This window comes from Humulus lupulus, chromosome 7 (genome assembly GCF_963169125.1).
Source record: "Humulus lupulus chromosome 7, drHumLupu1.1, whole genome shotgun sequence".
Lineage (NCBI taxonomy): Eukaryota > Viridiplantae > Streptophyta > Magnoliopsida > Rosales > Cannabaceae > Humulus > Humulus lupulus.
In genome coordinates, this window is record NC_084799.1 from 167,012,878 (window position 1) to 167,084,966 (window position 72,089).

General features: G+C 43.0%; 1 protein-coding gene across 5 annotated transcripts; it reads left to right on the top strand.

The window, feature by feature from the left end:
- The first annotated feature begins 21,746 nt into the window (after positions 1-21,746).
- On the top strand, positions 21,747-28,028 carry LOC133788790 (UBP1-associated protein 2A-like). Of its 5 annotated transcripts, XR_009873381.1 has the most exons (4): positions 21,747-23,387; positions 26,371-26,452; positions 27,015-27,085; positions 27,684-28,028. XR_009873381.1 is itself a non-coding variant. In XM_062226391.1 (2 exons), exon 1 carries the CDS (start codon positions 21,861-21,863, stop codon positions 23,385-23,387), a length of 1,527 nt encoding a protein of 508 aa, XP_062082375.1. In that variant the 5' UTR covers positions 21,747-21,860; the 3' UTR covers positions 26,371-27,559. The 5 variants fall into 5 exon arrangements, 2 of the variants coding, with proteins under 2 accessions (XP_062082375.1, XP_062082374.1); XR_009873380.1 differs by lacking the exon at positions 27,684-28,028 and having other exon boundaries at positions 26,999-27,559; XR_009873379.1 differs by lacking the exon at positions 27,684-28,028 and having other exon boundaries at positions 27,015-27,559.
- The last annotated feature ends 44,061 nt before the right edge of the window (positions 28,029-72,089 follow it).

The window sequence follows — 72,089 nt, forward strand, 5'->3', positions numbered from 1 at the left end:
TCTCTTAAACTATGTCAAAAAGTCCTTCACCTTGTTTAGGTACTGCACCATCCTAAGTCCCTTGGCTTAATACTCCCCCAGTACCCGATACACTACTAGTTGGGAATCGCTAAATATCTCTAGGGATTGTGCATGCACATCCCGAGATAAGTGTAATCCTGCTAGCAATGCCTCGTACTCAGCCTCGTTGTTTGAAGCATTGAGTCCAAATCTGAGAGCGTAGTGGATTTGATGATTCTCCAAAGTTATTAGTATGATTCCTGCACCTGAGTTGTGTTCATTGGATGCTCCATCAACATATAGCTTCCATACGGGAGTATCTCCTTCCTTCTCGGTATCTCCATTCTCCGATTAGGAGGAAGAGTCTTCAAGGTTGGTGCCTTTGACTATGATGTCCGCCAATGCTTGTCCTTTTATCGCCGTCCTCGAATGATAAGTGATATCAAACTGTCCTAGCTCCACTGCCCATTTGAGTAATTGTCCTGAGGCCTCTGGTTTCTGAAGAACTTGTCGTAGCGGTTGATTGGTTAGGACTCAGATTGAGTGATCTTGGAAGTATGGGCGCAACTTTCGAGAGGCGATTACTAAATAGTAGGCTAGCTTTTCAAGAGGGGGATACCTAGACTCCGCTCCTACTAGCCTTTTACTGATATAGTACACAAGGTGTTGTACCCTGATCTCTTCTTTCACCAAAGCAGCGCTGATTACATGCTCGGTGATTGCCAAATAGATGAATAGTACTTCACCATCTATTGGCTTCGCTAGGATGGGAGTTTGAGCGAGATGCTCCTTCAAGGCTTGGAAGGCTTTCTCACATTCCTCGGTCCATTGGATCTTCTTGCTGCCCTTTAGTAAGTTAAAGAAAGGTACAAACTTGTTCGTAGACTTTGATATGAACCTACTGAGGGCAGCTACTCTCCATGTTAAGCTTTGCACTTCTTTGATTGTGGCAGATGACTTCATATCGATCTAGGCTTTGATCTTTTCAGGGTTAGCCTTGATTCCACAAAAATTGACTATGTATCCGAGAAACTTACCAAAACCAACTCCAAACGAGCACTTGAGAGGATTTAACTTCATGCGATACTTTCTAAGTATTGCAAAGCATTCCTCCAAGTCTTGAACATGCCCTTCATCTTCTTTGGACTTGATCAACATGTCATCGACATATACCTCCATATTTTTTCTGATCAAGTCTCGGAACATGCCATTCACTAAACGCTGGTAGGTGGCTCCTGCGTTCTTCAAGCCGAATGACATGACCTTATAACAGTGCAATCCTTTGTCTGTCCGGAAGCTGGTATGTTTCTTGTTGGGAGGGTGCATATTTATCTGATTATACCCAGAATATTCATCCATGAATGAGAGTATTTCATGTCATGCAGTTGCATCAACCAGTTGGTCTATTCTAGGCAGTGGAAGTAGTCTTTGGGGCAGGCCTTGTTCAGATATGTGAAGTCCACGCATTGCCTCCACTTCCCATTTGGTTTTGGGACCAGCACGGGGTTTGATACCCAGTCTGGGTAGTAGGCCTCCCTTATAAAACTGTTTTCCTTGAGCATCTCAACCTCACCCTTCAGGGCTTGAGATCGGTCTTTGTCAAGCAGTCTCCTTTTTTGTTGCACCAGTGGGTAGTTTTTTTCCACATTGAGGACATGGCTTATTATGGACGGAGAAATTCCAACCATGTCCTTATGTGACCAGGCAAAGACGTCCTGGTTCTTCTTCAAAAATTCTACCAATTGTGCCTTAATTTCCACCTTTAGCTCCTTCCCAACTTTGATTACTCTAGTCGGGTCCTCCTCATCTAGTAGGACTTCGTCAAGATCTTCGACTGGTCCTACCCCCATGACATCATCCCCAAAGCGAGGATCGATGTCATTTCCCTCACTTTGGGAAACTTGCTATAATAACAAATCTTCGTTAAAAGGAGCCCCTGACTCCAGTAGAGTGTTTCTTTCAACGTTAACTTCCATGTTGACAACCTCATCGGTTCCTTCATTCCTTTCACAACAGGTTACTACCATGTTGCTTATGCATGGTCATTTCTTTGCCTTGACCACTGACGCATTATAGCATTCCCGTGCCTCTCTTTGGTTACCCTATACGCATCCTTGCCCTGCACTTGTGGGGAACTTCAAAGATAGATGTCAAATAGACACTGCTGTGTGTAATGCCATCAGGAGGGGTCTCCCGAGCACTACGTTGTAAGTCAATGAGCAATCTACCACCAGGAACTCTATCATCACAGTCTCGTGCCTAAGGGCATCCCCCATCGTGACCGGTAGTCTGATAGTTCCTGCTGGTGCTAGGCATTCTCCCGTGAACCCATATATCACTTGGGAACAAGGTGTTAGGTCCTTGACCGTGAGCTTCATCTTCTCGAGGGATGATTTGTAGATGATATCTACTGAGCTTCCCATATCCACCAAGCATCTTTCCACTTTGGCATTGGCGATTTGAATGGTAAGGATCAGAGGGTCATTGTGGGGGTACCTCACATGCCTGGCGTCATCCTCCATAAAAGTGAGAGTTTCACACTTCGGATTTTTTGGAGACCGCTCCTCGACTGCCATGCACTGGGAAGACTCCCCTACCTCATGTCTGATGAGCATTATTACTGTTGCTTGCTATGTGGGCCCCCCCCCCCCCACATATGGTATCCAATGCGAAGTCCACGGCCGTTGGCTCCAGTGGTGAACTCCTTTGCCTTCGGAACTTTGGATTCCTACTTGGGGTTTCGGTCTTGACTCAGTACCTTGACAGTTTTCCTGATCGGAGGAGAAACTCTATCTCATCCTTCAACTGTTTGCACTCGTTTGTGTCATGCCCATAGTCATTATGGAAACAACAAAACTTGTTTTTATCCCTCTTTCCTTCTGAGCGTAAGGGTGGTGGCTTTCATTATGGTACCTCCTGGTATGTTGCTAAGTAAATCTCTGTAACGCCCTGGATAACCAAGACTATTACATTGTGTATTTAAAATAGTGCTTAACCTGCTAAGCAAGTCATTTGAACTTAAATGTGTAATTAGAGACTAAGTCAAGGTCAAGTAATAAAATATTTGGTCAACAAAATGATTATTTTTCATTAACATATTAAGTTTGTACATGGGATCCCAACAAAATAAATAAGTTTACAGACTTGTAAAAGATGAACAGATACAATTTAGCCGTCCTAAGTGGCAAAAATAGGGTATAACCCTAGTTCCTCCCAAGCTATCCTGACCATGGCGGTCGAGCAGGCTGCATATGTACACACCGCCCCTGAAGCTCTCCAACTCATGGCTGGTCCAGCTATCAACTCCCTTACCTGCGCCATGTAGCACCCGTGAGTCAAGGCCCAGCAAGAAAACTTAAAAACATCAAACGTATATAACACAAGAGCGATTAATAAACTTCAAACCAATTAATTAATTAATCAATAGAATACAAGTATCGAGCTAGGCAACGATTAGCATATACTTTCACATATAACTCAAATTATAATACGAATACTTAGGTGTCGATGCCCTTAGGCCGAGCCCTCTGTTTATTTAGCTGACCCCAGCTTGCTTAGGCTGAGTCCTCTGATTATTTAGCTGACCCTAGCTCGCTTAGGGCGAGTCCTCTGATTATTTAGCTGACCCCGGCTCACTTAGGCCAAGCTGCGTCCAACATGCTTATCATCAGCCCCTGCACTCTTAGATCATACTTTCATATCCCACATAACAGATATACAACTCACAGAACACATATATTCAATTACAGGGAATCTTAACCCAATGACAGCCACATGGGTGCAGTTTTCTTACCTTGGGTACCGAGCAGCAAGCGTACAGAAATTCCGAGCACGATCCCTAGTCCTGAGCCCTTGCGGTAAAACCTCAGAGATGTTTTGATCCTTGAGCTAATCCTTAAGTACTCCTAGCTTGATCCCTTAGCTGCTACTTGTTCATTCCTAGCCTCAGTTCCCAGCTTTGCTTCCCAAGCTTTCAATTCTCACCATCCTTTTCCAAAAGACTCAAACATGCTTAATTACCTGAAGGGAGAGAGAGAGAAAGATAATCGTAATGGACAAAGAGAGAGAAAATCACTTAGACATTTTCTGACTGTTTCTCAAAGTTTATAGCCCCATCCAAGACCCATCCATTAGTCAATGAAAGACCAAATTGCCCCTAAGTATACTTTTAACCTTAAATGGTCCCAAAGGAAAAATTGTCATTTGCCACATTTCCCACTTATTCCTCGAGTAGTCCTATAAATTCCCAATTAATCCCGACATGCCCATTTAATTCCCAATTACATTCCCATTACTCAATAAACCCCAATATACATTAAACTTCCCAAAATATCCCTAGGTTCGCCCCGAGCCAAGTATTAAACTCCGCTGTGACTATTCCGCCAATCCTCTCACTAGGATGCCTCGAGCCGTATACTGCAAATATATCCACATGATAATGTGGTCTCAATCATTTACTCACATATAATCATATTTATGCCCGCAATGGGCCAATACTATAACTATTCCCTTATTATCAAAAATGAGCCCACATGCATATTTAATACTCATAAACATGCATCTAAATATATTCATATCTTCATATATGTCATGCATGTCACATAGTCACACATTTAATCAATTAATCACACATATATCCAATTATGCCCTCCTAGCATGCTAATCAAGGTATTAAACCTTATTAGCATTTTTGGGACGTTACAATCTTAACCCTCAGTATAGTTGGTGAACCTGGGCTGGTAGGGCTGATGCTTAGGCTATTTGTCGGTTGGTGCTGACTTATCCTTCTTTTCTCCACTCTGCTTGGCCGTTGAGGTACTCCTCTTCTTATCGTTGCCCCCATTGTTGCCATGAGGGTTTGCAGCATTCTTTCCTGCCTTAACAGTGGTTGGATGCTTTATGCCATTTTCTTCCTTCGTGATAGCATCATCTAGCTTCATGTATTTGTTTGCTTGATCCAGGAACTCCTGTAAGGTATTGATGGGGTTCCTGTGTATGTTATCCCACAAGGGAATACGATAAATTATTCCTACCGAGATGGTAGCAAAGTTCCCTTCATCTCCTACTGTGGATGCTCGATTTTCCTCTCTCATGAATCTTTGGATGTAGTCCTTTAGGGATTCATCCTTCCCTTGCTTGATGTCAGCTAGTTGATTGGCATAAATCGATTGAATCCGTTCGGCACTGAAGACCTTGCAAAATTCCTCCTGAACTACTCCTAGGAAGTGATGGATCTAGGTTTGAATTTCCAATACCATTCTTGAGCTGAGTTAGAGAGAGTGGTAGGGAATACCATGCACCTATAATCATGCTCCACACCGAGTAACTCCACCTGATCCTCGAACTTTCTAATGTGTCGTACTAGGTCCTCCTTCCCAGTGTATGTTGGAAGCTTCAGGGTCTTGTATTTCAGTGGTGGTTGAGTAGCTTAGATCTTGTCACTGAAGGGACTCCCACTTCTATGAACCAGCTTGATATCGGAAGGTTTCCTTGTCAAGCCCTGAATAGCCATGGTGAGTGCATCCATTTGAGCCTGCACTGCTGGTGGGATCGCTGCTCCAGGTGGAGTAGATGTCCCTGGTACCCCCTCTTGAGCACTGGTTCTCCTGTTGATGACCTCCCTTAGATCCTGAGGTTGTGCATCTTTCCCGAGCCTATCGAACACAGAATTGGTGTTGTTCACCGGTTCCTTTCCCTTGCGAGACTGAGGGTGTAGGGTTGGTAGGTTTGCCTTGCTCTTGTCGGTGTGATCCTGTCCTCTAGCCTCTCCTCCTACATGACTATGAGACTTTGAGCGACCATTTCCATTCCTGTCACGCCTCTTAGATGTTTGACCTTCTTCTCCTGTCCTTTGGGTTGGTAACATTCTTACTCTGAGGTGAAGTGTTATTCTTCTTAGTCATGGAGGAAGCAGTCTTGGACTGTGCCTCTTCATCCTGTCTCTAGGAAAGTGGCTTTGAGAGCGTCCTTGGGGTTCAACTCCTCCCCTGGGACTCCCTGTTACTGGTGTCTCGCATCCCTGCTGTTTTGGCCTGAGCCTCCCTCATCGCCTGAGCAGCAGCTTCAGCGTTAGCTCAGGCTAACTGGGTAGCCGCTTCCAGGGCCACAACAGCCTCCTGGTGCCTTCGGTCAGCTTCCTGCTCCCTCTGGATCATCCTTGGACCTTCTCATCTATCTCCCGCAATTGTCGATCCATAGTCACCCTCTGGAAGGCAATTTCTACAGCAAAGGCCTCTTGCCTCGCCAGAAATTGTGCCATCTCCTCCTGGTAAGCATCTTGTGGATCTTCCGCATCAGGTTGATCTCCAACCTCCACCCGGGGTTCATTAACAGGATCGATGAGATCCTAAGTGGTGGAATCCCTGGGAGCCATCTTCTTTGTCTAACTGGGTTTTGGAGGCATCGTAAAACTGATGAAAGTGTGTTTCTTGATTTCGTACTCTCAATGAAAGCACCAAAATGTTGACCTGTGAAATTGACCAACGGTCGTATGTACAGTATACGACACCTTTTGAACTAAATAAATATAATATACGACAGAGTACAAATGTCTTAAACAAACACACAGAAATTTTATAGTGGTTCAGTCCTGTTCTGATGAACAATAATAACCTAATGCACTTAGTCTTTAGTATTGAATCACTCGATAGACAATTACACAGATGAATTGAAGAATTCACTCATCACCCATTTACCCAAGGTTTCTCTCCAGCAAATATCCGTCTCAAAATCGATCCCAAAAGTCCCATTTACGAAGCCCTGGGTCCTTTATTTATAGTACCCAGGAGCTGTTACATGATTAGTAATACTGGGGATCGTGGTTTAGTACACGATTATTGGGTAGTGGAGATACGTGTCCACCTCCCCATGATTATGAGATCGTGGGTCTTCTCATTGTTTCTCTAGATCATGGTTGACGATGCATGATTGAACCTTCGGGAAAATGCTAAGTCTTGGTTGGTCTATGAAACTTAGGTGCTAGGCCCGATGACCCTTTAAAGCTTGGGTGCTAGGCCTGATGACCCTCTGGGTGCTAGGTATGCTGATCTTCTGGGTGCTAGGCCTGATGACCTTTTGGGTGCTAGGCCTGATGATCTTTTGGGTCCTAGGCCTGATGACCTTCTGGGTGCTGCGCCTGATGATTTCAACTTAAAAGATCGTGAATTTTATCCAACTAAGTGTATTTGGGAGTTTAGGTCGACCACCCTAAGAAGAATAGGGTAGGCCGACTACCCCATGCAGTTCTTGAGCATGCTAGGCCAACCACTCCTAGGGGTTGGGGTCAGGCCGACCACCCCTAGGGGGTTTAGGCCTGGTCGACTTCCTTATAGGTCATGGACCTATCCTTTTTTGCTCATCAGTCTTTTTTCAATACTTTGTCGTTTTTCCATGACTTGTGATGCCACGTGTCACTTTCCCATTCGCCACGTCATCTCTTGGATTTTGAGGGATAACAAGTTCCATCTTTAAGTCTAACCAATAGGATTATAGCTTTTAAACACATTATTTGGGGCTTAAAATATGACACTATACAGACCAGACAAGTGACGTTTCACCTACTATGATTTCTGGGTCCTCAAATTCCAGACGAAATGTGTTGCCTCCTCACCTTAAGACCTAATCGAACTCTCCAAAAGTATCCTAAAACACATCCACATGTTCCCAAACTTTTTGAGCATGCTTAAATACCTCATCGTATCACTTTAGACCTAAAACTATAATTTTTAAATTCCTACAATCCAAACTCAACTAATCGCACATCCATTATGTGAAATCGTTAAGGATTTTAGACCAACTTGTGTAATACCATTTAGGCTTTTTATTTTAACCAATCCTAACAAGAATTACCACCAAACTGGTCTAGAGGACCTAGGGAAGCTCATACCCCCTCCAACTAATGTCGTACACCCACCTTAGACCCACACTACCTATACACTAGCCTTCCCACTATTTGCATCAACATCTTACACAGACACCCACCCTCCATTAACCACAACAGCTGCAGACCCTCCGCACACACTAGCACTCACACTCCCCCACAACCCCCAATGCATGACCACCCACCCAATATCATCGACACCCCCGCACACCCCTTTAGAACCGAGCCGAAACCCCCAAAGCTAGAGAAACACTGCAACCTGCCCTTCCTTACCAAATCTGGATGCGAATTCCGACCCACCCCCAACTAGAGCACCACTGATCACACACCCGCTATTATTAACACTATTTTAATACCTTGTATATGATAAATGAGATCAAAATTTTACTACATTATTTAATTAATACCAATTTAATAATGATAAATTTATACAGATATTTTCACCAATTTTGACAAAAAAATTTATGTGTTATAATCAAATTGGTATTAAGACAAACCACTAAAATGTTGTAATCCCATTTAAATTTTACAAAATTTATTTTTATTATACAATGTATAGTTAATTTGAAATTAATAAAACGATTTATAATATTTTTGACCTTATGTTTTGTTTCATTACTTATTTTAACCTTACATTATTAAAAAATAACTTTTGGACCTCGTGTTTTAAAATGGTCAAAATTAGGACCCTAAAGCCAATACCCATTGCTTTTATTAAAGAATAAATTATGGTTAATAAATTTTAATTATTAAAAATTCATTTGAAAATAAAGAATAGAAATAAAAATTCATTTTAAAAAAAAATTGAAAAACAAAAAAACACTGATTAGAAAGACAAACCCGGTCTCTGTATACCAGATCTCATTGAGATGACCTACTCCTTTGGTTCTCTGAAAGCTAGATTTGCTCCTTAGCCTCGCCCAAATCCCATTGTCAAGGGACGTCGTCGGACCTGAAGAAGAAGAGAGTAGAGTTTAGGGACTTTTTGTTTGTTAGTTTTTTTTAAAGAATATTATTTTAGTTTTTATCAAATGTAGTTTTAAATTTAATATAGATTTTGTTTAATAGAAATATGTATTTTGTTTTTAGTTAGTTAAACTATAATTTCTTATTATTTTTTAAAAAGTTATATCAAGTTTTAGTATTTTTTGTTTAAAAATATTTTTTTTATATTATTAAATTAAATAATTTATAAAATTAAAAGTATTTTGGTCATATTTAAAATATTTCGACTAAAATTGGCAATATGGTCACAATTTTAATTTTTTTGAAAACACGAGATTCAAAAGTTATTTTCTAAAAATGTAGAGTCTAAATGGATAATGAACCAAAATAAATGGTCCAAAATAGTATAAATCCTAATAAAAATATATATTTTTTATTTTCAAAAAATACCATTTTGGCCACTTTATTTTTTTAATACACAATTGACTCATGTATTTTGTTAAATAACAATTCATACCATGTTTTTATAAAATAGATCAAAATAGTACCTAGACTTGATTTTAGTCAAAAAATTTCAATTATGAATTCAATTATTGGGTCCTTGACAATACGATGAGTTCAGAGAGAAGGTGGTAGAATAATTGAGAATAAAAAATTAAAATTGAAAATATTATGATCAAAATCGAGTCTAGGTCTAGGATAAAACACATCGTCCGAATTGTCATTTAACAAAATACGGAGACCAATCACGTATTTGACAAAAACATAGGTCTTAAAGTGACATTTTCTTTGATTTTTTTTTTCGTATTATAAATATAATTTTTTAGGGGATTATATTATGTTACATTTTTCGACATCAAGTTCTGTATATATAAATATCCCTTCTAGATAATAAGTGTGTAAATAACAGAAATTTTTTGTTTTAACGGTTTTTTATTTTTTTAATATTTACTTTAACGGAATATTCTTATATTTAACAAAATATTCTTATATTTAACGGTAGTTTGTAAATATTTAAACTTAAATAAAATAAAAAAATAATTAAAAAAATTAAAATAAGATATTTGTGAGATATTTTACCATAATAATTATTTAAAAATAATAAATAATTAAACAAATTAAAATAAGATATTTTTCAGATATTTTGCAATGATAATTATAAAAAATAATAAAATCAAATGTTTTATAACTTAAATAAAATTTAATTAAACTTAAACTCTATTATTATAATAATATCATATTAAACATATAATATAATCTACTGCAAATTAGCAACAAATTATTTTTTTTTTATAAAAAAACTAGCAAAAAACTTAAATTTAAAATACACGTATAATATATAATATTACATTAAATATATAATATATAATCTCTTGTTGTCACTCTAAAATTCAAAAACTAGAACAACATAAACTTAAATAATTAAACAAATTAAAATATGATATTTTTGAGATATTTTACAATGATAATTATTTAAAAATAATAAAATCATATGTTTTATAACTTAAATAAAATTTAATTAAACTTAAACTCACTTATTATAATGATATCTGTTATCCCCAAAATTTGAAAACGATGACGTGGCAATAGAAGTGACAAATGGCAAGGAATGGCTGGGTAACCTGGCTTAGGAGTGATTCGGTAGAGTTTTTGTCAGATCGGTGAAGGTTTTTGACTGACCAGTCAAGTGTCATGACCGACCAGTCAGGTGCTTGTCCGACCAGTCAAGTGCTTGTCCGACCAGTTAGGTGTTTGGCCGACCAGACATGTGTTTGGGCGACCAGTCACTTGTCTTGGTCGACCAGTGAGGGTTTGGCCGACCAGAGAAGTTTTTTGGCCCTCTATTTTTCCTTCTGAGTGTGATGTGGACCGACTAAATAGATCATTGCTACGCAAGAGATCCCAGTAACGGCTTCAGCTAGAATCGGTCATACCTGCGCGGGAATCTCTCATATTATCCCAAAGAATCGCATATTGTTGTATTTTAGATGTTATTATTAATTAAATATTGAAAGAATAACAGAAAGATCTCGATTATGAGGGACTGCGTTTGTACGATCCTGAGCTTATAAATAGAAAGCTCATGGCATCAGAAAAGGGATTCGAATTCTAATTTTCCTAAGAGAGTATTTGTATCTTGAGAGAAATATTGTATTCTTTTCATCTGCACTAAAGAAACCCAGTTGACTCAGGTTCACCTGATCTTGAGCGTAGATTCATAATCATAACTCTAAGTGGACTAGGCTATTACCAATACATTGGGGCTGAACCACTATACAAATCGCCAGTGTCGTTTTTCTCTTGAAGGTTACTGTAGTTTTGACGTTTACTCGTCATTGGCCAAAACCGTGGTCAACATTTTGGTGCTTTCATTGAGAGCCTGAAGAGAAAAACAGACAATTACCATAGCATTATGGTGCCTAAGAACACCAATGCGGCCTCCAAGAAGCCAGGTTCCTCTAAAGAGCCTGCTAGATCAGAAGGTCCTGGTCCTCAAGACCATGAGACTGAGCCTAGAGTCTTGCTCGAGGACGTGACTCCAGAGGTTGAACAACTCCAGGAAGCCATGGGGGCTTTCCAGGAGGAAATGGCACAATTCAACGCCCGACAGAAGTCATTCGCTGAAGAAATGGCTAGACAGAAGGCTGTATTTGAGCAGCAAAGACGGGAGATGGACGCCAGGAGCGAAGAGATCAGGCGACGGTAGGAGGCCAATAGGCGACATCGCGAGGCTGCACTCGCTCTGGAGGCAACTACACAGCTAGCCCAGGCCAATGCCCAAGCTGCAACACGAGGAGCAGCCACCCAAGGAGCAAGGACCACAGAAGCTGGTCGAAAAAACACTGACAGACCCAATTCTCGAGGACCAAATAGAAGCGGTAGTAACCCACCTGGTCGGGAAGAAGACGGGATCCGATTGGGCACTGCCTTAACCAAAAGGGGGAACTCTAGAACCCCCTCAAGGAGCCACCGATCAGAGACTTCCAGATCTGAAAGTCACAAGTCAGGCAGTAAGAAAACTCCACCTAAGCAGGAGTAAAATAGAGCTCCTCGAGGTAAAGAAACTTCACACTTCAGAGATGGGCATGGTCGTGATGAAGCTGATAGTCATCATACTGACCAGTCGAAGGAGAAGGATGACGACAACCAGTGAGGAAGAAAGGACCGTCCGGCATAGACAGGAAGGCCACCACTGCATCCCAACCAGCAGTGCAGTGATAAGGAGCATCTCCCGCATGGCAAGCCTTCCGAAAAAACTTGGAGCATAGTGTTCGATCGGTTAGGGAGGCATACCTCTTAGAAGGATTTAAGGGATGTCATTGTCGACAGGAGAAGGACCATCTCGGCCGAAGGGCGAGATCCAAACTAACTTACCAGTCAAGTAGAAATACTCGATGATGGTGCGCCGGATAGGAGCGCCCGACCAGGCGGTCCTGAAATGGAGTCCCAAGTAGTGGCCCCAGGCATCCAAGCCCAGCTTGATGCGCTAACAACAACAGTTCAAGGTCTGTTGAAACGACCTTCTGCAATCGATCCAGTAGATCACAGGAGTGGCAGCCCATTCTGTGCTCGAATTAGAGTAGCCCAGCCACCAGCGAAGTATAAAGCACCGGTATTGCCAGTTTATACAGAAAAGGCAGATTCGATAAGGCATGTGGGGAAATTCGAAGACCAAATGGAGCTGCTCGGAGTGAGCGATGACTATCGCTGTAGAGTTTTCCCCACAACATTATCCGACACTGCCTAAGAATGGTATTGGAAATTTAAGCCAAACTCCATTACTTCTTGGGAGAGTTTCAGGAAAGAGTTTTGTAGGCAGTTCAGCGCTGCTCGGACCCCTCCAGTTTATGCCAATCACTTGGCAGATATTAAACAAGGGAAAGATGAATCTCTCAAAAAATACATACTGATGTTCATGAGAGAAGCCAACCGAGCAACAACGGTTGGAGATGAGGGGAAGGTGGTGGCCATTTCTTCTGGCATAATCTATCGGAGTCCTTTATGGGACAGTATTCATCGCAACCCAATTTCAACGTTACAACAATTTCTTGACCGGGCGGACAAATATATGAAATTGGATGACGCGATTAAGAAAGGAGAGAAGGGCCTGAACAATCCGAGCGGATCAACTGATCCTCCCAAGAATGGTGGAAATGAACAAAGTGGTGGTAAGAAACGTGGAAATAACGGGTCTGATCCCCACAATGAAAAAAAGGCTAAGTCGGGACCAAACGATAAGCCAACTAAGTATGAACCTCGGTTCACCAATTACACCACTCTTTCGGCCAGCCTAGCAGAGATATATCTCGCGAGTCATTAGGAGGTCCCCTACCAGAAACCCCCACCCATCAGGAAGGAGATGAGTAAGAGAGATTTGAATAAGTTATGTCGTTTCCATGGAGACTATGGTCACGACACGAATGAATGCAATCATCTCAAGGACGAGATAGAGTTTCTCCTTCGGTCGGGGAAATTGAAAATATATCGAGCAGAAAAGACCCAAGGAGAGGGAAGTAATAATAATCATGGGTTTAAGCGACAGCAGTCTCCACCCTTACAACCCGAGCCTGTGGACTTCACTCTTGACACCATATGTGGAGGTCCACATTTGGCTGGGGATAGCAACAAAGCAAGGGAGAGATATGCTCAAACGCTTCAGCATGAGTTGGACGCAGCATCAACGTTCGAGGTCATGACTGTAGAAGAGCGGCCTCCGAAGAACCCACGGTACGAAAGTGAGCCCCTCACTTTCACTGGAGATGATGCACGACGCGTGAGATATCCTCATAATGACCCTCTCGTTGTGACAGTCCAAATAGCAAACATGAAGGTAAAGAGATGCCTAGTTGACACGGGGAGCTCTGTGAACATCATCTACAAATCATCCTTTGAAAGGATGAAACTATCTATCAATGACTTGAAGCCATGCTCTCAAGTCATTTATGGATTTACTAGAGAAGGGCTGTCACCGGCCGGAACGATCAAGTTACCGGTCATAACAGGAGATGCTCCCAAATATGAGACAATTATGACAGAGTTTTTGATAGTTGACTGTGCGTCAGCTTATAATGTGGTCATTGGTCGACCACTACTCACAACCTTGCACGTGACAGTCTCTATATGGCACCTTTCTATGAAGTTCCCGACCAGTGCAGGCATAGGTTGCGTTCGAGGAGACCAGAGAGAAGCTAGAGAATGTTATAATGCCTCGGTGGCTAAAGCACGAAATGGGGCTAAAGAAAACAATATGATTGTATGTGCAGATAGAGAGGAGGTAGAAGAGATGGATGTCGACCAAAGCATTGCAGTCGTGGCCGATCGGGAGAAAATGTTTGAAGAGTTTGGCCAAGAAAGCACTCTTGGTTTAAGTGAACAATAAGCCCCATCCGGTGATGAAGTCACCAAATAGGGCGTTTCCCAAAGCGAGGGAATGGACTTTGATCCTCGCTTTGGGGATTATGATAGTGAGGTGGGACCTACGGAAGAGTTAGAGGAGGTTCCAATAGATGAGAATGACCCGACCAGAGGGATCAAGGTTGGAAAAAAGTTGAAGTTAGAAATAAAAGCACGGCTGGTAGAATTTTTGCAGAGGAATCAAGATGTCTTCGCCTGGTCTCACAAGGATATGGTGGGTATCTCACCAACTGTGATCAGCCACGTGCTCAACGTGGATGAAAGCTATCCAGTAGTGCAGCAGAAGAGAAGGCTGCTTGACAAGGATCGAGCAAAGGCTCTTAAGGAGGAGGTGGAGCAGCTAAAGGAAAACGGGTTTATAAGGGAGGCATATTACCCCGCCTAGGTTTCAAACCCAGTATTAGTGCCCAAGTCCAATGGAAAGTGGAGGAATTGTGTGGACTTTAACGACCTGAACAAAGCATGTCCAAAGGACTGTTTTCCTTTGCCAAGAATAGACCAGTTGGTTGACGGGACCTCTGGTCACGAAACTTTGTCCTTTATGGACGCTTACTCAGGGTATAACCAGGTTAGTATGTATCCTCTCGATGAGGAGCATACCAGTTTCTGAACAGACATAGGGTTGTACTGTTATAAGGTCATGCCATTTGGCTTGAAGAACGCGGGAGCCACCTACCAGCGTTTAGTGAATGGCATGTTCTGTGACTTAATCGGCAAGAACATGGAGGTGTACGTAGACGATATGCTGGTGAAGTCAAAGGAAGCTGAAGTACATGTACGAGATTTGGAGGAATGCTTTGCAGTATTGAGAAAATACAGCATGAAGTTGAACCCCCTCAAGTGCTCGTTTGGAGTAAGTTCTGGAAAATTTCTTGGGTTTATTGTTAACTTGCGAGGAATAGAAGCAAATCTAGAGAAGATAAAGGCGCTCGCAGAAATGAAGTCTCCAGCCAGAATTAAGGATGTGCAAAGCTTGATTGGGCGGATTTCTGCTCTAAGCAGGTTCATCTCTAAATCAACGGACAAATGTGTCCTGTTTTTTAACTTGCTTATAGGAAGCAAGAAGTTTGAATGGACAGAAGAATGTGAGCAAGATTTTCAAGCCATAAAGGAACACTTGGCTCAACCTCCTGTTCTTTCGAAGCCAGTTGATGGGGAATACCTCTTTGTTTACTTAGCAGTCACGGAGCATGCTATCTGTGCTGCTCTAGTGCGAGAGGAAGATAAAGTGCAGCGTCCGGTGTACTATGTTAGCAAGCGACTGATAGGAGCAGAGTCCAGGTATCCTGTGATCGAGAAGTTGGCCTATTGCTTGGTACTTGCATCTCACAAACTGCGACCGTACTTCCAGGCACATCCCATTAAAGTCCTTACCGACCAGCCCCTATGTCAAGTCTTGCAAAAGCCAGAGTCATCTAGTCGTCTACTTAAATGGGCGGTTAAATTGGGCCAATTCGAAATCAAATACCAACCGAGGTCTGCTATTAAGGGACAGGCTTTGGCGGATTTTATTGCTGAATGTACTGGGATTGCTGATATTCCCGACCGGCAAGAGCATATGACTGGGCAGAGAGAGGATCTTCCTACTTGGCAACTTTTCATTGATGGGTCGTCAAACGAACATCATTCGGGAGCAAGAATTATATTAGTCACGCCGGAGAAGCACCGAATTCATTGCGCATTGAGGTTCAGATTTAACGCTTCTATTAATGAGGTAGAGTATGAAGCCCTCCTAGCAGACTTGTGCTTGGCAAGAGATGTTCGTGCCCGGTCGGTTGAAGTAAACAGTGATTCCCAATTGGTGGTCTACCAAGTCTTAGGGAAATATCAAGCAAGGGGCCTACGCATGATGGCGTACTTGAATAAGACCAAGGATCTGCTAGAACAATTCGAAGAGTATACTATTAAGCTAGTACCACAGGAGCAGAACTCTTACGCAGACGCTCTAGCAAAACTAGCTAGTGCAAAAGATGCTGAAACTTTGAATACAGTACCAGTGGAATACTTGGCAGAGCCGAGCATTAATGAATAAGAAGCCATGCCCATCACAATAGTTGACACTTGGATGACACCCATCATTACTTACCTTGAGCAAGGAATCCTCCCAGATAATCGTAATGAAGCTAAGAAAGTTATGAGGCAAGCTGCTAGGTATATTATGATGGATGGGGTGCTGTATAGAAGAGGGTACTCTTTGCCACTACTAAGGTGCATAGCACCTGACCAGTCAAAAAACTTATTGGCCGAAGTGCACGAGGGGTTATGTGGAGATCATGCTGGGGGGCAGAGTCTATCTAAAAAGATTTTGCGGCAAGGATTTTTCTGGCCTACAATGAATGAAGATTCAATGGAGTATGTGAAGAAGTGTGATAAATGTCAGAGATTTTCTAAAGTACCCAGGACACCTCCGAATGTCTTGAAGAAAATGCAGAGCCCATGGCCTTTTGCAATATGGGGCATTGATCTGATCGGGAAACTACCCAAAGGGAAAGGAGGAGTACAGTTGCAATAGTTGCTGTGGATTATTTCACCAAGTGGACCGAAGCCGAACCACTAGCAACGATCACCTCGAAGAAAGTGTTAGATTTTGTGGTTAAGAATATAATATGTCGCTATGGTCTGCCCAAGAAGATAGTCTCTGACAACGGCACTCAGTTCGATAGTGACTTATTTACCGATTTCTGCACTAGGCATGGCATTACGAAAAGTTTCTCCTCGGTAGCTCATCCGCAAGCCAATGGGCAAGTTGAAGCCGTAAATAAGACTTTGAAGGATACTCTAAAAAAACGTCTAGAGTGAGCTAAGGATGCTTGGGCGGCAGAATTGCCAGAAGTCCTTTGGTCATACAGGACTACTGCTCGGACAGCAACTGGTCATACCCCTTTTTCCTTGGCATATGGGTATGAGGCCATGTTACCTGTCGAAGTAGACCCACCATCTCATCGGAGAACCATGTATGACCAGGAGGAGAATCACCAGTTGCTAGCTCAATCTTTAGATTTTCTTGAAGAAAGACGAGAAAAAGCAAACTTGAGAGTTGCTGCCCATCAGCAAAAAGTGCCCTGCTATTTTAATTCCAAAGTTAAAGATCAAAAGTTCCAGGTCGGAGATTTGGTCCTCAGAAAAGTGTTCATCTGAGACCCGCCAGCTGGAGTGCTGGACCAAATTAGGGAGGGACCGTATCAGATTGAGCAAGTCCTACCACCCGACACTTACAAACTTTCTCGATTAAATGGAGAGCTGATTAGGAACTATTGGAATGGTGAGCACTTGAGGAAATATTATCAGTAAATACTGCTTACAGAGCAGTAGCTTAGTTTCAAGTGTTTAACTTGTTATTTAAGTTTGTTTGTGAACTGGCTATTTGCTAACCAGTCATTTTATTTTTGAACAATTTTATTTTGTTTGAGACTCGTAACTAGACTCGCTTTGTCCTTTTTTTTACGAGTAATAAAAGAGATCACGCGCAGCGCGGTCGAATCTTGCTACAAATTTTGCATATGTGTTGATTATTCTTACTTTGGCAGTGTTCAACTGTCAGTGCATCTTAAAACAAAAAAGGTTTTTTAGAAAGACCGGGCAGTGTTCAACTGGTCGGTATCCATCAGATGAATGACCAACGTTTAAATAGTTGCATGTTTTTGCAGTGTTTGACTGTTGAAATATCCTCTTTATATTCAATGTGTTTCACGAGTAATAACTGCTCGGACAAATTCGGTCAAGTAGCAAGTGATCAAGGATTTTTCAACCCTCAATCACTTGGGGGGCACATAGGGTATACTGATATACAATTCAACACAAGCAATAAGAACATGAGCAACTATATTTGTTTTCAGGCTGACTTGTAAATATTTGAAGTCAAAAGGGTCGTTAAGCTAACTTGTTTAACAAAGCTTAAGTAACTTGGAATTTTTTCAAAATTTTAAGTTAAGAACAACTATTTGTGTGTAAACAAAACGCTATGCTTATAAAATATTAGAGCAATAAGAATGTGAGAAAGCATGCTTAGTAGTAACTTATGAAATGTTTAGAATTTCAAAGTTAGAAAACTAAGTACTCATATGAAAATATAAGGCATCTATGTAATAAAACTTTTAGTCTAAAAAAGTGAAGTGTTCATGCCAATAGCTCGGCCATACGAGCAAAGTACAATAGCAAAATAGAAAATAAATGTCTACTAGTCTGGAAAGGAGAGACGTTGAAGTAGTCCGATACTGATCGAAAGAAAGGATGCAGCGGAATGGTAGCTCCTACGAATATGTGGTACCTAGACTAGGCACAGTAAGGTCCACCAGGCTTGTTGGCTCTCTGATGAGGGCGCGGACATATCACGTTAACCCCTTTCAGGCCCGAGGCTTGAATGTGTTTGTCGAACATGTAGGGTTAAGTTTAGAGGGTTTGGCTGTAAACCAAGAGGGTGTTTCTTCTCTGTCTTTTCTTGGTTTTTGAACGGCTAATTGTTGAATCTTGGTGGTAAATTTCTGAATGATTTTTCTCCGAGGCTTGCTGGGTTTTTGTATCTGGCGAGGTGGTCTTGAAGAAGTCGCAGTTCGGACTTCACTGGGCTCCACTACTTTCTGTGCCGCTCTGCGAGCCACCTGAGGGTCTTGGTCCTGAGGAAGTCTATTTGATTTCTTCACCCTCATTTCTGAATGTTCAGCCTGTTGATTGAGAAACTGCTCTTCGTGGAGGAAATATAAGGCTGATTGAGGAAGGATCTTTTTAAGACGGCGAAGGCGATCTTCGGGGGTGCGACTGCTAGGAGACTTCGATGAAGAGTCGCTACTTTGAGGAGTATCGCTTGATTGCGGAATGGAAGTGTCAGAATTTGTATGGTTGTCACCTCCCCTATAGTCGAAGCGATTCATCTACAAAAAATAAAAATGGGGAGGTGAGTAACCAAACAAACATAAATCAATTTGTTCAACAGAAAAATATTTATTTTTACTACTTAGATAAATATTTTATGAGTAGTAAAAATATAGCGTGCATGAGGGAAAAAGAAATATTGCAAGCCTAAAGGCTTGGAGGCGCAGTATGTCCAAGCGGATGCACACCATGACCGATCGGGTGTGGCGTGTCCTCTGAGTGCCCTAGGGGGTGTTCGAAGAGTTGCACAGGTGCGGTGTCCGATCGGGTGCATCCCATCTGGGCAGGCGTGTGCGCACCCGAGGAGTTGCACGGATGCAGTGTCCGATCGGGTGCACGCCATCTGGGCAGGCGTGTGCGCATCCGAGGAGCTGCCCAGGCGTGGTGTCCGCGAAGAGTCGCACATGTTCGAGCGGTTGGGCGCATGATCGAAGATTCCGAGGGGTTTCACCTTGGTTCCGAGGAGCATTAAGGCACCCGAGGGGCCTTTTGCCCGAGCAGTCAGTGGTGCATCCGAGGGGCTAGGGTCAGTCCGAGGGAAGCTATGTGATACCCGATCGGTGGGTGTTGATCTGAGCAGATGGAAGGACATACGCTCGAGGGATAGGTGTGTCCGAGCAGCCATAGGCATGCCCGAATATTCAAGCAAAAAAAAAAGCCATGACCAATCGGCCATGAGTATTTTCCCTAAACCCATTTCGAGAAAGCCTAAATCCCAAAGGACATTGGCACAAACACTTTTCCTCACACAAAGTACACAATAACAAGATCAAAATATGGGATTTGAAAGGTTCATATGAAGTTCTAGGGATCCTATCTATCATCAAATATGCAATTTGGGATGAAAAGTTAATTTTTCTTCAAATTTTCATGAAATTGAAGACAAAATTGATTTACCCATAGCCTAAACAACATCAAAACAGCCACAATACACATTATTCATCAAGGATTCAAACACAAGTTCATGGGTGTATGTTGAATAGGGGTTTCGCCCTACAAAGTTTTTCTTTAAGCTTTGAGAAAGAAGAAAACACATAAATTGAGATGAGGAAGAAAGCTTACCCAAATGTGTTGATTTCTTGAGGAATGTGTGTTCTTGCTTGAAGAAAATTGAACCTTCTTGAAATCCTTGAAGCTTTTCGGCCAAGAGGAGAGTTTTTGGAGGTACACGGCTAAAAGAAAAAAGATGAAGGAGTTTGGGAGCTTTTTGATTTTCTTTTTGCTTGTGAGATTATGAGCACTTATGAGTCTATTTAAAGGAAAAAAGTGGAAATTGTCACTTATTCTTAGACTCTTGGAATTCCCTTGGGTATGTTATCTCCCCACGATTGGGAGCAGTTAATTATAGTGATAGTGGTCTGCTAAGGCGTCGTATTTTGTTGCAGAGGCGGGAAAATGTGTAAAGTTAGATTTTTTATTATTATGCCAGCAGTGGAGAAAAAAAAGTTTATTATGTGAGAATATCATATAATAAACTTGGGGGGCAAATGTTATCCCCAAAATTTGAAAATGATGACGTGGCAATGAATGGCTGGGTAACCTGGCTTAGAAGTGATCCGGTAGAGTTTTTGTTAGACCGGTGAAGATTTTTGACTGACCAGTCAAGTGTCATGACCGACCAGTCATGTGCTTGTCCGACCAGTCAGGTACTTGTCCGACCAGTCAAGTGTTTGGGCGACCAGACATGTGTTTGGCCGACCAGTCACTTGTCTTGGTCGACCAGTGAGGGTTTGCCCGACCGGAGAAGTGTTTTGGCCCACCAGTTTTCCTTCTGAGTGTGATGTGGATCGACTAAACAGATCATTGCTACGCAAGAGATCCCAGTAACGACTTCAGCTAGAATCGGTCATACCTACGTGGGAATCTCTCATATTATCCCAAAGAATCGCATATTGTTATATTTTAGATGTTATTATTAATTAAATATTGAAAGAATAACATAAAGATCCCGATTATGAGGGACTGCGTTTGTACGATCCTGAGCTTATAAATAGAAAGCTCATGGCATCAGAAAAGAGATTTAGATTCTAATTTTCTTAAGAGAGTATTTGTATCTTGAAAGAAATATTGTATTCTTTTCATCTGCACTGAATAAACTCAGTTGACTTAGGTTCACCTGATCTTGAGCGTAGATTCATAATCATAACTCTAAGTGGACTAGGCTATTACCAATACATTGGGGCTGAATCACTATAAAAATCGCCAGTATCGTTTTTCTCTTGAAGGTTACTGTAGTTTTGACGTTTACTCATCGTTGGCCAAAACCGTGGTCAACAATATCATATTAAACATATAATATAATCTATTATAAATTAGTAACAAATTTTTTTAAAAAAAATTAGCAAGAAATTTAAATTTAAAATACACGTATAATATTTAATATTACATTAAATATATAATATATAATATCTTATTATCACTCCAAAATTTAAAAACTAAAATAAATATAAACTTAAATAAAAATAAATTATTTAATTAAAATAAGATATTTATTTCAAAATTTATATAATATTAATAAAAATAATTAATAAATTATATAAATAAAAGTAAAATAACGTGGCACTTGTTTCTATCTAGTATATATATATATATATATATATATAGATATTTATATCAGTCTATTGATTCGGACCCTACCGTTTTGTTTTTTGATAAACCCAATCTTCCCATTCTTGCCCGCTTTCCTTCAGAACTTAATACCCACTATTTCCTGTCTCGGGAAAAAACAACAACCCTAAACTGCAGGACCGCCATGGCCAAGAAGCGAAAGCTCCGTTCTTCAGAGCCGGAAACCTCCAAAGCACCTGAGCCCCAACCAGAACAGCCTCCACCCACGGACCCTCCTCATGAAGCACCACAGCTCCAACCTGAAGAAGAAGACCCAACCCAATGCGCCCCAATCCAAGAGGAAGAACCCCAAGAAATGGCTGTAGACGAGTCGAAGGAGGACCAAGAAGAAGAACAAGAAGAGGAAGAAGTAAACGAAGAGTTACAAGGACATGTGGTGGAGGAGGAGGAGGAGGAGGAGGATGGGGAACCCAACGATGGCCAGAACGAAACCCTAAACGGCGACGTTTCGACGGAAGGAGTCGGAAAAGAAGGAGCTGAAAGCGAAGCTAACGGAAGAGGGAATGGGGGAAATGAAGTGGGATTAGATGATGATGAGCCTTTGGAGAAGCTTCTGGAACCTTTCTCGAAGGAGCAGCTTCTTTCTCTCGTCAAGCAGGCTGCCGACAAGTACCCGGACTTCATCGAGTGTGTTCGGGATCTAGCCGATGCCGACCCGGCTCACCGTAAGATCTTCGTCCATGGCCTAGGCTGGGACACCACTGCGGAAACCCTAATTTCGGAGTTTAGCAAGTACGGTGAGATCGAGGATTGCAAGGCTGTGACCGATAGAGTCTCTGGAAAATCAAAGGGTTATGCTTTTATCCTCTTCAAGCGTCGGGCTGGTGCCAAGAAGGCCCTTAAGGAACCCCAAAAGAAGATTGGGAGCCGGACGACTTCTTGTCAGCTCGCCTCGGCTGGACCCGTTCCTGCCCCACCTCCCGTGGTCCCGGCCGTGTCTGAGTACACTCAGAGGAAAATTTTCGTTAGCAATGTGTCTGCTGATGTTGATCCCCAGAAGTTGCTTGAATACTTCAAGCAGTTTGGGGATGTTGAGGAAGGGCCATTGGGGCTCGATAGGCATACTGGGAAACCAAAGGGATTTGCGCTTTTCGTCTACAGGTCAGTAGAGAGTGCCAAAAGGGCTCTCGAGGAGCCTCATAAGAACTTTGAGGGACTTACTTTGCATTGCCAGAAGGCCATAGACGGTCCCAAACAGAGCGGCAAGCCTTTCCATCAACATCAACATCATCAGACTCCGCATCAACATCAGCATCACCCCCATCATCAACAATACTATCCCAGGAAAGAGAAGAACAAGTATTCAACTGGTGGGACGGGACCTGGACATTTGATGGCTCCTTCGGCACCTCCTCCTGCAGTTGGTTTCAACCCGGGAGTGGCAGGACCACAGGCACTGAACCCGGCTCTTGGGCAGGCCTTAACCGCGTTGCTTGCAACCCAGGGTGCTGGATTGGGTATTGGAAATTTGCTTGGAGGTATTGGTGGTCCGCCTGTTAACCAGCCTGGGCCACCTGGGGGATATTCAAATCAGGCAGCTGGAGGCTATGGGAACCAGCAAGTAATGCAGGGTGGGTACCAGAATCCACAAATGGGGCAGAGCAGTGGTAGGCCTCATCCTGGCCCTGGGGCACCTTACATGGGTCATTAGGTGAGTGTTCGGTTTACTCCATACCAATTACAAAATGTTTTAATCATTTAGTTATTTTGTTTTGTTTAGGTTTCAGAACTAAATGGTATTATCTATTATATATGGAAGTCTCTGCATTATGTTTTGGCTCCAGAACTGTTAATCTGTTTGACTTTATTTTATTTATGTTTTATGCTTTATGGTCTAGGGAACGCTGAGATTTTCACCATCGGTTGAGAAATAAAGTATTCAAGTTAACAATTACAGTTGATATCCAATGTTGTTTTAGTTAAATCCTTCCAATTTGTCTTCTTTAAGTACGACGTTTGGTTAACTTTTTACGTACAATTTTAATAATATTTTTTAATTTGGTCAATGTGAGAGCAGTGTAAATTTTTCTTTATCTTTTTTCCCTTTCTTATTATACCATTATTAAACGGTAACTTATTAAGAAAATGTTTCTCCCATTTTAAAAGGTAAATGTGAGATTTTGCAGTTCATTGACAAGGGTAAAATATATGGTTGATATGTTGATGAGCCAGCCAAGATCAAGTTTTATGGTCCTATTAAAAATCTTCACTAGTTCATTACTTAGGTGTTTGAATGCTTTACTGTTGTTTTGAAACTTGAACTTTTCATGTGATTTAGCTCTAAAATTTATACTACTTAATCTTCTACTTGTTCATCACTTGCGCTCTAGTAATTCTGAAAAACTTTCTTCGTATTAGAATTTTGACTTTTTGGATACGTCCTATCAATATTTTATTTATTGAGAAAGATAGTTTTATTTCTAAGTTCTAACTTGTAAAAGTGGAAAGAACCTTTATCATCATCAGTAAGTTATTCCCAAGACTGGCATGAAAGTACCATGTATGTATCAGAAATGCATTCTTATCAAAAAGGAGAGAAAAAGAAAAGATATGCATCTTTAAGTTATGTGTCTGATGGTTTTTGAGTGCTTAGTGTGTCTGATAATTACAATAATATCAATTATTGTTCTCATTTGTCTACATGTGTTGTGAAGATAGCTGTATATATTTCTTTTCTTTCTTTTGTAACGAAGTAGAGTTTTCTTCATTTGAAAGCAGCTCAGACTTTTTTGGGATGTATATAGTTGTTTAATCTTATTGTAGCATCAGATTGTTGTAAGAAGTAGCCAGTAATTTCAGAATATGTTTGTTTAAAAATGGTTTGAACGGTTTTTTTTTTCTATATGTAGTCATTTGGTTCAATAAACTTCAGGGATTTTTACCTTTATATAATTCAATGGAACATTAACTTGTTTTAGTTGTTAGATCAGCATGGTTATCTGTATATGCCTAATTTGCCTGGTCTTTCGGGTCCAATTATAATTTAGAGTAACTTCACTTTGTTGCTAGCTAATGTGAATGACATTTTTTCTCACTTGGTTCATTTTGTATGTTTATTTGTTGTTAGTTATGTTAATTGCTTGTGGAGCAGTCTACTTATTTTTTTAGGGAATCTAAGTAAATTTAGGGGGTAAACGTTGACTGTTCCAATAAGCATTCTTTCTTGTCATATTCTTTAGATGTTACTGATAATGGGGAATAAAATTGACCATTATGTAATTATAAATGTCTCAAATTTACAAATGATGATGCCTCTTCCTAGAAGAGTCCTTAGAAACTTCTAGCTTTGCGGGGGGGCAAAGATAGTTCCTTGTTAAGGTTTAGAGTTTAGGTCTATCTTTCAGTTCAAATAATCTTATAATGTTAGTCGTATTAAGTTTGATGCGTCATAAAAAGGTAAGCTGGAAATATAATGTCTAGTAATCTTTTGTTACATGCTGAAGTTCACATGATTACATCTATGTTTTAAACACTTTGCTGCCTAATAGATGCATTAAGATTTTTATAGTCCTCTTGTTGTATCAAACTATTTGTACATTCATTATAAATTAGCTATTGAAGGTGCAGTAAGTTTTCATCCCACAGCGGTTCTTGTATATCTGGAGAACTTGTGTGTGTACATGTATATATAATTTTACATCTAGATCTTCATCAACGTTTTTCTTACTAATACATTTTACTGTTCCCTAATGGTTTGCTTGACAATATTTTTATTATTTGTTTCTTGTTTTGAAAACGAAATGAAGGGCGATGAGTCTAATGATGTTTAAGAGGATCTTTATCATTCATTTCATGTTGAATGATAAAGTGGTACCAAGCAAGCCTTAAGTTGCTTTGACATATAAAAGAAGGGTTAAAAAAATCTCTTTCCATTAAAGATACTCTTCTTTGCGATATTCAAGCAAATTATGACTGCTTTTACTACCTATCACTCTGCAACATATTAAAGTGACCTAGTTTGTATAAAAACAATTTTGTTCCAATTGAGTGAGATTAATAATGTAATTTTTTCATTACCTGAAGGTATGGATTCTCAGTTTGGATTACAATCTTTTATTCTTTTAATATGCCCCCCACTGTAACTATTTTGTTTTTGAAATTAGTCTTTTTATGCTTACGTATTCATTGTGCAGATCTCCCATTAATGCATCAATCATTTAGTTTTGGACTGTGGTGATACTTCTGAAGTTCAAGGCACTCTTGCAAACGACGCCTTTAAATTTGTGCTCATAAGTTACTATTTGCCTACTCAAAAGACCAGATTCTCAAACCTGTATTTTCTTTTTTATTGGTACTCTTTCCCCCAGCAGATATTTTCAAAACATTGTAGTGACTTTATACTTTTTGGCACCATTTTCTTCATTCTTGAAAAAGTGTTGGGGCACAAGTATAATTTTAAGCGTGAGAACTTTCTTTGATGGTTTTAGATATGTTACTTAACAATGCTTTTCTCAATTAATATTTGAATGACCGAGCACCTGAATTCTTTTTTACTTCTCAAGATTCTTATTAACAGTCAGTCTTACCATAAGCTCTTGATTTTTATTTAAAGAAAAATGATATCAAAATCTGTTCAATGATTTGTTTGGATTATCATCTACTGTTATTGTTGTCTTAACCTTCACTTCTAATAGGTATTGTTTCAGCTCATTGATGCCAGTGCTTGGTAGAATGATAGCATTATGAAGATGATGACTGCATCTGACATTGGGTCTGGTAATCATCATTTCATTAGATGTCTTACTGCAGTTCATATTCTAACTTATATTCAGTATGTAGTTTTAGTTGCATGAGTTTTATACACTTCTTATACTTAGTTCATGCTGTGTTGTCTTGGGTGTTATTTTACACCATGTGTGTCTAGCTGGCGTGGGATGAGAGTATGGAACTTTTTTACTTGTAATTTTGTAAACTGTGAAATAACAAGATATTTATTTTTTTCTTTCTTGAAATGATCTCTGCGCATATGTTTTCCTCTTCTGTAGTGTTGTGCTGTAGGTGTTTTTTGTAGTTTTTGTTCTGGGTTCTTGTTCATATAGAAAGATGACAAAAAAGAAAAAAAAACGGAGAAAGCTTTCATTATTATAGCTGCCAAGACATTATATACCCACTTCCTAACAAGTACAGATTAATCTGTGTAGTAATCGCAGCCATTGGTTGCAATAGTGGAGTCATTTCAAAGCTCAAGCATTTTTTTATTATTATTAACTTAGCATTTCTCATATACATATCATCAAACCATTGATCTGGCTTTTGTAATAGCATGGAATCCTGTCAGAATTTGTTTATAGGGTGATGGTGGGATCTGCTGCTATGAATGGATGGGACATCATCCTCACCTGTTTTGAGGTAAGAACTAAGAAGCTTCCCTTGGCGCCTTTACGGTTTGTCTGTTGCAATGGCTGGAAGATCCTGTTTGTAGATGAGCAAATATGCCTCTGTTCATAAGTTGGCCATTTAATAGTGGATGCTGGTTTCATTGAGGTGGAGCCACCACCTTTAGCTTTTGCTTGCATTTAGTTTCTCTAACATGTGATGTTGAATTATTTGGTCAAAGGCTTATAATTGGGTTTTGAAGTGCCTTATTTTGAGAGTGCTCTGGGCTTTCTGTGAGGTATCTAAGAGGGTAAAGGAAATGCATAGCTAGCTTCATTCTTGTAATGTTTATGATATCCAAGTTTGCTCAAGAGTTGTTTAGTGTGAATATGACTTTGACGGTAACCCAAGAACAAATGTGGGATTTGAACAAAATGAATTAAAAGTTGCCCAAAATAAAAAAAAAAAATAGAATTATATGACATCTGATCACTGGTCATTCCATAATACATGCTTTTGACTCCTAAAACTCGTCTATGATGTTGAGTGCTTTTTTCTGGGCTTTTGATTATGATATTATATTGGGCTTAGCTTTTCAACTTTTTATGTATTTTCCAAATTCATGATTCAGGGCCTTCATCAAGCTTTTATAAATGGTGCTCTCCCTATGTTCCTTTACAAAAGAGATATGAGACGAGAACATTTTGTTGTGTGAATTCTCACAAGTGCACTAGTTGAGGTTACTTTCCTTTTGTAGTCGTGCACTTCACAGCTGTCATATGATTGTGGATTAGATAGGTAGTGAAGTGACGGCGGTGGTCAAACATATGTGCGACTGATAAATAAAATGGTGATGCGGATAGTCGTGAAAAACTTGTCGACGGTATGGAATTGGAAGTGAAACTGAAAGAAGATGAAATGAGAGACGAAACAAGAAATTGGGATTATTTTTTTTTACCTCAATGAGAACATTTTTTTATTTTTTATGTATATTTTGACAAAACATTTTTAATTATATTTAATTATGATTAAAATTTATATGTATTATAACTTTGTGAAATATTTTAAGATGTTAACATAAGTTACTATTTTAAATATATGACAATTTTAATTATTTGGACAAAAATATTTCTAATATTCAAATATTTTTTCTCTTATTCTAATCTTGTAGATTTTGAAAAAATACTAAAATTAAAAAAAAAATCATCTGAAACAGACATTTGAGTGAAAAAATATGAATCGAAGCATTGAAACACTACCGATTTTGTATTGAAAAAACATTGTTTTTGCAAAAAAAAAAAGTTTTCATAATTGTATTGAAAAAGAATTGAAACATCATCGATTTTACATCGAAACACCATCGAAATTGCATCGATTTTACATCAAAAAAATATCGTTTTGATAAAAAATCAAGTATTCATAATTGCATTACAAAAGCATCGAATCATCATCGATTTTGCATTGATAATGTTTCGATGCTCTTGTGATGCAATCATGAAAACTTGATTTTTTTTGCCAAAATGATGTTTTTTTATGCAAAATTGATAGTGTTTACCCAAAAATAGCTTCTGATGACGTGGCAAGAATTTATCACACGTGGTTGGCACGTGACAACGTCAAAGTGAAGAGGTGCTGTTCGACTATCGACCAACTCCTTGTTGCTTCATCAGATCTCGCGATTAGATGCGACCAATCTGGTCGCATTCTTCGGTTTATTTCCTTTTAAGATATGTAATCTTGTAATAACGACATTTATTATTTTCTCTTTATTGCCTTGATACGCTGATATTAAGGATAATTAAGGTCCATTGACCCATGTAACCCCCTTGAGCCTATAAATATGAATGAGAGGGCTCAAGGAAGGGACTTTTTGAACCTTTTTTCTGAGTACTCATAAAAAGAGCGTAAGTGTGATTATCCACTGAAAAGTTGTAATTTTCCTAAGGCTTGTGAAACTCAAGAACCCTAGTTCTTTGATCACGACATTGAGATTCAACATCAATAATAACACTAAGTGGACGTAGGTTGTTACCATATTGTTGGGGCCGAACCACTATAAATCATCTGTGTCATTTATTTACCATTTGATTCCATTCTTGATTGTTTTCTTATTTCTTTGTCGTTAATCTGACTCCGTGTCGTTGGCTAAATCGAGGGTCAACATTCTGGTGCTTTCATTGAGAGTTTGATCAAGATGTCTTAAGAAGATCAAATGGCAAAGACATCCAAGAGAGCTGGACAGACTGCTGGCACTGCATCATCTCAACCTCCTCCTCCAAATGTGGCTGAGAATGAACCACATTTGGAATTCAAAGAGGAGGAATTAGATTCGGAAACGCTGAGGGCAACACTGGGGGTCTTGCAGGAAGAGTTGGCCAATCTGAAGGCCAATCAAGAGAATGCAGCGGAAACCTTGGCGCTGCAGCAAAGGGAGATTGAGCATCAGCGCCAGGAGCTGAATGAGTGGCAAGTGGACATGGACCGTCGGCAGAGGGATGCCACGACTGCCCTTGAAGCAGCCATTCAATTGGCTCGAGGACAAGCTGCGCCGGCCTCTCAACCGGATCATCCACCGAGTGCGCCACCTCATCGGGCTCCCAATCCAAGTTCTCCACTCCAGCCAGCAAGCCCTCAAAGGCCGGACCAGCCACCTGTGGCTCAGGATGATGTCCCGATTCGGGATCCTTTGCAGCAGCCTCCATCTCAAGCTAGTCGAGGCAATCCCCAGTGCCAGAGGCAGAATAGGGCCGGGCAGCTGCCCCGCAGTCCTAGACGCCTAGGGGACGAAGGGCCAAATCCACCGAGCAGGGGGCAACGTCCTTCTACCAACAGAAGGCACAACGAGTCAGGATCTGTGGTCAGGGGCCCCCCATGGCATAATAATGCACGGGGACCCCACGACCAGCGCAGGCCTCCCCCTGATGCTCAGGAGATGCCAACCCGAGGAGGAAACAGCGTGAGTAGCCGATCACGCCATAGTTGGCCACAGTTTAGAGACGGCCATGACTATAATGAGGTCGATTATGGCAGAGGGAATGCTGTTCGGAGGAATGAAGAAAGAGGTGGAGACAGAAACCCCCCACCTAGAGAAAATAGGTCGACGAGCCATAACGTTGGGGGGGCAACCTCGACAAAATAACGTCTTTGATTGGCTAGGAGTTAGCGAGCAGAGGCGCAGGGATGGTGATTTGAGGGACGTACTCAACGACCGTCGCGAGAGGCAAGATGAGTACGCTCCTCCAGCACTAGCCGCCCCAGCGATCCCAGACGCGGTTCAGGCACAAATTGATGTTCTAAACCAGGCGGTACAACAGCTGGTTGGGAGTCGAACATCCCACATAGAGTACGACTGGAGGAGAGGCACTCCGTTTGTGCAAAGGATTGCTGTGGTAGAAACCCCCAGCAAATTCAAAATGCCAGTACTACCAAACTTTGATGGGTACGGAGGCCCAATATCTCATGTCAACAAATTCGAGATATAAATGGATATTCAGAAGGTGTCGGACGATGCTCGCTGCAGGATCTTCCCAGCCACACTATCTGACACCGCCCAGGAGTGGTTTTTTAAATTCCCTCCTGCTAGTATAGTATCCTGGGAGATGTTCGTGAATGAATTTTATGGAAAATTTTTTGCGGGTTGCGTACACCCCACTGAGGCCAACCAGCTGGTCGAGAGCCCTTAAAGGAGTATGTCCAGCGCTTTATGCGAGCAGCAGCTGGAGCCAAAACAGTGGACAACGAGGGAAAGATGATGGCCCTAACTGCCGACGCCATTCTCCCCTCTGAAGTAGCCTGAGGAAAAATGGGGTAAAGAGTACCCAGGAGTTTCTGGATCGAACTGATCGGTACATCAAGCTCGAGGACGTGATTGCCAACGAAGGGAAATCACCTACAAAAGATAAGGGACCAAAAGAAGAACCCGCCAACGGGTCGGATAAACCCAATGGCAACGGCAAGGGCAACGAGAACGGAAATGGCAGAAATGGTGGAAAAAGGGCGGGCAATGAGCCGTCAGCATCTGAGAATAAACACCCCAAAGGCAATAGATATGAGCCGAGATTCACCAACTATACGACCCTTGTCGAAATTCGAGCAGAGGTCTACCAGGCGACCAGCTCTAATGTTCCTTATAAGCGACCCGCACTATAAGGAAGGATATCTCCAAGAGAGATACAACAAAATTATGTCGTTTTCACAACGACTACAGACATGACACCAATGAGTGCAACCAGTTGAATGACGAAATTGAGTTCTTGATCATGCAGGGACATCTAAGGAGATACGTGCGAGCCGTAGGAGGGTCTTAGCGAGGGGCTCAAGGTGGCAACGAGCAGGCGCCTGCACGCCAACGCCACCACCTTTATAGCCAGCTCCTATGGCAGGCACGTTACTCACCATCTGTGGTGGTCCACACCTTGCAGGGGATAGTGGGAAGGCAAGGGAGCGATACGCTCGAACCCTATGCCACGACCAGGACATCGAGATGATGAGTGTGGAGGATCGAGCACCAAAGAAGGCTCAAACATAGGAGGAATTGATAACCTTCTTTGAAGACGATGCCCAACACATACGATTCCCACACTCCGATCTGCTGGTCGTTGACGTTCAAATCGCCAACATGATAGTTAAGAGGGTGTTGGTTGACACAGGAAGCTCAGTCAACATCTTATACAAGTCTTCACTGGAAATAATTAAATTTTTCGTCAAGGACCTGGAGCCGTGCAACCAAACCATTTATGGTCCTTTTGGCGAAGGGCTCGCCCCGAATGGGTCGATTAGGCTCCCAGTTACAGCAGGAACTGCACCTGCAAACAAGACATTACTCACTACTTTCATAGTAGTTGATTGTCCCTCAGCATATAATGCTGTAATTAGGAGGCCAATTCTGGTCGACCTGCGAGTCGTTACCTCGATATGGCACCTGGCCATGAAATTCCCAACCGACGCAGGGATAGGATGCGTGTTGGGAAATCAGCGAGAAGCGAGGGAGTGCTACAACACCTCGATATCTAAGGCGAAGAAAGGTGTATCGAGGGAAATTTCCAGAAAAGAGTTGCAAATGGCAATTGATGTACAAGCCCAATCAGGTGATGATGTCACCAAATAGGGCGTTGCCCAAAGTGAGGACAGAGATTTAGATCCTTGCATTGGGGATTTCAATGAAGAGATAGGACCCATCGAGGACCTTGAGGAGGTCTAACTCGATGAAGAAAATCCAACCAGGGTTGTGAAAGTCGGTAAAAACTTAGAGACAACAACGAAGCAAACACTGGTGGAATTTTTGAGGAAAAACCAGGAAGTCTTTGCCTGGTCGCACAAAGACATGGTTGGAATAGACCCTGCAGTCATTAGCCATGTCCTGAACATAGACAAGAATTTTCCACCAGTATAGCGGAAAAGGAGGCTGCTCGACAAAGATAGATCAAAGGCTTTATAGGAAGAAGTCGAGAAGCTGAAGGAGAATGGATTCATCAGGGTAGCGTTTTATCCATCATGGGTCTCTAATCCCGTAATTGTTCCCAAGCCGAATGGAAAGTAGCGAACATGCGTGGATTTCACAGACCTTAATAAAGCCTTCCCTAAAGATTGTTTCCCACTCCCTAGAATCGACCAACTAGTCGATGCCACTGCAGGGCATGAGAATCTCTCATTCATGGATGCATGCTCCAGATATAATCAGATCAGTATGCATCCTCCTGATGAGGATCACACTAGCTTTCAGACTGATATAGGGCTTTACTGTTACAAAGTAATGCCATTCAGTTTGAAAAATGCTGGTGCGACTTACCAGCGACTGGTCAACCACATGTTTAAGAAGCTGATCGGCACAAACATGGAAGTTTATGTCGATGACATGCTGGTTAAGTTGAAGAGGACAGAAGGGCATATAGGGGACTCGCAAGAATGCTTCAACATCTTGAGCAAATATCAGATGAAGCTGAATCCCCTCAAGTGCTCCTTCAGAGTAGGATCAGGGAAATTCTTGGGGTTCATAGTAAACTCGCGAGGAATTGAGGCCAATCCCGAGAAGATCAAAGCCCTGGTCGTTATGAAATCGCCAAAAAAGATCAAGGATGTTCAAAGCTTGACCGGAAGAATTGCTGCTCTCAATAGATTTATTTCCAAGTCTACGGACAAATGCGTCCCATTTTTTAATCTACTCAGAGGCAGCAAGAAATTCGAATGGACGGAGCATTGCGAACAGGCTTTTCAAGCTTTGAAGACGCACATGTCATAACCACTGATTCTATCAAAGCCGATTGATAAAGAAACTTTGTTCATCTACTTGGCAATCACAGAATACGCTGCTAGTGCTGTCCTAGTAAGAGAAGAAGAAGGCGTGCATAAGGCTATTTATTATGTAAGCAAGAGGCTAATTGGAGCGGAGTTGCGATATCCACCTATTGAAAAATTAGCCTATTGCTTAATCTTAGCCTCCAAGAAGCTGCGACCCTACTTCCAAGCTCACCCAATCACAGTTTTGACCGACCAACCTGTACGACAAGTTATGCAGAAGTCAGAAGCCGCAGGCAGATTGTTGAAATGGGCGGTCGAACTTGGGAAATTTGATATCTCCTACTTACCACGAGCAGCGATAAAAGGGCAAGCCCTAGCAGACTTCATTGCAGAACTCACTGGGCTTCCAGATAGTGAGCAACCGAAAGGGCCTGAAGAACCTGAGTCTCAAAGCCAAACTCCTTCTTGGAAGTTGTTGGATCTTCTAATGAGCACCACGCAGGAGTATGAGTGATTTTGATAACTCCTGAGGGGCATCGATTTCACTGCGCAATCAGATTTGACTTCACTGCCTCTAATAGCAAAGCCGAATATGAAACACTGCTCGTAGGATTACGGCTAGCCAGAGACATGCACATAAAATCGCTTGATATCTACAGTGACTCCCAACTGGTGCTCAATCAAATCATTGGAGAATATCAGGCCCGAGGCTTAAAAATGGTTGCTTACTTAAATAAAGCGAAGGATCTATTGGCGTAGTTTGATAAGTAACCCTCCAGCAAGTATCTCACGACCAAAATTCAAACGCTAATGCTTTGGCCAAGTTAGCAAGTTCCAAGGATGCTGACAACCTAAGCATAGTGCCAGTTGAACGACTATCTGCACCCAGCATCCGAGCAGAAGAGACCTCTTTGGTGATTCAGGTGGCGGATACATGGATGGCACCGTACATAGAGTATCTGACGCAGGGAGTGTTACCAATGGATAGAAACAAAGCTAGGACCCTTCAGCAGCAGGCTGCTAGGTATATCCTGGTCGATGGAATCTTGTACCGAAGGGGGTACTCAATGCCACTCCTCAGATGTATTTCGAAAGAGAAGGCCAAAGAATTGATGAAAGAGGTCCACGAAGGATTTTGTGGGGACCATGCTGGGGGGCAGAGTTTATCAAAAAATATCTTAAGGCAAGGATACTTCTGGCCTATAATGAATGAAGACTCGATGGAATTCATTCGGAGGTGTGACAAATGCCAGAGGTTCTAAAAAATTCCACGAGCAGCCCCTAATGAACTAAAACTGATGCAAAGTATGTGGCCATTCGCAGTCTGGGGTATAGATTTAACTGGATCTTTGCCCACAGGAAAGGGCGGTGTCAAGTACGCCGTAGTGGCCATCGATTACTTTACTAAATGGACTGAAGCTGAGCCACTCGCAAACATAACGACCAAGAAAGTGCTGGATTTCGTGGTCAAAAACATCATGTGTCGCTATGGATTGCCAAGAAAGATTGTCTCAGACAACGGCACCTAGTTTGATAGTGATCTGTTCACAGATTTTTGTGAGCGACATGGAATTATCAAGAGCTTTTCTTCAGTCGCTCATCCTCAAGAAAATGGACAAGTCGAAGCAGTCAATAAAACACTAAAAGATACTCTGAAGAAAAGACTTGAGGAAGCAAAGGGGGCATGGCCAGAGAAATTGCCTGAAGTCCTTTAGTCGTACAGAACTTCCCATCGAACAGCAACAGGCCATACTCCATTTTCCTTGGCCTATGGATATGAGGCTATGCTGCCAGTTGAGTTAGATTCGCCGTCGCATCGAAGAATAACGTACGATCAAGGCTCCAATAGCCAGCTGTTGATGGAATCTCTAGATATGGTTGATGAAAAGCGTGAGGAAGCCCAACTCTGGGTAGCAGCATACCAGCAAAAGGTCGCCCGTTATTTCAATTCTAAAGTACGTAAAAGGAAATTCAACGTCGGAGATCTAGTACTTCAGAGGGTTTTCCTCAACACTTGCGACCAGGCCGCTGAAGTACTCGGACCTAACTGGGAAGGACCGTACCAAATCGAAGAAGTCCTCCATCCAGGCACTTACAAACTTGCTCGCTTAAATGGAGATCTCATTCCTCGCTATTGGAATGGAGAACACATGCTCAAGTACTATCAATAAACAATTCTTTTAAAGAATTGGCTTGTATTAATTTTACTTTTTACAAGTTATGAAAAAGGGTTGGTCATTTTATGTGGCTGATCGCTTATAAGTGTAAGATCATTTTGGTGATCACTCGTACAGACACGATTGGTCCATTTATTATGAGAAATAAAAGGGACTGTGCGCAGCCAGTCATTCTTGCCAACTATTGTATTTATTACACATATTTGCTCATTACGTGTGTTGTTTTGCTATATTCTCATTTTAAATACTCTACTCCGAGCAGTAATGTTCAAACAGGTTTTGGTCAAGGCAAGTGACCGAGGACTTTGGGGGGCATATAAGGCATCTAGTAAGCAAAGCATATCGACAGGTATGTAAACACACGAGCAAAATAAGTGAAAGCATGCTACGGTACTTAGAGTATTTTTCAAAATTTTGTATTTTGTTAAATCAAACCAAAGTACTATGCTAAGTTCGGCCATGCGAACAAATGTTATAATAAAATGCAAATATTATAATATCAAAAGTGAATCCCTTTACACTGCGAGCAGTCACTGCTCGGATGTAATTATTTGTTAAAAGGAAAAAAGCTGCCCATGCATCAATAAAGATAAAAATTGTCTTTACATCACGACTCGTAGGTCGTGTATCTACAAGATAAAATTAAAAGAAAAACAAAAATGCAACGAGGCAGGAGGGTATTATGGATTTTCCTGGTCGACTGCAGCTTCAGCTTCATTATCCATGCCTTCAATGCCAGTGGCCAAGGAGATTTCGGGTGAGGCTGGGATCTTCGCTCTCTCTTCTTCCGCCAAACGAGCAACGCATCAGGCTATTTCAATTTGCCTCATGCGCTCGGGAAGATAGCTGAAATCGGCCCCTTGGTTGTGTTTCCAGAAGTCATAGAAATACTTGGCCGTGGCACCCTTGTACCTCTCCAGATTGCTGGCGTTGGCTTTTTCAAGTTCGTCGACCCGAGCCTCCAACTTTTCAGCCTCTTGCCTGCTCGCGATCAGGTCCACCTCAATCTTTTTGGCTTTGCGGTAATTGATGAGGTTAGACTCCTTATACTACTCCCTTGATTCGATGGCTTTGTCCAGGGCAGCCTGCTTCTCCTTTATCTCCTCAGCCAGCGTATTTTTCTCCTCGAGCAATGCCGCGTTTTCCTTCTGAGCTGCCTCAAGATGCTCGGCCTTAAGCTCCTCATCGTGCCGTTGCTCAAACGCCTTGGTTTTCTCGGTGATGACCCCTGAGCGGAGCAGGCTGGCAGTTATGGTCAGCATTGCCTGCAATCAGAACCAAAGATTAAAATGACTATAATAGATAAACAGGTTGAGTCTCAACAGGAAGAAACAACTTACATTGGCAAGTTCGTTTAGGGCGCGGTTCACAATCTAGTCGACCTCCATCGACTCAGTCCCAGCCATGGCTTCGCGGCTGCGCTCATGCCTCAGGATCCTTGTCATCCGGTCCTTGGCCGATCTTAGAGTGCGACTCGATATGTCGTCCCCTGTTGGAGCAGGGGCAGCTGGCTGAGTCTGGTCAGCTGGAGTCGGTGGGGAAGGGGTCGAATCGACTGGTATAGGGAGTCTACTGCTCGAGGGGAGAAGGAGGTGGTGTTGTATTTGTTGAAGGACCAGCTGGTGGAGGGTCCGTAGTATGAGTTTTCTTGGCCAGAGGCGCTATGCTGCATTCCCCGTGATGCCGCCTGCTCGCTTTCTTCTTGCTCGTAGGAGCTTCAGGAGCTTCGGGTGCACTGTACATGTCGAGCATCTCTTCGGATGGCATATCTGCAAGAAGACAAGTACACGAACAATTAGATAGTATAAATAAATGAGTGTGCTATGTTAGAAAAGGAAACAAAGAAAATTGAAAGTAAAATACCCGAGCTATCATTACTGGTCACTACATTATATACTCTACTAGTGTTACACTCAATCTCTGGCATGAAGAAGTCTGAATCTAAATTGGGAGTGTACTTAAAGTTGTCGTCCCCATCAAATAAGTGACAGGGAATTGGCAAATTATCTAAGAGCGAGAGATCAGTACCGTTCTCATCCGAAGACTCGTCGATTGGTGCAAGGGGTTCAGAGGTTTTCTTTTTTCCCTTTCCCAAAGAGGCAGGGGGCGCAGTCGCTTGCGGGGTGCTAGAAGGTTCCTTGATTGTTATGCCAGTTGGTCTACTCCTTTACGGTTGTGACACATCTGGGTGCTACTCGGGAATTTCCTCATCTGTGGCACTCCCCGCCGTTGACTCCCTCACATCCTGGTGAGGTGCCAAAAACTCGACCAGTCTCAGGTTGGCCTCAGTGACCAGCTGTTTGACGCTCTTCTCTACGTTAGTCATACTGGCCAGTGGCACTGCTTGGACCTCCATTTCTGGAGTAGGAGCTGGTCGCAGCCATGGACCTGAAATAAGCTAATTCTCTAAGGGGAATGTGGATAAAATACAAGGAAAGTAAATGACCAGAGAAACGAAGATATTACCTCCTTGGGTGAAGGCTAGGTTATTAGCGACCATGTTGGTAGTCAAAAAGTACTTCAGGTGGTACTTCCCCACGTTGGAGATGAAGGTGGTCTCACTCAGGAAGGTGCGGGTCGTTTCCTGGTGGCAAAAATGAAAAAACCCCGTATTTTCTTGGTTGGGGTTGGATTTGAGGTCGAACAGGTAGTTGACCTCGTGTGGCGTAGGAACAAGCCACTTTCTATGACTGTAAAGGATATAGAGTGCAGAAAGCATTCTATACCCATTTGGGGTTATTTGGAAAGGAGCGACCCCAAAATAGTTGGCCACTCCTTGGAAAAAAGGATGGAGAGGCAGAATCGCTCCTGCCTCAATATGAAACTGCGACCAGGTGCTGAAGGCGCCTCCAGGCAGGTTTGTCCGTTGGTCTCTGGTGGGTTGGACTAAGGTTACCCCAGGAAGTCCGTAATTCTTGATATAATTAGCTATCATCCTAACCATGACTCGGCTAGGAGGAGCAACGTACCATTCGACATCTGGTCGAATGAAGTTTAGAAGTTGGGGAGTTTGGATTTCTGGGTCCGAGTTATTTTCTTCTCGACCACTGGTCGAAGGAATTTCAGCCCGAGGAGCAGGTTGATTTAAAGAAGTATTGGTTGATTTCTTTTTCTGGGCTGTAGATTTAACTCGTCCCATGTTTAGAGGTGGGGTCGAAGGATTGTTTGGGATATTACGAGAAAAAGGGATCTCTGGAATTAGCTGTGACGGTTGTTCTTCATCCTCGAGCAGTTGGGCCAGCAGATCATCGTCGATAGGCCTCTCATCTCTCCACAGATCTTGCATGAAAGTCTGCGAACAGAAAAGGGGAGATGAGAATCTAAAGGCCAAAAGCATCAAGATGTTTAGAAGTTGGAATAACTTTGCTCGTGTATAAAAGTTAAGCTTTTATACAACCAGCAACGTTCTGACAAAAACACTATATTTCAAGCGAACAATTTGGAAAATGGATTAAAAAGCAGAAGTGAAAAGTTTTTCAGGAAAAACTTTTCGACTCTGAAAGGGCGGGAAAAATCCAGTTTTTTCTACAAGCTTAGAAATCAAATTTTTACTTCGATTTCACGCCCTAAGTTAAATATCCTGACTACCAAACTAGTTCCTAACCCCAGCAGAGTGTCTTTTTCCTACCATATCAAACATCGATCAATATACCCATTTATCCCAAAATAGTTTCTGTCAAGAACATGCAAGAACCCAGGATACGAAATAGATATAAAAGAGATATTGCATGACACTTCAACGACTGAAAAGGTTGATAAACTTACTTGGATAAAGATTGAAGCAAGTCTTTGAGATACTAAGCCGGTTGGCTGGGCAGAAACTCTATGGATCGTCGAGGTCGTCTGGATTTCTGAATGTTCTACGCTTTGTCTTCAGTGTTCTTGAAGAGAAAGTGGAAAGTAAAAAGTGAAAAATGATCCTGAGGGATTATTTATATTGATCGTAGCACTGTAAAAGAGGTAATCATAGAATTACTTTTTTCAAAGTATGGGGAAACGCAATAGCCATCAGACAATTTCTTGGAAACTGAAAAGACATGATTGGTTGCCTTTTTCGAAAAGGCATGGGTGGCTCTGACAGATTTGGTGGGGTACGCGAAGGGTCAGTTTTCTAAGTTTACTTTATGCTGGTCATAGTAAAATAAACTTGGGGGCAAATGTTTACCCAAAAATGGCTTATGATGATGTGGCAAGAATTTATCACACGTGGTTGGCACGTGGCAGCGTCAAAGTGAAGAGGTGCTGTTCGACTATCGACCAACTCCTTGTTGCTTCATCAGATTTCGCGATTAGATGCGACCAGCCTGGTCGCATTCTTCGGTTTATTTCCTTTTAAGATATGTAATATTGTAATAACTACATGTACGCCCTGATTTTCCCGCGGGCTATTAGCGAGCTGAGATACGGCCTAATCATGACTACCACGTGGACATACCCAAGACCGGAGCTGCCATCGTAAGATCATACCTCCTTAGCTCGAGGTAACCTAAGGGTTCGCCAAGATTACTTGAGGAGTGAGTCTGGATTCTGAAGGCCACAGGTCGAGGGAAGCATCCAGCTCGTGGTACGAGCTAGGGTTGGAGGCTGTGTCCTTTTATAAAGTCAACCATGCAAGGTAAACGTGCATATATCAGACATCACGTGTCTAATATATCCCTGACTTCTCGGACACGCAGCATGAACGTGCGCATTCAGACACCCACGACTGGGTTGGGCCGTGCGGCCCATTATCCCCCTTACCTATTGATTAGACCACACTTATGTGTCAGGTTTTAGGAATTAATCATGAATGTCACAGAGTTGACATGATAGGTAAGAAGGTCACGGGATGACCTTCTTACCAACTCCCAGGTGCCTTCTCCTATAAATAGGGAGACCCTGGGAGTTGCAAGGGGTTGGATTTTTATTGTGTAAGAAATACCCTGTAAAAGAATACTAAGCGTATAGCAATAATATTGACTGGTGGAGTAGAATGATTTTAACCTTTGAACCACCTAAAAATGTATTTTGTGTCACCATTCCATTTCCAAGATCATTCATCTATTTCGGTTCAACATAAGCACTAATCCCTTCCTCTTTCTTTTCTTAATTACCTGTTGGCGAAGAACCGCGTCAACAATTTGGTGCTTTCATTGAGAGCAAGTCAGATTGGTGCTGTCGCAAACATCCAACTATGGTGACCACTCGATCCCGACACGGTAACGAGACGGAACAACATGAGGGGCAGGAGGCCCATCATATCGCCATCCCCGGTGAAAAAATTCCTGAAGTTCAGCAGCGGCCGGGCAAACAGCCGGTGGGCCAAGATGACACTAGAAGTTCGGCAACCCGGCCACCTAATCCAAACCCAGGTTATTACACTGCGGTGGAAATGGAGAATGCTCAGCTGAGGAGCCAGCTAGCAACGACTAATCAGCAGATCAAGGATGTGTTGGCCCGACTACCCCCTCTTACAATCAACGCTAACGTCGGAAAGAGGCAAGGCGAGACTCATAAGTCCCGCCGGGGTAATCGGTCCAGGCATAGCCGCTCGGACAGACTTCCGACAGCCGACTCTATTCCCTCATCGCATCATCGAGAAGCAAACTCCGGAGAAATGCCTAGGGCAGAACAACAGCAGTGCAGCCGTTTAGTCAGAACTTCAACTCCCAGCTCCCAACCAGCCTCGAGCGCGCCTAGGAGAGCTTGAGGAAATTCCAGGAGGAGATCCGGGGAGGGCTCACAGCATCAGCCCGTCCCCACCAGCCGTCCTGCGCCTCGCCCAGATCGCCAGGCGCGGCCCCCACCTAACTTGATTCGCCCTGATGGAACCAGGATCGCGTCTCCGGTCAGACATCCTCCATCTCCAATAAGATATCCATCTTCTCCTCGGCCCGTCCGAGATATTCCACCCTACAGAAGTAGCAAGAGAAACCCGTCGTCCGCAGGTCTTTCCGGACGTAGCAGGGCGCCGAGAGAAAGCCTGGATCCTCACCACCAAAGGCAGACTCCGAGCCTCTCTAACAGGATCTACTGGACTGGCAGTCTCCGGAGTGACCTTTCTGGTGGGGACCTGCGCCAGCGTTTAAGTTCGGCACAAAGTCCTCAAACCACCCAGGGGGGCGACCTGCGAGATCGCCTTAACTCTCATAGAGGGGGACAAGTAGGAGCTGACAGCCATGCTCGCTCAGGGGGAGCCCTGTCCGAAGTACGTAACGGCGGGAATGCCCCAAATAACCTATCTTAAGATAGGAGGGGCAATAACCCACCAAATATGTACAATGAATCCGGAGCTGTTGAACAGCCCCAGAATAACCAAGGAAATTAGGGCAAAACCCTCAAGCGCCTGGCTCAGATGGAGGAGCTAATGAGGAAGCTCCTGTCGGAGAAAGAGAAAGATGAGTACGATTCGAGGGACGAGATGGAGCTCTTCGCCCCCAGCATAGCAGCAACGGCTTACCCACCCGATTTCCGTATGCCGCACCTGTCCAAATTCAATGGAGATGGAGATCCGTCGGATCATCTAGGGATGTTCAACACCCTGATGATGGCTCACAATATTGGCCCCGAGCTGAGGTGTCTAATATTTCCTTCCACACCGACTGGGCCAGCCAGACAGTGGTTCAAGCAAAGCAAAAGACAATCAATCAGCTCCTGGAAGACTTTCTCAGCTAACTTCAAAAGGGCATTCCGAGCCTCCCAGGTTGCCCGTGTCAAGGCAGACTCTCTGGCTAACGTGAGGCAGCAGCCCGACGAAACCTTGAAGGCTTACCTGAGCAGATTCGCGAACGTCGCTACTCGGGCCAGAGATGCAGATGACAGCTCCAAGCTCATGGCCTTGAGAACTGGAATCCTCGTCGGAGGGGAACTCTGGAAAGATATACAAAGGAAGGGAGTTAGCTCGGTGAACGAATTCCTTAATAGGGCCCAGGAATGGATCAATTTGGAGGAGGCCGAAGCCTCAGCTGCAGGAACCAGCTAGGTCCCTGAGCAGCCCGCTGGAGTGGGGACGGAGGTCGTGGCAGCGACCCAAAACGTCACACAGAACAACCAGCTCAGTGGAGGCAAGAGAAAGGGGAACGACGAGGGCAGCCAGCACGACCCAAAGAAGAATAAGTCCGTAGACAAGTTTAAGCCCATCTACGTGACTTATGCATAGCTCACCCACTCTAGGGAGAACATCTTCCTAGCTAACTCTACTCGCCTCCCCTGGAAGAGGCCGGAGCCGTTGAAGCACCAAAAGGGGAAGAGAGACACCTCCAAGTTTTGTCATTTTCACAACGACGTTGACCACAATACCGATGATTGCAGGCATCTGAAAGATGAGATCGAGACTCTCATGCGAGCCGGCCCCTTGGCCCAGTACGCGCGGAACAGGGTTCCAGCAAGTCGACCTGCTCCAGAAGTCCCGGTCAGTCAGCCCGGGTCTCGGGTAGATCAGGACGTCCCTTCTCCCGTGATAGGAGGAGAGATATCCACCATCTCTGGAGGTCTGCATATGGCTGGCACGAGCAGGGGTGCCCAGAAGAGGTATGTAAACGAACTCAAGGCACATAATGGAGTAGAGTTCGTCCCGGGGCAGCGTCGGTCAAAGCAGCAGCGGTTGGAGAGGCAACCAATTATTTTTACAGAAGAAGATGCCAACCATGTCCAGCTCCCTCACAACGACCCTCTGGTCGTAGCAGTTCAGCTCGCTAATCGGAGGGTTAGGAGGGTGCTGATCGACAATGGGAGCTCGGTAAACCTCCTATTCCGGTCCACGTTGGAGAAGATGGGCTTGACTGTCGCCGAGCTGAAAGCGACCTCCATGATGCTGTATGGTTTTTCGGGAGAAGGATCAGCGGCCATAGGGACTATCGAGCTGGTGATCACCCTAGGAGAAGGACCTCAGATAGTCTCCAAACTCCTCGAGTTCGTGGTCATCGACTACTCCGCTGCGTACAACGCAATTTTGGGACGACCTACACTCATAGCTTTTGAGGCCGTCACTTCCATTCGCCACCTCGCGATGAAATTCCCTACTTCCACGGGAATATGCACTGTCCGTGGCGATCAGCTCGCTGCCAGGGAATGCTACAGCATTTCCATGAAGGGAAAATCGAAACCCGGGCAGCTACCAATGGCCATCCAAGATGGTAAAGAGGAATCTCAAGAACCCTTAGCTGATCCTGAGATTGAAAAACCTTAGAGTGCCGAAGGGGAAAATATCGTCTTAAGTGAGGATATTGACCCCCGAATAGGCGAGGACAGGTCCGAGCTCCAGGCTATTGAGGAGCTCGAGGAAGTGAACATCGATCCGCAGAACCCTTCACGGATGGTCAAGCTCGGGAAAAACCTCTGTAGCGAAAGGAAGGCGGAGCTGACTAAATTTCTGCAGGACAACCTGGATGTGTTTGTGTGGTCACACGAGGACATGGTGGGAATCAGCCCGAGTGTCATCATGCACACCCTTCATCTGGATAAAAGCGTTCCTTCAAAGGCCCAGAAGCAAAGGCGCCTTGGAGCAACCCGGGCTGAAGCCTTAGAAGAAGAAGTAGCCCGGCTCAAGAAATGCAGCTTTATCCGTGAAGCCAAGTTTCCAATTTTGGTCGCCAACCCCGTGCTGGTCCCGAAGCCCAATGGGAAGTGGCGGACCTGCATCGACTTCTCCGACCTGAATAAAGCCTGCCCCAAGGATTGTTTTCCATTGCCAAGGATTGAACAATTGGTGGATGCCACGGCGGGGCACGAACTCATGTCCTTTATGGACGCATACTTAGGCTACAATCAGATCGCCATGAATCCGGCGGACCAGGAGCACACCAGCTTCATGACCCCGACTAACATTTATTGTTACAAGGTCATGCCGTTCGGGCTGAAGAACGCCGGTGCTACCTACCAAAGGTTAGTAAATAGAATGTTCGCAAACCAGATCGGGAGGAACATGGAAGTGTACGTTGATGACATGCTAGTCAAGTCAAAGACTGTCGATAACCATGTTTCCGACCTGGAAGAGTGCTTCAAGATCCTACGGGAGTATGGCATAAGGCTTAATCCACAGAAGTGCACTTTCGGGGTTGCGTCAGGAAAATTCCTGGGTTTCATCGTCAATACCCGAGGAATCGAGGCAAACCCCGACAAGATTAGATCATTGCTTGAGCTTCCCTCACCCAGGTCGCGCAAAGATGTCCAAGGCCTGACAGGAAGGGTGGCAGCCCTCAATCGGTTTATTTCAAAATCCACCGATAAGTGCTTGCCATTCTACAACTTGCTCTGAGGAAATAAAAAGTTCGAATGGACAGAAGAATGCGAAAGCGCTTTCCTCGACCTAAAGGCACATCTGGCCGAGCCACCCGTATTATCCAAACCAAAAGCAGGAGAGCCTCTTTTTCTCTACCTAGCTGTCACGGAGGATGCAGCTAGTGCCGTATTAGTCTGAGAAGAAAACCAGGTTCAGAGACCTATCTATTACATCAGCAAAAGACTTCTCGGAGCTGAATCCCAGTACCCGTTGATGGAGAAATTGGCATTCTGCCTTATCACGACCTCGCGAAAGCTCAGGCCGTACTTCCAGTCCTACTCAATACACGTCATGACCGATCAGCCTTTAAGGCAGGTTTTGCAAAAACCTGAAGCATCGAGACGCTTGTTAAAGTGGGTTATCGAACTCAGTCAGTTCGAGATTTTATACACCCCGCGAACTGCTATAAAAAGTCAGGCCCTGGCCGATTTTGTGGCGGAGTGCACAGGATTCCGGGAGGATCCTGCAGAAGACTCACCCCAGGTCACCTCGGCCCGGACATCATGGAGGATCTTCGTGGATGGTTCATCCAACGAGAATGGCTCTGGAGTTGGAATCATTCTGATATCCCCTGAGGGACACAGATTCCACTCGGCGTTGAGATTCGGATTCAAGGCCTCCAACAACGAGGCCGAATACGAAGCTTTGCTGGCCGGGTTAAGAGTAGCTCAGGAGATGAAGGCGAGCTCCATCCAATGCTTCAGTGATTCCCAGCTCGTGGTAAACCAGGTGCTGGGCGAATATCAAGCACGAGGACCCAAGATGGCTGCCTACCTAGCAAAGGTAAAAGTTGAACTATCCGCGTTTGGGCGAGGCTCAATCGAGCAGATACCTTGGGAGCAGAACGCTAATGCAGACGCTCTTGCCAAGCTCGCCACCTCCGGGGAGACGGAAGCTCTGAGATTAGTTCCGGTAGAATTCTTGGAAAAACCAAGTATAGAAGAAGTCAGGACAGAGGTTGAGATGATCGACGCCAGGCCGACCTGGATGACCCCTATCCTTGAGTATCTCACCGAGGGGAAGATACCTGAAGGGCGTAATGATGCGCGGCGAGTACTACATCAAGCTCCCAGGTATACGGTGGTAGACAAGATTCTATACCGACGTGGGCACTCCCTACCTCTCCTACGATGTGTTCTTCCCGGCGAAGCATAGGCCATCCTGCAGGAGGTGCATGAGGGTTTTTGCGGAGATCACACTGGGGGGCAAAGCTTGGCCCTAAAGGTCCTGAGGCAAGGATATTACTGGCCCACTCTGTCCAAGGACTCGACCTCGTATGTCAAGAAGTGCGACAAGTGCCAGCGATTCGCCGCCGTTGCCCGAGCTCCTTCGGTCGAGCTGAAGATGATCTCGTCCCCATGGCCATTTGCAGTTTGGGGGATCGACTTGGTTGGCGCCCTCCTTACTGGAAAAGGCGGGGTCCGTTACGCCGTGGTGGCCATCGACTACTTTACGAAGTGGGCTGAGGCGGAACCTTTGGCAACGATAACTTCCAAAAAAGTCCTCGACTTCGTGGTTAAGAGCATTATCTGCCGATTCGGGCTACCCAAGAAAATCGTTTCCGACAATGGGACTCAGTTCGACAGCGACCTATTCACCAAGTTTTGCGAAAGGTATGGAATTGTGAAAAGTTTCTCCTCCGTGGCCTATCCTCAGGCGAATGGTCAGGTCGAGGCTGTCAACAAGACGTTAAAGGCGAGCCTCAAGAAGAGACTAGACGAAGCAAAGGGGGTCTGGCCAGAACAGCTCCCCCAGGTTCTCTGGGCATACCGGACCTCGCACCGGACTCCTACGGGCCATACTCCCTTCTCCCTGACCTTTGGGAGTGAGGCAGTCCTCCCTGTGGAGATTAAGGTACTTTCGCATAGGGTCCAGGCATATGACCAGGACCGAAACCACGAGCTACTTTGCACTTCCCTTGACTTGGTTGATGAAAGACGAGAAGATTCGCAAATCCAGCTCGCGCATTATCAGCAAAAAATCTCTCGTTATTTCAACTCTAAAGTCAAGAAGCGCGCCTTTAGCATTGGCGACCTGGTCCTCAGGAGGGTTTTCTTAGCCGGTAAGGACCCCAAAGATGGAGTATTGGGACCAAACTGGGAAGGACCATATCAAGTCATCGAGGTCATTAAAGAGGGAACTTACAAATTAGCTCGACTCGATGGAGGGGCAGTCCCATGAACTTGGAACGCCATCCATTTGAAGAGATATTATCAATGATTCCCTTGTAAGGCCTAAAAAGTCATTTTTTATATATTACGCATTGAGAATTAACTTTTTCGTTTATGATTGTACATATTTACAAGTATAATCTTAAGTAACCACGAAAGACCCTTTCCTAGTTACTTGGGGGGGCATATGGTACCTGGATATAACCAGGTCGCCTTAAAGGCTTAGAAGTTAATTCAAATCGATTGATTGTTGTTCTTCTTAAAGAGCACGAGATATTGATAAAAATTAACGTGAACTAAGCTGTACCCTGGATATAACCAGGTCATAAAACTTAGAAGTTAATTTAAATTGATTGATCGTTGTTCTTCTTAAAGAGCACGAGATATTGATAAAAGTTAACACGAACTAAGTTTTCAAATTAAGTTCTTGGAAACAACCAGGTCATAAAACTTAGAAGTTAGTTTATATCGATTGATCGCTGTTCTTCTTAAAGAGCACGGGATATTGATAAAAATTAACGCGAACTAAGTTTTTCAAAATATTAACTAAAGTGCGTAAAGACAAAGGAAATAAATCAATTAAAAATGAAATTGATAGTTAAATTGTCTCGAGGTGGAAACACCTCATGCAAAAGTTACAACAAAAAAATAAATGATATTAAAGGAAAGGGTACAAAAGAGGAAGGCCCTAAGCTCCGCCAAGCTGCCCCGTGGAGGTCGCCGTCTCACCCTCCTGCTCAGCTGCGCTGGAGACTTCCCCAGTCTCTGAAGGTGCTTCTTTCTCGAGGCGAGCCTTAAACCCCTCCAGCAAAGGCTCCCAGACGTCCGTTGCCAAGAAGGAGAAATCACCGTCCGAGTTGTAGACCTAGCATTGATAGAGCATGTTCTCCAGGGCGGTGCCGGAGGCTGCCTGCTCGGATTCCAGGGCAGTTTTGGCCCCAGCCTTCGCAGTATCCAGCTCCGCCCGCGCAGCAGCGAGGGCGGCCTTGGCCTCCTCGGCCCCAACCTTCGCAGTGTTTAGCTCCGCCCGCGCAGCGGCAAGGGCGGCTTTGGTTGCCTCGACCTCTTGAAGCTTGGGACGGGCTTCTTCCAGCTCGGCCTGCGTGGCCGCCAGGGCGTCCTTAGCCACCCGATGCTCGCCCCTCATATCTTCGAGCTAGGCCTTGGTCCTGGCTATGCTCCGGTGAAGGGCAGTGGCACTCTGCAAAAACGGAGAGGCAACTGCCTTAGAAAAAAAAAGAGAAGGGAGAAAGGAAAAACAGGGCAAGGCATGATACTCAAAAACCATAAAAGGGTAAGGTCAGCTTACCGTTAGGGCCATGCCCAATGAAGATTCCAGCATGCCCACCAGGCTCCTTGTCTCGATGGCCCTGAGCTCCTTCTCGTTGAATTTGTAGATGTGGCTGACGGCGTAGTTCGCCGTCTCATACACCGTCCCCCGGAAGGACTCTGGAATCTTCTCCAGGTCCTGGGGTCAACTGGGATGTGCACCTCGGAAGTTGCAATTGCCGAAGCCCCGGGCTCCGCCCTTGTGTCCCGAACGAAGGCTGGAGCTCGCGGAGGGGGTGGGGGCATGCTGCTCTCCCCTACAGTAAGAGGAACAATTTCCACGACCTGGGCGGCTGAGGGCTGCTCTTTCTCCTTTGCAGGAGACTTGGTTGGGGTCCCGACGGCTTTCTTCGTCATCCGGAGCTTCTTCATTTTGGGCCCAGAGGCCCCAGCTGAAGAGTTCCCCCCGATGAGCGCAGCCCGCAGACTTTTTCCCCCAGATTGAGACATCTCTTCTGTCAAAACAAAGATATGGTTAGTACACAAGTAAGCAGTCATACAAAAACAAAAACAAAGGAAAAAAATGCGGAATTCAAGTGTATATATGTACTAAAGGGAATCCTACCCCCCAAGCTAGAAGAAGAATCTATGGTTACGATCATCGGCCCCGGAGCTCCTGCGGGAGGATCTAGGTCAATTACTTCTTGAGCTGGCGCGGGTTCTGGATCCGAGGCCATCTCAGGGCTAGACTCTTCTACGTATTGCCTAAGACCCGGAGCTACGGTGCCCTCCCGGAGTGATGGCCATGACCGAAGGTTAGTCCCATACTCCTCGAATAGGACCGACCTAAAGGATAGGGTGTTGTCTACATCTATGGTACTCCTAGGGCGACTATTTTCGTAGCCCAACACGAGCTGGTCGACGCAGTGGAGCAGGGTTTCATCTAAGTCTGGGTCACTTCGGTGGTGGTGGACGATCTGTTTGGGATTATACCTAGCTAGTCGGGGGTCGGCGGTGGCCCTATCTAAGTTCCTAAACATGTAAGGGTTACCTTGGCCAGAAGGACCCGCGGCTGCTCCGGATCGGATCCTCTCCTCGTTCGTTCTCTGGGCGGCCTCCAACGCCCGCTTCCTCGTCCTCACGAGGGGCACCTCGTCCTCCTCATCTTCATCCCTCGCGACCTCCTCCACGGTGATAGGCCTCATAGCGCGAGCTGGGGGGAGCACCTGGGGCCTCCTCAGGTTCAGAGTTTGGCCTGGGGAGATCAGCTTACAGGCCACCATCGTCTCATTTGTCACGAGCTGACGATAGTCCTTTTCACTGGGGGGCAAGCCCGCCAGTGTCTCGTACTGACTCTCGAGAATCACAGACTTCTCTGTCCTCACGAAGATAGCTGCAGATTTAGTCTAAGTCAGAAATGGATACAAGAGGAGCTAACCGATACTAAACTTACGAGCTAAGGTCGAAAGGCACTTACGAGGACGGTTGAAATAGTGGAGCTCGCAGTTTCGGAACCCCGTCGCCATAAAGAATTGATCTTTGAAGTCGTTGGGGTGGCTGGGCAGCTCAATGACCGCAGCCGTGTTGGGGAATCGGGTTAAGTAATAAAACCCGTCACCTCGCCCCCGCTGCTCGGGGCTGGCCTTGAGGCAGAAGAAATACAGGATGTCCGCAGGAGTGGGGACCTCCCACTCCTGTTTCAAGAACAAGTATCTTAACCCCGCCAACAAATGGTAGGAGTTGAGGGGGAGCTGGAATGGGGCCAACCTCACGTAATTGAGGAAGTCAGCAAAGTACTGATCCAACGGGAGGAAGGCCCCCGCCTTGAAATGTTCGTGGCTCCATGCTGAGAACGCCTCATCAAGCGGCGCACAGCTCCGCTCGCCTTCCAGGGGAGGTCGGGCAATCACAGATCCTCTCCCCAGCTCGATGTTATGGGAGAGGAATATCTTGTTTACCCTCACCTGGTCAGTAATCTTTGAGACGATCCTCTCCGCCTCAAAGAACGCGTCGGGGGCCACCTCGAGCTCCCGTTCCACTGCTGGCCCGAAGGTGGGGATCGAGGATTCGGCCATCACCTCCTTCCCTTTGTCCTGTTGGGAGGCCGAGCTGCCAGTGGTCCTCTTTGGAGCATTCTTCTTCGGTGCCATCTAGTCGCCTAGCGAACAAAAGAAAAGATTTAAGAAAAGGCGACCTAAGCATAAGGAAGAATCAAAAGGAGTGTTCTTGGCACGAGCTGAGGTAAGCCCAACCCGTGGAGAGTTAGACCACGCGGTTCTATGAACACGCGCCTGTGCTTCCAATAGATCCATGATTACTCGGAATTCGTGTGTCAGGAGGGTCAGGATAGAATTTTGCCTTGGAGGGAAAGTTCCAGTAGGCAAGAGAGGCAAAACCGCCTGTGAAGCGTGTCCCCTAAGCTACCCAGTTTTGTACCCAAAATACTGAATATTTTGAACAAGCATACCAAAAATCCTACCCAGAAATTTCCCCAGAAAAGGCACCTTATAAACCGTGTTCCTAAATGTTTATCTACCACAAACGATACCTTAACCTAAAAGGCTTTCACCCTTCATGCCCACAAAAAACCAACAAAACCTTGCATGCAGCTACAGTAAATATTTACCTAAGCTACAGTGAAAAATAATTTCGAAACATGCACAGTCAGGAGACTTACAGAGTGTTTTGGTTGAGAAAAGGATGAAGGGATCGCCTAGGTAGGGGCTTCGTCGGAGTAGTTGATTCCAAAAGCTTCAAAGGAACCCTGGCACCTGAGTTTCTAGAACGCCGAAGATCGTAACCGAAAAGAAAGAAAAGGGGGGATTTTTGAGAGCAAGAAGAAGAGGAAAATTTCTGAAAAATTTCAAATGAACGGGTGGCCCATGCGTAAGGTGGCCACCTCTTTTATATACGAGAAGGGCCACGTAAAGAGGGCCGTTGGATTGCCCTGATGTGGGATCCAAGGCCCTCCACTCAAAAGACGAAACGACGGCTGAGTATAGGCTAGGCCATTAAATGCGGTTCTCGGAAGACGTACCGTCACCAACCACGATGTTCCACGTATTCGGCGCCTACGTAGAATGTGGAATATGAAGATTTCATGGGGAAGCCTAAAAGCCCCTACTGTGGCCCTATGCGACGTCGTGTACCACGAGCAGGGGCTTGGGGGGCAGATGTACACCCTAATTTTCCCGCGGGCTATTAGCGAGCTGAGATACGGCCTAATCATGACTACCATGTGGACATCCCCAAGACCGGAGCTACCATCGTAAGATCCTACCTCCTTAGCTCGAGGTAACCTAAGGGTTCAAAAAGATTACTTAAGGAGTGAGTCTGGATTCTGAAGGCCACAGGTCGAGGGAAGCATCCAACTCGTGGTACGAGCTAGGGTTGGAGGCTGTGTCCTTTTATAAAGTCAACCATGCAAGGTAAACGTGCATATATCAGACATCACGTGTCTAATATATCCCTGACTTCTCGGACACGTAGCATGAACGTGTGCATTCAGACACCCACGACTAGGTTGGGCCGTGCGGCCCATTATCCCCCTTACCTATTGATTAGACCACACTTATGTGTCAGGTTTTAGGAATTAATCATGAATGTCACAGAGTTGACATGATAGGTAAGAAGGCCACGGGATGACCTTCTTACCAACTCCCAGGTGCCTTCTCCTATAAATAAGGATACCCTGGGAGTTGCAAGGGGTTGGATTTTTATTGTGTAAGAAATACCCTGTAAAAGAATACCAAGCGTATAGCAAGAATATTGACTGGTGGAGTAGAAGGATTTTAACCTTTGAACCACCTAAAAACGTATTTTGTGTCACCATTCCATTTCCAAGATCATTCATCTATTTTGGTTCAACATAAGCACTAATCCCTTCCTCTTTCTTTTCTTAATTACCTGTTGGCGAAGAACCACGTCAACACTACATTTATTATTTTCTCTTTATTGCCTTGATACGCTGATATTAAGGATAATTAAGGTCCATTGACCCATGTAACCCCCTTGAGCCTATAAATATAAATGAGAGGGCTCAAGGAAGGGACTTTTTGAACCTTTTTTCTGAGTACTCATAGAAAGAGCGTAAGTGTGATTATCCACTGAAAATTTGTAATTTTCCTAAGGCTTGTGAAGCTCAAGAACCCTAGTTCTTTGATCATGACATTGACATTCAACATCAATAATAACATTAAGTGGACGTAGGTTGTTACCACATTGTTGGGGCCGAACCAATATAAATCATCTGTGTCATTTCTTTACCATTTGATTCCATTCTTGATTGCTTTCTTATTTCTTTGTCGTTAATCTGACTCCGTGTCGTTGGCCAAATCGAGGGTCAACAGATAGTGTTTTGATGCTCTTGCGATGCAATCATGAAACTTGATTTTTGGCCAAAACGATGCTTTTTCGATGTAAAATCGATGGTGTTTTGATGCTCTTGCGATGCAATCATGAAACTTGATTTTTGGCCAAATCGATGGTATTTCGATACTTTTGCGATGCAATCATGAAAACTTTTTTTTTAGCCAAATCGATGTTTTTTCGATGCAAAATCGATGATGTTTCAATGCTTTTGCGATGCAATCATGAAAACTTGATTTTTTTGGCCAAAATGATGCTTTTTCGATGCAATTTTGATGCTATGCACTGAAATTTGGCGAAAACTTTAGATGTTCATATTTTTTCACTCATATATCCATTTCAGATGATTTTTTTTTTTTTTTTAAATTTTGGTATTTTTTCGAGATCTGCAATATTAGAATGAGAGAGAGAGTGAGAGTATGAGAGACGTTAGAGAGAGAGAGAGTTCAGACTGAGAGAGAAAATGAGGTTTGAATAGTAGGGGTATTTTTGTCCAAAAAATTGAAATTGTCATATATTTGAGATAATAACTTATGTTGGCATATTAAAAAATTTCATTAAGTTATCATGCATAGAACATGAAATTTTCCAATTAATATTGTTTTTTTTCTCAATAAAATAAAATATTGTTTAATTAACTTTTAAAAAAATTATTATTATTTTCAATTGAAAATTCATTTGTAAGTTTATTTTATTTTATTGTTTTAATGAAATGGATGGATCAAGTGATAAAGATCCTTAATTCGTTTAGAGTGTTAGGGATTGAATGAATAAAAAATTAATAAATATATTTATAAAGAGAAAATATTTTAAAAGTTGGTAATATATAATAAGACAAAGTAATGTAAAAGAGAAAGTGATAAAAAAAAGGGAGAAAGAGAAAATGCAGGAAGAGAAAGTGATGAGAAATAGAGTGAAGAGAGAGAAAATGATGCGAGACAAGAGAGAAAGTGATATGTGAAAAAAAGAAAAGTGACAAAAATTGATATGTGAGAAAGTAAAAAAAAAGTATATGAAAATTAGAGAATTTTTTTTTAGTGTTTTTAAAATTTTCAGTTTTTGTAACTTTGTTTTTAAAAAATGTTATTTAAAAATAATGTCAAACGCCACTTGTTTTTAGAGAATAATATTTTATTTTTAAAAATAGGGAGAAGTTACAAGATACTTATCGAAGATACAAATAAGTAAGATTTAAATAAATATTAATAACTAATAAATCCCTTAAAAAATAGAACTAATTTACTATTCAAAAGTGATATTTATTCTAATTTTATTCTAGCATTCAAGCATAGTTAATAGATATACTTCGACCTAATATTTATTTACTAAATAAAGACTGTTGACGCAGTTTTTCGCCAACAGTAAATTATGTAAATAGCTGGGATGAATTAGTGCTTAATGGTAAACTGTAATAAGTAAATGGTACTTAAAAACACTAGAAACGAAATATCAAGAACACTCGTCCCTTTTTACGTGGTTTAGAGGTTAAAATCCCCTTAGTCCACAAGTCTGTGTTATTACTGTTTATCTCTCTCTTTATTTTGACAGAGTTTTGGCATTACAGAGAAAACCACTACCCCTTTCCCCATCCAAGGTCTTAGTATTTATAGAGAAATTCCCTGGAGGGGCATTGGGGTCATCACGTGAATCTAAATCCCTCGCGTGACCTGTCTCACACTAATGATGAATATTACAATTTATATTAAGGTATGGTCTAATCATTAGGTAAAATTGATCATGGGTCATCAGGGATAACCGGACATGTGATGTCTGATCATGCATGATTATATTACGTGTTCGGGATTTCAGGGATTTGTGGACATGTAATGCCTATCCACGCACGTCTATATAACGTATCTAGGTTTATAAAGATCCAGTGAAATGGCAGATCTTCAGAATACCCTGAGCTGAGTGTAGCGTCAGCTCGTGTCTTGGATGCTATGCTTCATAGGTGTTATTAGCTCATATCTATTGCTTTGTGTACATCAGCTCCTACTATTTACCTAGGAAATCGCTCTGTCTTTACATAGGAAATATGAACTTGTGGATCATCTATTACAATTCTTGGCTAGCCAGCTATATCCAAGCTGTCTAAAAGACTTGTGCTGAATTTCAGGACGTATATTTGCCCCCCAAGTCCCTGTTCCTGTTCTATGCGTCATTTTTTGACTTACACGGCAGTGACTTTTAAACTTCTGTTGCGATTATCCAGGTTTGCCCATTACTTGAGTACTGGACATGTGGAACGCCGCGATTGGCGTCTGTTCGGGTTTCGAGGATTGCATTAATGGCCAGGCCAACTTTTTGCCGCCGTTTCGTCTTTCGAAACATTATCCTCGGATCTTGCACTAGTTTGATCGGACGGTCCACATCGTTTTATACCTTTTACGTACAAATAAAATTGGAAATTTCCAGGATTCATCACCTTTCATTCGAAATCTTTCTACATCTTCTCTCTTTTGCATTTTCGAATCCTTCTTCCTTCTCAGAAAAATCCATAAACCATCTGTTGCAAAAACCCTCAGAAGCCCAGTTACTCAAAAGTCTTCCAGGAACTCACCCCTGCAAAGTCTACTTCATTATTTGGAGAACACACCGTAAGTCTTTTGGTTTTGAAGAAATTTTTCCTTTACTGGTTTCTATGTGTTTTTTTTATCATGCTCATCCGCACTTCACCGTAGTCAATATTAGGTTGTACTCCAAATGTTTTTGGCACATAGGCTTTGACTTAGGTTTACTGAGTAGGTCTTAAAATATCTCTAGAACTGAGATATTCATAAAACTGGGTAATTTTTGGGCAATATATGGCGAATTTTAGGAAATACCCATTCAGGATATAGAAGATGAGAAGTTTTTAGGGTTTGAAACCAGGTTGCTTAGGGGTTATGCTTCTTGGGTGGTTTTTCTCTAAACCGCTCCCCAAGGAGAGTAGTGGCCTGATTTTCTGACACACGGATCCCTAAACATCAGGGGTCTGTTGGGAAACCTTGGCGCGTAGCGTAGGTAGCGCATGGCATCACACCGGGTTGAGATTACCTCAGCTCGTGCGTTAAAAGCCTTAGCCTTCCATCGTGCTTTCTTGCTTTCATAATAATTCTAGGTCACCTACGAAGTGTTCCATTGTTCTTTTTCGCCATGTGATCTAATGGCGCCCAAGAAGAACGTTCCCAAAAAGAGTGCAGCTGGCTCATCTTCTCAACGAGCCAACAAGGGGAAAGAGGTCACCTCCGAATCCCCTATCCCTCAGTTCGGCCTTGTGGTGGAGGAGGAGGTTGTATTCGGATCTGATGCATTTTTCGAGGCAGAGAGAATATTCTCCAAGATCACGACCCAAGGAAGGGTCAACAAGATAATGCTGTCCCACAACATTGAGGTCAGGACTGGCGTCCTCATTGCTCGGCCTCCAATTGAAGGGGAACGGAGCTGCGCAACACTCTAGAACGACTTTGCGGCCTGGAATGATGAGCACCTAAAGGCAGGGGCCTTCCTTCCCCTCGATCAATATTTTGCTGACTTCCTCAATTACGTGAAGTTGGCGCCGTTTCAGCTCCCCCCGAACTCGTACCGACTGCTGGCGGGGTTGAAGTACCTTTTCCTGAAGCACGAGTGGGAGGTCCCCACCCCCGCGGGCATTCTCTACTTTTTCTGCCTCAAGGCCAGCCCGGATCAACGAGGGCAAGGTGATGGGTTTTATTACTTGACCTGATTCCCTAACTCGCCCGCAGTCATCGAGCTGCCCAGCCATCCCAATGACTATAAAGATCAATTCTTTATGTCGAATGGGTTTTGCAACTACGAACATCGCTACTTCAATCGTCCTCGTAAGTTTTCTTTTCTCTCTTAGCTCATGAAATTATTCCCTTTGTATCTGGAGCAATCTCTCGCGTGTATACTAACTGAGTAGTATCTTCGTGCAACCATTTTTGCGAGGACGGCCAAATCTGTGACCCTCGGGGGTCAATATGATACTCTGTCGAGGCTTCTGCCTAGCGAGAAGGATTACTGCCAGCTCGTGTCCGACGACATGATGTTGGCATGTAAATTAATTACTGAGGGCCAGACTCTTGCCTTGAGAAGAACACGGGCTAACATCCCGATAGTTCGTGAGCTCTCGCCTATCCCCGAAGGGGGTGCTGAGGCCGATGAAGGCGAGGAGAAAGAAGAGGATCAGGTACCTCTAGTGCGGAAGAGGCGACCTCCCGAGGCTACTCGGGACCCTGATGTAGAGCGAGCTTCATCGGGGGCAGCAGTCGGCCCCTCCGACCAAGGTAACCCATACCCCTTTAGGGACTTAGATTGGGCTGTCACCAACCTTAGGCTAGTTAGGTTTAACCCAAACCAGCTCGTACATCATCACCCTAATGACCCCGACCGTAACATAACCTTGCTTCAGTACGTGGATCATTTAGTGTTACGTCACGACATGGGCCATCCCAGGGGAACCGTAGTTGTAGACAACACCCTATCCTTTAGGTCAGTCTTTTTTGAAGAGTATGGAACCAACCTTAGGTCGTGGGCCTCCCTGTGCTAGGGTATCCTTGCCCTTGGACTTAGGCAATACGTAGAGGAGTCCAGCCCCAAGATAGAACCTGAGCCTGAACCTCCCCTAATCCAAGAAATTATAGACTTAGGATTCCTTTCTCCTATAGCGGTTTCGAGGCTGGAGGTCGTGGCAATAGACTCCTCCTCTAGCTCGGAGGGTAGGACTTTTTGTTATATCGTATATAAATTTTATGTAAATTGATGACTTTGTATGTATATTAACGTTCTTCCCACTCTTTTTTAGGCAAGGAGATGGCACAACAAGGGGTTCTTAATTTCCGCACGATTTTCTAAGAGGGAAAATCTAGCTCAGGGCCACTCGTAAAGAAGCTCCGGCTTACATCAAAGAAGGTGCCTCCTGCGGCAGGAACGACCTCCAAATCCTCGGCTAAGGGAAAAGGCTAGAGCTCGATAGCTCTCGTTGCTTAGGAGAAGAGGGGTCCGCTCCTCCTCCCCCCCGATTTCCACTCGCCTCTACTTGGGATTAGGCAACACAAGCTGATCCCCCAGCGCCTATAGTCCCCACCGCCTCTGTACGTATTCCGGTCAATGCCCAGGACCTAGAGAAGATCCCGGATACCATTTAGGGGACTCTCTATGAGACTGCTAACCATACGGTGGAGCATTTTGACAAGGCCAATCCGAAGGACCTGAGGGTGATCGAGGAGAGGTGCCCAGAGAACGTCATGGAGTCCGCGCTGGGGATGAACCTTACAGTAAGCCAACTTTCCTTAGCTAACCATACTCTTTTGATTTTATCCCAGTGCGTGTCTAACTTGCTTCTTTACTTTTTGCAGGCAATCTTGGCTCAGTACTGTAGCATAGCTCGGGCTAGGGCCAGGAATGACGAGCTTCGGGCCGAGCTCCAGGCTGCTCAGATGGCCTTGACTGCTGCCCAGACTGCCCTTACAACTGCTCAACAAGGATGGCTGGATGCCAAGGATGCTCTTGCAATGTCTCAAGAGGGTGAGCAGGCTGCAAAGGTCACCTTGGATGCTCTGCAAACCGATCTCGCGGAGGTCAAAGCCAAGCAATTGGAGGCTGGGACTACTGTCGAGGAGAAGGTGGCCTCGCTAACCTCCATGGAGGGCATGTTGTACCATTTCTGGGCCTTCAACCAAGATGGCAACTTCTCCTTCCTGGCCTCTGAAGTGTGGGATCCCTACCTCGAGAAGTTCAAGGCTCAGATTCAACAAAAGCAGTTCGAGACTGGGGAGGCCTCCACCGCTGGCGAGCAGGAGATCGAGGAGGTGACGTCCTCAGAGCGCCCTGGAGGGTCTTTATTTTCTTCTGTCTTTGTTCACCTTATTATTATTATTATTATTTTGTAAACATTTTCCGTGTTGGGCTGGTGCAAGGTTATTTTTCCTCGAGACAATTTATTTATAATTCCAATATCTACTTTTTTATCTATGTCTTTTCCTTGATTTTTTCTTATGTTTATGACTTGTTCATTCAAAATCTTAGGAAATGACTTTTAGATCGGGATAGATATTTTAAATTTAGTTACAACCAAAATTAATGTTGATTTATATCCTACCTCTTAAGTATCAGGCCTTGGACCTGGTTATATTCGGGATTTTGAATATTCCAAACTTAGTTCTTGTTAGGTTTTATTGTTATCCTGAGCTTCTGAGGAAGCTATTGGATCTTCAATTTTGTTAACTTCCAAGTTTCAGACCTGGTTGTATCTAGGATATTTAATTAAAACTTTGTTTGTGCTACGTTTATTGACACCTCTCGTTTTTTAGAAAAAACACTGGTTAATCAATTTTTACTAACTTCCAAGTTTCGGACCTGGTTGTATCCAGAATATTTTTGTACCTGGTCATATCCGATATTTTTGATGATTTAAAACTTAGTTCGTGTTAGATTTTTTGACACCTTGCGTTATCCCGAAAGAAAACCTCGATTAATCAATTTCTGTAGCTTCCAAGTTTTAATCCTTCTCGGGTTATATGCCCCCCAAGTAATCAGAAAGTGAACTTTCTTGGTTGCTTTGGACAAACGCTATCACACGAACTAATACATAGATGAAACTATATGAAAGACAAGAAATATACAATGATTCTTTTATTTCTTAAATTAAATGACTTTTATAACTAAGCCTTACATAGACGGGTGGTATCATCATTGATAATACTTCTTTATGTGCATAGCATTCCAGGTCCGTGGGATTGTTTCTCCATTAAGTCGAGCTAATTTGAAGGTTCCCTCATGTACAACTTCCACTATTTGATAGGGCCCTTCCTAGCTCAGACCCAAGGCATCGTCTTTGGGGTCCTTGCTTGCCAAAAAGACCCTTCAGAATACCAGGTCGCCCAAACCAAAGATATGCCTCCTGACCTTTGAATTAAAATAACGAGTGAATTTTTGGTAGTAATGCGTGAGCTGTAGCTGCGAATCCTCTCGTTTTTCATCAATTAGGTTGACAGACGCACTGAGCAACTCATCATTCTGCTTCTGGTTGAATGTCTGGAGTCTATGCGTGGCTATCTTTGTTTCGACGGGAAGGACAGCCTCACTTCCGAAAGTTAGGGAGAAAGAGGTGTGCTCCATAGAAGTTCAGTGGGAGGTCCGGTACGCCCATAGTACCTGTGGGAGCTGCTTAGGCTAGACTCCCTTGGTCTTGTCTAACTGCTTCTTAAGGATTTCTTTGAGGGTCTTATTCACGGCCTCGACCTGCCCATTGGCTTGAGGGTAGGCAACCAAAGAGAAACTTTTAATTATGCCGTGCCTTTCACAGAACTTGGTGAAGAGATCGCTATCGAACTGAGTTCCATTATCCGATACAATCTTCTTGGGCAGTCCAACTCGGCACACAATACTCTTGACTACAAAGTTGAGGACTCTTTTTGAGGTGATTGTTGCCAGGGGCTCGGCTCTGCCCACTTTGTGAAATAATCAATGGCCACTATCGCATAGCAAACTCTTCTTTTTCTTGTGGGCAGAGCTCCTATTAAATCAATTCCCCATACCGCGAATGGCCATGGGGATGAGATCATTTTCAGCTTGACTGGTGGAGCTCGGGCGACTGCAGCGAACCGCTGGAATTTGTCGCACTTTCGGACATAGGAGATGGAATCCTTTGACAAAGTGGGCCAATAATATCCCTGCCTTAATATTTTTAAGGCCAAGTTTTGCCCCCCATTATGATCCCCACAGAAGCCTTCATGCACCTCCTGTAAAATAGTTTTGGCCTCCTCTGGCAAAACACATCATAGAAGAGGCAAGGAATGGCCACGTCAGTACAATGCTCCATCCATGATTGTATACCTTGGAGCTTGATAGAGTATCCTCCTCGCTTCTTTTTGTTCATCAGGCAACTTCCCTGTTGTAAGATACTCTATTATGGGAGTCATCCAGGTCGGCCTGGTGTCGATCATCTCGACCTCCATCGTGCTTCCTGCCTCACTTGAGCTCTCAAAGAATTCCACCGGTACTATGCTTAGTCTCGGCTTCCTTGGAGGTAGCGAGTCTCGCCAAAGCGTCAGCGTTGGCATTCTGCTCACGAGGGATCTGCTCGACTAGGCCATATTTAAATTCTGATATCTCTTTCTTCACTTTGGCTAGGTAAGCCACCATCTTGGCCCGCTGCGCTTGGTATTCCCCTGACACTTGGCTTACCACGAGCTGGGAATCGCTATAGCACTGGACGACCCTGGCCTTCAACTCCTTTGCCACTCTAAGCCCGGCTAATAAATCTTCGTATTCGACTTTGTTGTTGGATGCCTCGAACCTGAAACATAGCGCAGAATGGAACCGATGGCCTTTCAGAGATATAAATATGATCCCAGCTCTGGACCTGTTCTCGTTAGACGAACCGTCCACGAATATTCTCCACAACGCCTGTACCGGTTCTCTCAACAACTCCTCCTGAAATCCGGTGCACTCAGCCATGAAATCAGCCAGGGCTTGACTTTTACTCGTAGTCTGTGGTATGTACCGTATTTTAAACTGGCTGAGTTTGATGGCCCATTTTAAGAGACGCCCCGATGCTTCAGGTTTCTGCAATACCTGCCTTAAAGGTTGGTCGGTCATGACGTGGATTGAATGGGACTGAAAGTACAGCCTAAGCTTCCCGGAGGCTAGAATAAGGCAGAACACCACATTTTCCATTAAGGGATATCACGATTCAGCTCTGAGAAGTCTTTTGCTTATGTAATATACTGGTTTTTGAACCCGGTCCTCTTCCCTGACCAGCATAACAGCCAAATAAAGGAAAAGAGGCTCCCCCGCCGCCAATTTAGACAATACTGGTGGCTCGGCCAAATGTGTTTTTAGATCGAGAAATGACTGTTCGCACTCCTCAGTCCATTCAAAATTCTTATTTCCTTGGAGAAGATTATAGAATGGCAAACACTTGTCAGTGGACTTAGAAATGAACCGATTAAGGGCTGCCACTCTTCCAGTCAGACTCTGGACATCCTTACGCAACTTGGGCGAAGGCATTTCTAATAACGATATGATTTTGTCGGGGTTCGCCTCTGTCCCTCTAGTATTGACTATGAATCCTATAAACTTTCCTGATGCCACTTCGAAGGTACACTTCTGGGGATTCAACCTCATGTTATATCTTCTAAAGATCTCAAAACATTCCTTCAGATCGGGAACATGGTTATCAGCAGTCTTAGATTTGACCAGCATATCATCAACATACACTTCCATGTTTTTCCCGATCTCAAAACATGTTGGGCTACCTACCAACGGTTGGTCAACATACACTGCTCGGGTTGTGATTTTCCCTTCATGGAAATGCTGTAGCATTCCTTGGCAGCAAGCTGATCGCCTCAGACAGTGCATATTCCCACAGATGAGGGAAACTTGATCACAAGGTGACAAACAAATGTTATGGCTTCGAATGCCATCAACGTAGGTCAACCCAAGATTGCATTGTACGCGGTCGGACAATTGACGACCACAAACTCGAGAAGCTTGGAAACAGTTCGTGGTCCTTCACCCAAGGTTGTTGCTAACTCGATTGTTTTGATAGTTGCCGATCCTTCACCGGAAAACCCATAAAGCATCATGGAGGTTGCCTTCAGCTCGGTAACAGACAATCCCATTTTTCCAGTGTGGACCTGAATAGTAGGTTCACAGAGCTTCCATTATCCACTAGTGTCCTCCTAACTCTCCGATTGGTGAGTTGGATGGTTATGACTAGAGGATCGTTATGCATGAATTGGACATGGCTAGCATCTTCTTTAGTAAAACTTATTGGTTGTTTCTCCAATCGCTGTTGCTTAGATAAATGCTGCTCCGGGACAAACTCATCTCCGTTGTGAGACCTCAGCTCATTAATATACCTCTTCTGGGCACCTCTGCTCGTGCCTGCCAAATGAGGGCCTCCGGAGATGGTCATTATCTCTCCCCTGTTATCGAAGGAGGGGTATCCTGATTCACTTGAGCTCCGATTTAATTCGCTGGGGCCTCTGGAGCTGATGGAATGTTTTGTCTAGTGAGCTGACTGGGAGTTATTCGATTCCGGGCATACTGAGCCAAAGGTCCGACCCTGATGAGTGTTTCGATCTTATTCTTCAAGTGCCTTCTATCATCGGTGTTGTGACTAGTGTCATTGTGGAATCGACAAAATTTCGAAGGATCTCTCTTCGTCCTTTGATTTTTTAAAGGCTTTGGCTTTTTCCACAGAAGGCGGGCAGAATTCGCCAAGAAAATGTGCTCTCTAGTATCTGTGAGGTCGGCATAAGTCGCATAGATCGGCTTGAACTTCTCCATGGGCATGTTTTTCTTCGAACCGCTCTGGTCGCCCTCACCATTTCCCTTCCTCTTGCTACCTCCCCCTTGGTTATTCTAGGTAACGATTTGAGCTGTAGTTGCAACATCTCCAACGGGCTGGGCAGGAACTTGGCTGGTTCCTGTGACCGAAGCTCGTGCCTCTTCCAAGTTGATCCACCTTTGAGCCCTGTTGAGGAACTCATCCACGGTGTTGACCCCCTTTCTTTGGATTTCCTTCCATAGGTCACCCCCAAAAAGAATTCTTGTTCTCATCGCCATGAGCCTAGAACTTTTGTCCGCGTCTCTAGTTTGCGCAGCAATATTGGCGAACCTACTCAGATATGCTTTCAGAGGCTCTCCGAGCTGCTGCTTTACATTTGCAAGGGTGTCCGCCTTGATGCGAGCCACCTGAGAAGCCTGGAATGCCCTCTTGAAATCAGTGGAGAAACTCATCCACGAACTGATAGAATGTTTCTTGTACTGCTTGAACCATTGTCTAGCCGTCCTGACCAGAGTCGAGGGGAATACCAGGCACCTCAGCTCGGGTCCAATATTGTGGGCCATCATCAAGGTGTTGAACATTCCCAAGTGGTCGGACGGATCTCCATCTCCATCGAATTTTAACAAATGGGGCATCCTGAAACCCAGCGGGTATGTTGTTACTGCGTTGTTAGGGGCGAAAAGTTCGAGCTCATCCCCTGAGTCATATTCGTCTCTTTCCTTCTCTGATAGGAGTATTTTCATCAGCTCCTCCATCTGGACTAACCTCTCAAGGGTTTGGTCCTTGGTTTCCTGGGGTTGTTCAACAACTCCCATTCGGTCATACACGTTTGGCGGGTTATTGAGTCCATCGCGAGCTGGATTTCTCCTTTGTGAATTCAGGCTATCTCGTAGATCAGTCTGTGGATCGACTCGAGGGCTCTGAACTGAACTCAGCTGATTTCTCAAATCTGTGCCAGACCTACACTCGTCCCTTTTTACGTGGTTCAGAGGTTAAAATCCCCTTAGTCCACGAGTCTGTGTTATTACTGTTTATCTCTCTCTTTATTTTGACAGAGTTTTGGCATTACAGAGAAAACCACTACCCCTCTCCCCATCCAAGGTCTTAGTATTTATAGAGAAATTCCCTGGAGGGGCATTGGGGTCATCACGTGAATCTAAATACCTCGTGTGACCTGTCTCACACTAATGATGAATATTACAATTTATATTAAGGTATGGTCTAATCATTAGGTAAAACTAATCATGGGTCATTAGGGATAACCGGACATGTGATGTCTGATCATGCACGATTATATTACGTGTTCGGGATTTCAGGGATTTGTGGACATGTAATGCCTGTCCATGCACGTCTATATAACGTATCCAGGTTTATAAAGATCCAGGGAAATGGCAGATCTTCAGAATATCCCGAGCTGAGTGTAGCATCAGCTCGTGTCTTGGGTGTTATGCTTCATAGGTGTTATTAGCTCGTGTCTATTGCTTTGTGTACATCATCTCGAGCTATTTACCTAGGAAATCGCGCTGTCTTTACAGATGATATATAAACTTGTGGATCATCTATTACAGCTCTTGGCTAGCCAGTTGTATTCAAGCTGTCTAAAAGACCCGTGCTGAATTTCAGGATGTACAAAGACTATCCTCTCAATATCAACGAATTGTTTATTATGCCCGAACGAAGATGTTTAGTTATCATAACTCAGCATGTTGAAGTGCTATACTTGTCCTTCCGAGAATTATATAATAATCCGTCCGCAAGCTGATTTCCTTTCATAAAGATAATTCATGAGCCGATTTATTCTTCTCGAAAATCGAGATATAACATTTGCCCCCAAAAGTATCTGCTCAGAACTTCTAGAAGAGACTTTTGAATTTCTCCTTGAAATCATGTCCACCTACCCTACTCGAGTAAATAGGACACATGTCATGCCCATGAATGTTGGTTCAATTTTCAATATAAAAAAGTACTTGTCCCATTAATTTTTTGCCTTGCTACCATTTGCAATTAATTATGAACCATCTGATTATTTCCCATTCTTTTGATCACATGGTTCCCACTTTTCTCTATAAATAATTCTCATTTTCCTTTCTTTCCACTGTTCATTCTCTTTTATTTTCTAAGCATAGAACGAAGGAAACCAAAGCTTTCATCCTCAACTTATATTTTCCATTTTTGACGATTACTGTAAAGCCCTGGTTACCCCAGAACAGTTACGGTGAACGGTAGACCGGAAATTTGACCCGCTACCCGAGTCCTTTGGTCAAAAACGTGCTCTAAGTGTAATTAACAGATTAAGGTGTAAAACGAATAAAAATGGAATGGATATTTTCACTACAAACTACTCTGCAGAGCTAATCAAAACATTTACAAGTTATTCTTAGCACAAAATAATCATTACTATTTTAAATTTACAACCCCGCCGACCTAAGCGGCAAAATAGGGTAAACCCCCTAGTTCCTTTGAGAATGCCTTGGCCGTGGTGGTCAAGTGGCCGCGTATGTACACATCACCACCTAAGCTCTCCACTCAAGGCTGGGTGAGCTTTTCTTTCCCTTTACATGCACCACATAACACCCATGAGCTAAGGCCCAGCAAGAAAACATACACAGCATGATATAGTGTCAACAAGAATTGTGATAATCACCCAGGACCAACTGTCCAAACATGTAGGTGACAATCGCATGAGTCACTAATACGGGGACAACACCCTCCAGCCATGTGACGATAGGGTCACCAGGGCTTAACAGATAAGTGAGCATTTCACTAGCTTTAACAGGATAGGTGCATGGTGATTAGTCACCAACATAACCTTCCTCATGACTCTAGAGTCATAACTATGGAACAACGTTCCCTAGCCATGTGACATACAATCACCGGGGCCATATGCTCTGGCTCTGGATAACTAGTCACAGACTAGCCAAGCGCTTATAAGTTCATCGACCTTAGGGTCGGTCCAGTGTTAATGCCTTAGAGCCATCCAACACTGATATCGATTAGATCTAATCTTCATTCAACCCTGCGTTCAGGACGCTTATGCCGTTTCTGACTCTTTAGGTCAATGTCCCTGACTAGTCAGTACATATGCAAGTAATCAACATTCACTAGCATTTAATATGAAATCCATGTCCACATTTATCAATCAACATGCCTCAATAGCCAACACGCATGCCATATATACACATGATGCAGTTCTCTTACCTCAGGTTCGAGCGAGAAGTATGATAAGGACGACCCCTGAGAACGATCGATCTCTTAGTTCTTTAGCGGTTACCTAATCACAACCAATTATAACCTCAATTAATGAGAATCCACATGAATAGGGTCTTAACCTAAGCACCACTCTCGGGACCTCGAAACATGCCCACACGGTGAGTAGATTCGATCCCGGGCTTTAAGAATTGAAACCCCAAGTCAAAAACCCCTTAAAACACTCAAAATGGGACTTAGAAGGAATAGGGTAGTGCTACAGCGCTCAACCCCTAGCGCCCCAGCGCTATACTCAGAACCCCCAACATGCCCATCTGCCTCCTGAGGAGCGCTGTAGTGCCCTAAGGTGGGCGCTATAGCGATTTTTCAGACCAAAACTCCCCTGAACCGACCTTCTTCATCTCCTTCGATTCCAACCTGATTCCCAAGCTTCCAAATCCCATTCTTAATGCCAAATGAACCCAAAAACCATCCTAACACATCCCAAACATCACAAGCATAGGAACCCTAGCAAAAACTCCCAACAAAACCAAGTATTCACCCTAGGAAACTTAGCTGCAAAACAAGACCAAAACAGGGCAAACCAGAGAATTCCATGGATAGAAACTTACCCAAAGCTCAGTTTATGTTGCTCTTCAGTGGTGGAACACACTCCTAAACTCCCAAGGCTTGCTTCCCAAGCTTGAATCCTCAAAATTGGTTCAAAAATCACAAAGAAAGGTGAAGAGAAGAAGGTACGGGAGAACTCTTAAACATGCTATGTTTTTGCTTCCTTCTTTCATCTATCAACAGATATATCCATCCTAGGGGTGAAATGCCCATTTTACCCCTAGGTCAATTAATAGTTTCTAAAGGCTCCCAAGGGCATATTTGGTACTTTCCTCCTATCTCGTTAATCATAATTAACGCTCTCCTATTCCCGCTATTCTCGATGACCTCAAACACCAATAATTCATATCCCGTTACCCCTTAATTCCCGGTAACACTCTAGTCATCAAAATCACCCCGAAACTCAACTCAAGCCCCGAGATTAAACCTGTTGTGACTAAACCGCTAATCAATAATCCAAGATCGTCTCATGCCGAATAGCTCGAACAAACCCACATTATAATGTGGTCTCAACACATACCATTGACATGCATACATATATACAGTTATACCCTCAACGGGCCAAATTACCATCACACCCCTGTAATTAAAATGTGGACCCACATGCATGCATTTAACATCATATTATAATATAATTCACATATACATGCACAATATCATTAAATGGCATAATTAAGCAAATATGGCCCTCCCGGCCTACTAATCCCGCCATTAAACCACATCAGAGAATTCGGGGCATTACAATTACCCCCATACTTTCAACAACTACACTCTGGCAATCATCATCCTTATCTATTCTCTTTCATATATCCGTATGAGTTTTGCTCAAAAAAATCTACTGAAATTTTTATTCCTTCCACTGTTTTATTATTGTTTCTTGAATATTTTTTAGGGAGACTATAAAAAACATGGAAAATAGGGGATTTGATCCATCTTTTAGATAAGATTTTGGGAAAAAAGGTGTTTATGGATCACACTTTCATGGTTTTAGAGATAATCTCAATCATGAAAGAGAATTAGGTATAGACATATATATAATTTTTAGTTCAAGTATTTGTGGATGTGGAAAAAAGGTATATGCATGTTTATCATGCATTGGGTCAAGTCAAATTATGATTATCATGTACGCTTCCGAGGCGTTTTAGGGTTTCTCCTAATTGGGATTTTTTTAGCAGAATATTAGGAGTCCATTTAGCTAGTTGGAATCTTGTCACCGTTTTATTTGTCTAGCTCAAATCTTATACACGTTTCGACATATATACTAAGCAACCAGCTTACTTAGGCTTTCAAGCTTACTCATTTTATTTGATTAATTATATTCAGTTCTTGCAAACTATCCTTGCACAAGAGAGGCCTTGAACTCTCTCATGTATGAGGAGAATTTGTGGGGGTCCTCAATTCATGCAATCCCATATCAATCCCACTCACTGCGACTCGAATCCCCATTTTCTCACAAACAACACCACCTTCGTGAACATCAAGAGTGGACTGAAAACTAGAACTTAGTAGACTCTCTTAGACATCAAACTGAGGAGGCCTGTGAAAATAAAAGGAAACAACTCTGATTCGTCGCATGGCCTTAACCGCCATTTGTGAAACTCATTCCTCGAGCTAACCCTTTAGATTTAACCTTAAAGGTTACAATTGCTTTTAAGCCTGGAGAATTAGACCTTGAATTAGTGGCAGAATCTTCTTGGAAGCCCACTTATAAAAAGACAAACTCGAAACAAACTACAGAATTCAAGTCCCCTATTCCAGAGTTTTGTCCCCTAACAAATCCAAACGTTGTTGTAGCAAAGTCAAACTTTTTCGAGGCCGAATTCTTAGCATTGTCAGTTCGAGATGCACAACAAGTTAGCGATATTCTGGAAAAACACGACATCCATCAGTCTTATTCACTCCTGTACCAAGCTCTCAAAGAAGATGAACAGAGCTGCTATATGCTTTATGACCACATCAAGGCATGGAGCGACGAGCACATGAAGACTGGTGCTTTCCTCCCTTTACATCAATATTTTAAAGATTTCACCAACTGGATTGGGATTGCCCTTTTCCAACTCCAAACTAATTCTTACCGCATCATTAGTGGTCTCAAATCTTTGTACCATGAGATGGAGTGGGATGCGACTTCTCCATATTGTTGGTTTTTGATCATCTGCTTGACAGTGCAGGGAAAGCATGTGATAATATTTCAATGCGATAATAACAATTATTAAAGCACAAGAACGAATCACTCTAGGAACCATAACTAGAATGAGATCTTTCTCAAATTTGAATAAAATGAAAATTATAAATACCTTTTCTAGATGTAGAACGCCTGTAGATCAAATAGAGTTCTAACCTCCTAACCCACCATCTTCCATACTATGGCTTGCACAAAGAGAAGGAGACTGGTGGATGTCTATGCTATTTGGTAGGATACACAAGAACACACTTTAGAATCTTAACACATGAGAGAATGTTCTTCTCACAATATAGAGAGAACAACGTTCTCTATTTTTCTCTCTTAGCAAATAATGTGAAATGCATTTGATGTATTTTTTTCTCTCTTGATGTCATGTTCTATTTATATAACAATCAAAAGAAGACCTAGACCTAATTTCATTGGGTCTATGCGTGGGCCACAATCCATTTGGACTGTGGTTGGTGCCAACTATAGAGCTTTGGGCTCTGTAACATATTATTTCTATAAAATACTATTTGTTGGGCCTTTATCATTTTATTTTATGCAATATACAATTATACCACAAAATTAAATATAATTAAATTAGTTTTCAATAAAAAAATAATTTCACAAAATTATTAATATAATTTTATTTTCCATTCAATTTTATTTTATAAATAATATTTTAAATATTATTTCACAAAAAATATTAATTTGTGAGATTAAAAATAATACTTTATTATTTTTAATTATTTCCTTTTAATTCCAAAATCCTACCTCTGTGTTATCTAGCTAGTACGGGGATAGTATGAACCTGTAGTTCTAAGCTCCAATAATTTAATTAATTTCACTAACTCTTAGTTCCATTAATTAATTTATTAACTAAGAATTATTCCACTAGAAATTTATAGTTGAACTCTCAAAACTATATTATTATATTATTAGAAGCTATAACTATAAAGATGTCCATTGATTTAGTCATTGCATGAGTTATGACCTTTTGCAAGTTGTTCATTAATTAAAACTAGGTCTTAATTTCCATTAACCTCTCTAATTATGTCTTTATCAATTAGTTCCATTGATCCTCTAATGAACATTATTCTATAAATTTAATTATATAATGAAATTTTTGTTCTCTAACAGAAATTTAGCTCTCTATGTTCAAGCCCCGAATCAACACTAAAATGAACAACTAATCTGTTTTCATTTAAGTAAAAAGCAGATTCCATATATGTGTAGTATGTTCCCAACCACTTGTAGTTCTATGACTCCAAGATATCAAGAATTTTGTCATAGGAATATTGAACCTTACTTGATAAGTCAAAAGTCATAGAAGCACAAATGAGAGTTCATTACTCACTTCAGGATTGAGGTCAAGTCTCAAGCGACCATTGATTGATGAATGTTGAACTTTTATATTTTTACGAAGAATATAAGAAGTTCATTCTTTCATCGTGTCCCAGTCCAATACAATCTATATTGTATACAGTACCTCTATCTTTTTGTGTCGCTACACTTAACAGTATGGATAAACTACTATGTCTTAAAGAGAAGATAAACTGTACTCATAATCTTTATTAAATAAAGCTCCCACTTTATTTAGCGATTACAGAAAATTTTTATATTATTATCTTGAATTAAATCCTCTTATATATATCATTATACATATACTTAATCCAAGACCACATCAATAATATTGGATCTTCATGATAAATGTCATGTATAATTAAATACAAATATGAGTGCAAAATATTAATTTATTTAATTAACAGTAATCGTTCATACATAAATACACTTTAAGGGCACAAATCCCAACACATATGAGGTTTTATTCCTATACTGTGTAAAAGGAAACCGTTCAAGGAAAACCAGGGGAGACAATTTTTATTACCTGTCGAGCTATCCAAAGGATAAAAAAATTCTTGAAGACATTCTGAATCATCCGCCAAACTTTAAATCTCAATTCTTCTAGACCATAGGCCTTTCCGAATCCAAGTTTCATTCCTTCCAAAGAATAGGTAGGTATCCATTCTCAAATTGTGCTCGACTATTTATAAATTTACAGTCACACTTCACCATTTCCTTTACAACATTCCCAAGAATTTTTTATAGGCCTCCTCAATTGAAGGGATGGAAGAACGCCTAGAAAAAGAATGAAGAAGATCCATTATGGGAAAAGATCTTTAAAATATTTGCTTCATGAGAAGAAACTTTGAAACTACAGACTTCTTTGGGAAGGTATCACCACCGCGGATGACATCATGCCAAAATATGAGTTCGCTGAAGACATACTCGTCCCCTCTTCTTTGCAAAGAAAACTACACCCTTGGGATCCTCCGGACCAAGTCAAAAAATCATGAATTTTCGCTATGATTAATTGTATGCTTATTTATTCAGCTTGTTCAACAAGTTATTCTACAAGCAGTATTTATTTGTTAGCTTATCAAACCAATTTTTATTCAGTTCGAACACATCTTACACTTAAAAATGCATTTTTTTTTCCAAACCCTTTGTTTTACATGTTTTTTTTTGTAATAATTGTTTGAACTGTGGTATAGTAAGCTATACCTATGTGCCCCTAGGTAGACTAGGTTAGGAATCCTAGTTTATTTACATGGGTTTGAGCAAGAGTATAAAGTGGAAAGGTATTTTAGAAAAAAGAAAATTGATCATTAATAACTAGAAATTTAATAAATCTATAATTACATGAGGATAACTATATGTATAAGTAACATCTATTGGTAAAAGCATGGTGAATGCTTATTATTCCATGCTCGAGAGAAAAGTTCTTCATTCAACCACGCTAACTTGTAGAAACCTAGTCGAATAACTGATTCGATTAGGTATGGTCTTTCCCAATTGGGTCAGAGCACCCCCGCAACAGGGTCTCGTGTTGCGAGAAATACCCTTCGCAGTACCAAGTCGTCTATACCGAATTATTTATCCTGAACGGGGGATTAAAAGCACCTTGCTACTCTTTGCCGATAGGCTGTGTTTCAGATTTGTGACTGGTCCCTATTTTCTACAAGCATATATAATTCTTCTTCGAGGAGAGCATGATTTTGATTTTGTTAATAGAATTCTCTTCTATGCGATGCAACGTTGACTTCAACCGGTAGCATTGCTTCACTTTCATATGCAAGGGAGAATGGGGTGTGTCCCGTAGATGTACGATCTATTGTCCGATAAGCCCATAGTACCTGTGGGAGCTTGTTTGCCCATCGTATTTTTCACTCCTCCAATCGTTTCTTGATTGAACTCTTCAACATTTTATTCACAGATTCAACCTGACCATTA

Coding starts and splice junctions, on each gene's coding strand:
- LOC133788790 (XM_062226391.1), top strand. CDS start 21,861: ATGGCCAAGAAGCGAAAGCTCCGTTCTTCAGAGCCGGAAACCTCCAAA.